This window comes from Bombus flavifrons, chromosome 3 (assembly GCF_040668555.2).
Source record: "Bombus flavifrons isolate JBK064 chromosome 3, iyBomFlav1_principal, whole genome shotgun sequence".
Lineage (NCBI taxonomy): Eukaryota > Metazoa > Arthropoda > Insecta > Hymenoptera > Apidae > Bombus > Bombus flavifrons.
In genome coordinates this window covers 5,072,514-5,144,602 of record NC_138444.1, presented here as the reverse complement: position 1 = coordinate 5,144,602, position 72,089 = coordinate 5,072,514, and the positions used below count along the sequence as shown (strand labels likewise).

At 36.0% G+C, this 72,089-nt stretch overlaps 3 protein-coding genes across 3 annotated transcripts; 2 read left to right on the top strand and 1 right to left on the bottom strand.

Moving 5' to 3' along the window:
- Positions 1–16,568: 16,568 nt before the first annotated feature.
- Positions 16,569–18,599, bottom strand: fd102C (forkhead domain 102C). The gene has a single exon (XM_069109645.1). It carries the CDS (start codon positions 18,257–18,259, stop codon positions 17,042–17,044), a length of 1,218 nt encoding a protein of 405 aa, XP_068965746.1. The 5' UTR covers positions 18,260–18,599; the 3' UTR covers positions 16,569–17,041.
- Positions 18,600–31,115: 12,516 nt separating this feature from the next.
- Positions 31,116–32,603, top strand: LOC138178017 (mitochondrial import inner membrane translocase subunit Tim17-A). The gene is made up of 3 exons (XM_081833726.1): positions 31,116–31,208; positions 31,836–32,121; positions 32,404–32,603. Exons 1-3 carry the CDS (start codon positions 31,116–31,118, stop codon positions 32,601–32,603), a joined length of 579 nt encoding a protein of 192 aa, XP_081689852.1.
- Positions 32,604–48,930: 16,327 nt separating this feature from the next.
- On the top strand, positions 48,931–70,791 carry fuss (SKI family transcriptional corepressor fussel). The gene is made up of 6 exons (XM_069110377.1): positions 48,931–49,026; positions 49,679–49,980; positions 50,339–50,931; positions 52,250–52,575; positions 67,846–67,975; positions 70,540–70,791. The coding sequence occupies exons 1-6, from the start codon at positions 48,931–48,933 to the stop codon at positions 70,638–70,640; spliced, it is 1,548 nt and encodes a 515-aa protein (XP_068966478.1). The 3' UTR covers positions 70,641–70,791.
- The last annotated feature ends 1,298 nt before the right edge of the window (positions 70,792–72,089 follow it).

Below are 72,089 nucleotides of genomic sequence, written 5' to 3'. Positions count from 1 at the left end.
TAACAAGTGAACGCTATACTTTGGACATCTTATTACATTTTTATGCATTTTCTGCAATTTTTGCGTCTTTAAATTTTACATAAATACATAAGAATCCGCAGTCTACTTATACAACAGGCGCATAATATATTCGCGAAAGGTTTCCAAAAGAGTTGAAATACATTCGTAAGTCACTGTACCGTCGCAGGTTACAAGTCGGAGCAACGTCGTCGATGATGGCACGCTGTGATCGCTGTATACCCTTAGAAATTCCGTTCACGTGCAAGATGGCGGCTGTAGTTTGCTCCCGACATGCACCGCCCCTGACTCTGTCTCCCGTTTCATCCCTCATCCTCTCCTTCTTTCACCATCCCTTTCCTATATTCTATCGTCCTTCTTCTTCCCTTCGACGGCCTTGCCCTTTGGAATGACGAGACGACGCGTTTTGTCGCGACGCCTGTGTCGGTTAAGCGTCCCAACAGTTTGTGACGACATGCCCATTACACCGGGTCGTGCTTTTCGCAAAACGGCTCAGGCAGAAAGTACGTAGCACGATGGAATACCCTTGGTGCTTCCCACCACCACCATCAGACAGACCTATTTGCCGGTCTTTGGAAAATAAACGCTCGCGGATACGCCCCTGAATACTAATTTCTTACCCCCGTAGAATCAGCCACGATTACCAGACTAGAACTCACGGTATACACTGCGTTTCGTAACTATGACATTAACGAAAAACTTTCAATTTTTATAAATTTTCTTATATATTTTCATGTACGAAACACCGATTATGTGGTCAGAAGACAGCGGATGTTCATGAATTTGTAAGAAACTCAAGGGCGCCAAAATGCATAGAATGCGCATAATATGCAAAAATATACAAAGTATCCAAAGTATAGTACTTGTCGTAATATTTAGTAAGCAAACTGAATTTTTGCTTGGATTCCACTTCTTTAATCGAGTTTATGAAAATACGAATTTATAGAAACAACCGTAGTCTAGTGGTAAGAAAAGAAACAAACCATCTTTGAAATTGTAATAAGAAATAACTGACACAATAAAATTGGTTCTTTAAAAAGTAAATGTAAAAAGCTTGGTAATTATCAAAGTTTGTGAGGTTTGTTTTATTGTTTAGAAAGCTCTTTATCTAAACTTGATGACGAAATTTATTCCATAAAGGAAACTCTCGTTAAAAAGCAACATACATATTTGTAACACATTTAAGATAACCAAGATTTGCATCGAGACAACAAGTAACAAAATTGACGAAAATTTAATCGGATTTTTATAATTTTAGTCAAATAAAAATGTATTATTTAAATCTTGGAAATTCTATAATTATGTGCTGTAATTGCTATTGAAATAGGTATGCCTCATCGACTATAGTCTAACGTTACATTCACCTGTCTAAGATTCTCCCTGTAATTTTTCTAAATACACAAGCCACGTAATTAAGACACAGATACCTATAAATCAAAAAACTACAGAGATTATCAGATGCATAATTACATCGTGTCAGATTAATGGTAATCATTCAGAAGATTCCTAGTATCGTGGAACACACTGCTCTCCAGCGGCAGTGCAATGACATCTGGATTGATCAATTATTCCTCGTGTAACAGCCACGCAATCAGCATCGATCAAGAAATGCCACACGGGAAATCCGATCTAAGCGAATTGTGTCATATTTGATAACATTTATATATCTTCTCTTTACAGAAGCGTGCTAAATATGTAACTATGATTTATTTTCATAACGGTCGCTGTACAAGTATTGAAAGTCTTCGCGGAAAACGTTAAAACGTTTGCGTTGGAAATGTTATTTGATTCGTGCGTCCATTGGACATTCTCTGGAAAACTTGATCTCTTCGACAAACTGTGAATACAAAAAAATGAATACTGTCCTTATTTGTTTTGTAACGCTCACTGTGTTTCATTTATAACACGCATGATATATTCATAGAAGGGGTTTCTACACGTACTTTCACGAGTCCGCGTATGACTTTGAAAGAGCTGACTCTCAAAGTTCAACCTTCTTCGATTTGGAATTTTTCGCAACGTGAAGTTTTTGATCTTCGACGAACATAAGTTTAATAACCTAAGGGCGGCTAGTTTTGTCAGGTTACCCTAAACGAAACTCGATAGTCCGATTCAGAGTCGAGGTGCCGATCATGTCCCTTGGGAAGATGGTTGCCAGGCCTTCGGGCAAAATTTTACCCTCTGCTCTCTCGGGACAAGTCGAACAACGAGCATTTAGCTAGCTAATACGCGTATTACAGCAGCATTGCTACTTTATGTCCTCGACCATTCTTTGAACCTGTACGATTTCGTCTTTGCATGAAATGAACTCTTTCAGAAATTTCTCTCTTTTAAAACAAATCTGAGACTATGAAAATGAAACGTATAGAGTCTAATGAAAACAAAAATGCTTCGCTCAAAAGTAAGGATGTGCGACAATATTTTTTATATTCACTATATAGCTTCGCGTAATTGTGGAGCGTTTTCGGTACACAAGGCAGGAAGCAAGAAGAAGTCGCGGGTAAGGGAAGCGAGAAGAGAAGAGAGGCAAGAGTCGCGGATGGGTTTTCAAGAAACGTGGTCGATGTTTGCCGCGGTCAAAGTGGTCTCGAGTGGCGTCCATTAGCCGGCCACGCGGTTACGTTCGACCTCTCGATCCCGGTGAGCGCGTGGAAAAGTACACGCTCGAGGAGCAAAGAAAGCCGTGCGTGTGTAAAGAAATACCGTGGAAGACACCTCGATTGCATGGCTACCGGGAGCCGCATGGCAAACATACGGCAAAAGCAACTGCTGCCTGTGTGTGCATATAATATCTCGTACAAGTGGCGTTCTCATCTTTTGCTCGCTTTTTGAAACGTCTCGAGTAACCAGTATGCTGGTTCTAGCTTATATATGAGTATGACGAGATGAAGCTTTTGAACCCTTTCATCGATTGCAAGATCGATTTCTCAGGTTTGAGTTCGTCCGTGAGGTTAATTGTTTTGTAGTTCCATTGCATCGAGTGCATCGATGGATGGATAAATGGATACGTGAAGACTCGCCACGATTAAACTGCAGATGTTTATGCATTTGCGGTGATCATGCATTATGTATTTACGAATCTCGAAGATATAGAAATGAACAGAATTGTACATGATATGCAAGAATATATAAATACACAAAATATTGTGCAATCCGTTACAATATATATTCATGCCAAGAGTTAGAAAAATATCACTACGCAGTTTCCATTTTTTTAGTTGCATTCGTAAAAATATGGAATTGCATAAAGGCCCGCAGTCTAGCTACGACATATGATCGTCGTACATCATCCTCTTTCTCGAATGTCCAATAGAGCGCAACGGCAGGGCACGTAAGCGTCTTAATACACTGGGGTGTTTACGCGAATTCGAAATTCAGGCTGCATAGAGGCGTCGTCCGGGACAATCGGGCTGCGGCGTGTTGCCCTCTCGAGACGCTTTCCATGGGCCACTTTGAATCTAACCAGGCAGCTTCACGCACGGCCGAATGTCATTATGTCGCAGGAGACAATCCCTGCCGGTGGCCCTCGAAGCGTGGAGGCCTTTCCATGTCGAATTTGTTTCCGATTTATTCGGCCGGCCGACGGGAAGAGAGTTCTCGAGGAAGAGCACCCGTGGTCCTGATCATGCGCTCGGTTACACCCTTAAGTACGGTGGCCAATCGAGTGTCCTTTAATACCTCACGAGTGCCCACTTCCCGTTCCCTGCCATCGTTCAGGAAAATTCGAATCATTCCTTCTGTATATAGGACTCTTTAGTGTTCTAAACTAGGTTTTAATGATACTAAGTAATGATTTTAAGTGGTTCTGTATAACGATCTTATGATAATATTTGATTACATATTATAGAATTTCATACTAGGCGATAACATAAATAACATAAAATTGTATACAGTAGAACGTCGTTTATATTTATAACGCATTTCGTTTATATGAAAGACAAAGTACAATGCCTATGGTAACTCCATAAACCACTAACAATAAGCGTTAACTCTTAATTGATACTATTAGTGAAAATTAACCCACGGTAAATTTAAAGTCTGATGAAATATGATGAAAATGTAATTCTATTGCTATTGTATTAGATATTTAATCATTATGTAACAGAAAAAGATGAAAAGGTTCATTCGGAGAGTGTGAAACAAGATGATAGAAAAGTTTCGGTGTGTTTTAGGATATATTTACAAGTTTTGGCTGCTTTGTTACACGGTTACGCGAACATACACGCGTAATAAACTCTATTTTCATAAGCCGTTGCTATACCGAGGCTAGCCATAATTTCATAACAATAGTTCCATGCTAAATTTCCTCCACATGGGGAAAATCGCGTTCAGCAATGTCGCTGCGCGAAACTGCGTGCATTATCTTACAGTCACCAATTTCATCAGCCGCATAATTCGCCTGTGAAACGTTATTGCGCTACACTCGTCGCAAGGAAGTAACAAATGCTTTGCATTTCTGTTTTAAATTGCATTTTATTTCGAAGTACGTCGTCAAATAAGAACGAACATTCCGGCTTTCAAATAATTTCAATAATTTCCAGTTAACTCTAGCCTGATAAAAGTTGCAGATAAAATATTTCATTAAAACACATTTCAAGGTCACAGACATCCCGCAACTAACATAATTATCACTTATCAATTCCAAATATTCCACGTGCAATCGCTTCATACGCTACATATCATAAAACATGAGTCTCCTTTTCGAGCGGCACGATGTTATACAACAAAATCTAATAACATTTTCAAGCCTCATTATCGGTCGCTAATAACCGCATATGTACAGTTCACGCGACGTTGTAACGTAGAAAGAAAAAATACACCAAATTTTTCCGGTACAAAAAACACCATAGCTTACATATACACGTACGTGTAACACTTGATCGAATGGAAAAATGGAAAGTTGCGCCCGCTTTAGAGGGTGCATTAACGCGACGATAATAGGCGGTGCAAAGGTTTCCCGAATTTGAAAACCGGGCTGCGTGCGGACTGCCCCCGTGCATCCTGTGTTAAAAGTTCTACACAGGATACACGGCAACGCATCGTCGTGTCGACAAATGCGCGTTTCGAATTGAACGCAGCTATTGATTGATTCGCGCGATCCAACGCCGGCTGCAGATAAATAAACGGCGTCGATACCGCGGCTCGCTTCGTACTCCCAGCACAGAAAATAGCCGAATTCTCGCAAAACACGACGCCGTTTCATAATGCGAATGTCGCTGGAAAATATTTGCTAACAGCGGCTTGGTGTATAGCAGTGTCTGCCCGCGTTCAGATTTCCCAGAATTTCCACGATTCCATTCGGCCAGATCAAACCAGTTAATTTCGTTATAGTTTCATCGATTTTGAATGCCCCAAATGATTCTGTTGTTTTATTTGTTTCATATTTTATTTTATTTTACTTTTTCCCGTGTTTTCGGTATATAGTAAGATGCGAAGCTGAACGTGGTATTTAAATGGAATTTTTATAGAAAGAAAATAACGATTTTCGAATCGTTTTACTTTTGTAGGAATGTCGCATTAAAATACCACATGATAAGGTGCGAAACTTATACGAAAATAAAGCATGAAATGTATGTTTCTTTAAACACAAGTCTAGCCTGAAAAGTACAAAATTTGATTCGTTACTAGAGCTAACTTTCACGATCAACTATAATACAAATCGTATATTGTTCCTCCTCTTTCGACGCAAATCTAACAAAACAAATTTTCGCTTAGTCCGGCAATCTGAAATGAACAAAAATCGCGATGAAATCCACGGGGTGAAATTATTTCGAGACGAACGAGCGATAATAAAGTAGTTTGCAACAGTGCTGGGTAGGTTCCTTGAAATGTTTTTCAAGCCATTGTCGCGACGTTTGGTGTATTTGTATCTCGCGACGAAGAAATATTCTGCGGATGCAGCTGTTGTCGCCGCGGGGTTCCCGACTTTCGCTGGCAATTCTATCGGAAGTCCGGAACGATTCAATTGTTCGGAGGTATCGAGGCAACGAAAATCATTCTGGAGGAAAAATAATTGCGCGAGATGGGAACGTTAATGCCCGTAAGCGACAAAAGCAGTCACGGCACGCGTGAACACCACAGCTCAACGCGTCCAATTAACAATATTGTGATTTGATGGCAACGTTCAGTGCAAACGTGATAGATTATGTAACAGTAACAGTCGCTGAATACTCCCTGTGACTTCCTTTCATATGCTACTTCAAACTCGCGTCTTGTATATTGCATCAATTTAAAATTCTTATTGCAATATACTGTGTTGAGAAAGAAAGAGTAAAATCTCATTCGAAATATATTAAAAAATGAAGTAATATCGCTTCCAAAGCTTATGTTTGCTATTGTAGAAAGAACGAAACACAAGATATTAAGAATTTTACTTTTCGCAATATCTTTGTTCACAGTGCCGATTAGTATTTCGAACGTAATCCAAAATCCTTCAATAATAAACTAATTATGAAACACCCAATAACAGAATAATTAATAAAATAATCTTTCCAAAACCTTCAACATCCACCGTCGTCTAACCGGAAGTAACTTTTCATCTCTCCAAAAACTCACACCTCACTTTCAAGAACCCACATCCGACCAGAAAATACCAAATGTTTAACCGCCACCCTCTTTCCGCTGTATTCTTCCATCTCGCCCTAGCCATTTACCTTCTCACCGCTCAATTTTCGTTTCATCATTCATCATTAAAAATACGATTCTTTTGTAAAACGTTCGGCGTGTCGCCTCTCGTACACCGGAAACGCGCAAATAGCCAGATAAACATCTTCGCTCTCGATTCCTGAATCACGATCTATTTGTCAATTGCCCAGTGGGTCGATCCTAAAAATACATTGCAGGACAGCCAATTTTGACAATGGCGGCTATAAATGGATTATTAGGCGTTGGAATCGCGCAACACCTGACACGAAGGGAAGGCCAGACCGAGTTCACGCCATAGCATTCCAAAGGCTTTTGGTTCGTGCAGCCAACCGCCAGGGAGTTCCCATTTTACGCGTCCTGTTCGCCGCTCGAAGGATCGACTAATATTTTACCTGCGTGCCGCGGGACAAAAGTGTTGACCGAGGCCCTTCGCATTCATTCGGTCGTGTCTCATGGGAAAGTGGCTCGCGATATTTCGTAATGAGCAGACTGCGGATTTTTATACGTTTATGGAAAATTGGAAAGCATAAAGGTGCACAGAATATATATAAATAATAGGATAAAATATAGAAAATGTGCAAGATATAGTACTTTCTATAATATTTAGGAGATGACAATTTTCTTAATTATATTAATAAGGATATGAATTCGCATAAATATTCGCAGTCTATTAAGGTGCAACAATTAATCAATTGGTTTTCTCTTTTTACATAGAAATTGAACCGTAATCACGTATCCAAGCCAAAAAGTTTAGAAAACGAAAAGTGAGGCCGGTCAGTTTAGTTACTGAAAGGCTCATATAACCTTTGCTACAAATTTCTCTTAAGGGAACCTCCATCTATGACAGTTAATTAATGGGTAACCAATTTTCCCACCCCCAATTAACGTAATCAAAAAGCCTCATAATCGACAAGCAACACGATCAAACCAACTACGTACTTCGATTAATTCAAAGGCTACTCCATAATGATAACACAATACCGCCTCTTCCGACGAGGGAAGCGGAAAGCATCCTTGGCGTCAGTGGTCCGATGCATAGGCGATCCTAATCCACGCAGCCGCAAATCCATTTGCAGAGTAACAACTATCGAGGTAACAAGATCACCGGCCGATTCTGCTCTACTGTACCTTCATCATCTATGATCGAACTCTGTCTGCATACATACCTGCGTATATGTGTAGGTATCTGTGTACATAGGTCTATATGTATACAACGTACTATCAAAATCATAGTCGCGAAAACGATGACTCCTTGTGTAGAAATAAATCGAAAAGTGTAACGTTTCTTCGTGCCACCTTTTTCAAAGCAACAAATTCTTAAAGTTCAATGATTCTAAAATTCCGAGAAAAATTGCTTAACGTGACCCGAATATTCTTCTCCGATTCAAATACCTAACCCTATCTTAGCCTTCCAAACAAATTTTCAAATTCCATTTTCTCCAGAACGGAGCGTCCTCTAAAGGAATCTTATTCTAAATTTCCCACTGTTTCTTACGTTAAGATTCACGCATCAATCCCAGTTGCAGCCTGATTTTGGAATCACTCAATACGTATTTGTGCGCGCGCGTATATGCATATGTATACAGGTGTGCGTGTATTCTACTCCGTGTGCATACGTGTACCACGGTGCATCCGGTGTGTATGACACGGGTCGCATCGTAGCCAGTTTCACCACATGCATACGCTCTAGCTCCGGCTGCATCATCGGTTATGTGCATGTATATGCATGACGCGTTGCAAGCGTGTAGCAAACAACGCGAACGGACGCGGTCGATCCGGCAATCTGATCTAAATACGTCCGGCGACGATACGCATCGCGAACCTACGCTGATTTCCATCCGATTTTCCTACTTTTTATCTCATACTCGCGATCTTTCTATCGATTTTTAAAAGGTTGAGCTGTTGGCTGAAAGACGTGAAAATGGAGCAGGTTTGACAGTTGTCTTCCTGTTTGTCGAGGAATCGGGGAAGCGCGGCATGAGAAGAATTTGTGGAAGTTTCTGAATTTTTGCGGTTAGGTATTATCGATGGTGGGATTGTATAAAGCGAGAATTTGAATTCATAAATACATATTGGGATATTTATGAGAAATGAAATGGCGAATCACATGAGAAATTATTAGAACTTCTAACAATTATTGCTTTATGTGTGACCTTACACTGTACGGAATTTATATAGTCGATATTGTATATAATATTATGAGATTCATATCTACACGAATATAATTATGAAAATTGCACCTAAATAAAGAATTGTTTTTATCTATCAAATATTATAACGAATGCTATCGTTTGCATAGCGACAATGAGTCATTCAATGCTGACATTTTATATTATATTTTATGACAAAATATGTCTGCAGTTTCTTTTGATAAGGTAAATACACAAATTTCTATATACAGCATTTTAATAAATAATTTGTTTCGTATAAAAATGACATCTCAGGATTAGACAATATTTTAAACACTTGGTTCGTGTTTCACTAACGTTGTCTAATCTTATCGCAAATAATGCTGAATAAATCTTCCCTAATGAGGAAGACATTAGTTCTAAGCTGTTGTTTGAAAATCTATAAGATAATCTGTTTTCCTTGAATGGTTCTTAACTGTTTCACTCACAATGGATCTGATCGTTATGCGAGGTGCATCGTGCACGTTCGATGGAGTAGTAGATGTATAACATTTTACAAGCCGATTTCCTTTTCAACGTTAAATAACGTGTAATTCTGGTAAATAATTCGTTAAATATTCGTTTATGAGGGATTCGTTAAATTTTCATTATAACATTGAAATGTTTACGTGACAATATCAGGCAGTACTTCAGTATTCTAATTTTTCTGCGAGTTCTTTGCCAGCAACAATACAAGATTTACCAGTTCCTGTGACAAAGTGTTCCATTGTCTCTCGATTCATCAAATGAAACCTTAAACGATCGTATTGCGAGCGACAACCTAATCCTCAATAGTACACTGGCACAGAGGCGGGAAGCCCCGCGATGGAAACGAAAGCAATTTGTTAAATATTGCTTCCGACGATGACAAACGATACGGACACGGGACAGGATGTTGTTCGTTTCTCCAAGATTCTGAAAATATTTCAACGTGGATGAATCTCAGTAACTCGGAATTTCGACTATATAGTAGTTACACATCCCTTAAAATATCGTTAATAATAGTGATTCAAACGATATTAGCAATTTTTTAAAGAAATAATCTTTCTTCGGAGGAATGTTTTTCTGAAAAATAATTAACAATTCTGTATTAACAATTCGGTACGAAAAATTGGAAAAATTCGATTAATGGCAAATATTTATGTGGTTTCATGTGGTTTTATATATAGGTTTGTGAATTTCAAGCTTTTCACCATTTGGTCAAATACTATTATATAATAGGTTGAACTTTATAATTTTTGAAAAAGATTGATCTGTTTAAAACTTGTTAAAAAATCTTTTATAGAAGAGAAATTAAAACAGCGGTTAACGATAAGACGTCAAATACAAATCTTCGGAACGTGCTTTGTAAGTTATGATACAATAATATAGGCAAGACAACATTTCAGATAGAAAAATTAATTGAAAGTTTCTAGACTTTAGACATATTTTACCTTCTATCGTTAAATTTGGGAGAATTATAACTTTACGTAGCAGTTATACATCAGGTAATACCTTTCCTTCAAAATTTTTACTTTGTTCTTAAGTTTCCACTAAACTAAAATTTGACGTTGGTCATGTGAAAATTCTTCCTTGTATCCATTTCGAACTAGTTCTTTACGTTCCCAGAAGATTCTATACCACGAACAGGGTGTTAGAAAAACAGTCAGACGCGTTTGCTTGCTGAAAAGCCCATTGTAACTATGCAAACGTTGCTCTGGTTTGTTGTTCCAAACCCACTAAGCGAACTATCGTTTCGAGTTTTCGAATATTTAACAAATAATGACGTAGCGTAACGCTGACCATAAAACGAAATCACGAACCGGGAGACAGATGGAAAAGAAATGCGGTTTTCTGAATGCTTCTTTGTTCAGCGCGATAGATCGAAATCGTGTCGTATAGCCTTATACATTGTTAGAGATATTTTAGAAATATTTTTCTTCACTATTGTTATTTGTATTATATTTTTAAAAAATAATATGTAATATATTTATTATATATTATAATACTCCTGGCATTAAAATCTTCTCCTATTATTACTATAAGCGAAAAAATATTTTCCTTTTTCCCTGATTTGACCATTCATCCCCTCAGCCTCTCAATTTTTTCAATCAGATCCCCCTGCACGAATATTATAATCCTCGATTTTGAAGATATCGTATCCTTGGACAGGTTGCTGAAATTCTTTTCTCAATGATTTAATAAGAAGATTTAAATAATATTTAAGGCTACACTGATGTAACGTTCAATTTCTTCTCATTTATATTTAGCGTATCTCTCGATTATTATTTTAATCGATACCGGCATTCGTATTATTAATTTCTCTATCGTATTTGTTGTTATTTCATTCTAAATTTCGATTCGAATTTTAGACAAACTTCTTCTAGCTTTGCATATAAATTTCGAATATTCCAAGTACATTTGAATATTATCATAAAATATGGTAAATAGGATATTGTTAAAGTTTTACAAATTTTGTAGAATCGTCGAAGCGTTTGAATTCGATTTCCCGTGAAAATTCAAATGGCAGCTGAGATTCATATTTAGCACGTCGAGAACGCCGCAGCTCGGTTAATTACGAATTTTAACGCTGTATCTTGAACACGATTCCGTCGGCTAAATTGTTCGCAAAACTTTTAATAGCGAACCGTTAAAATCAAAAACTCGGCTAAAAGCTGCACCGAACAAAATGATTATATTCTTGAAAGCACGCTTTAAGCACGGCCTAATATTATCGTCGCATTATCATTACCAAACACCTGCAAAATAGCATCGATTTTTATCGATTTTAAACCCGATTATAACTACTTAACGTGCATTATAATAATAAATCCTTTTTATAAAATTTCATATAAAAATATAAAGAAAATTAAAAAATATCTCCTTTATTTTTGTCTCGTAGGTATACCGATATAGATTCACGTTCGAATCTCAAATGCAATTTTCGTAAATATTTCATGATTTTTAATAGAAATTTTATATTATATTATTTTAATAAACTTGGAATAAAAATTTCATATCATATTATTTAGTTTAATAATTCAAAATTTTTAATGAACATTTCAGTGAATTTACAACATACACATTTATATTTTTGATTTGAATTTTTGCAAGGTATATTTGCAATTTGCTTACATTCTATTTTCAATTAAAAATTCGAAATATAATATGTACATAATAAAAACTTTGATATATGTAATATTTTTTACAAAATATAATACTAATAATTCGTCATCTTACTCGTATTATACCATGAAAATCGTAAACCAGGTCTTTGTTAAGTGTTCCACTTATGATATTTTACATTCGAGTATATTATTAGATAAGACAGGTTTTTAGCAAATCGTTTCGAACATCGCTTCTGTCTTATTTGTATGTTAAAACATTTTGTCATATGATTTTCGCGTCCCCTTATCGAACTTAAAGCACATATACGATTATCTAAAAAAGTTACGTTGCAATAATTGAAAGTATAATGTGCAATAAGCAAATGAACGATCGACTAGTAATCACCGTGCACAAGTATACATAGATATACTAAGCACATCGACGCACTTTATGGTTTAAGTGAATGTAAATAATATTTATCTATTCCATTTGTGTCGTTCTGCAACCTAAAAAATTGAAGCGATGATTCGAAGAAAAAACTGATTGATAAAACAAGAGTTCATGAAGTATGTCACAGCTTGAATTATTCTACGATACAAGTGAAAGAAAAAAGTAGTAGTAGAGAAGACATTAGTCGAAAGATAAATATAATAAATTATTTTTAATAATAATATCTGGAATTTTTTATTTTTCAAAATGTCCAAGTAGTCGGTAATACTGTGTTATCGTGAAAATTTGTTATTTCAGGTATACTTTATTCGAAATTATTTAAAAGACACGTTATTCCTTGGAGTTTTCGATCCTCAAATGAAGCTAATGGTAAAAGAAGTACTAAACACGTTTCAGTCGAGTCAACATCAAAACGCATATACGAAACGTTCTGCATAATTAATCGTTAAATCGTTAAATAGCTTCAAAGTGTATTGAATCGTGTGCTGGATGTTGTTTTCTGACGGGAACGAATCATCGATGATTTTAAGCCGCCACCGATAGAAATGCCTCGAAAAACAAACCGCGTGCAATCCCGCTCTTAACACGAATACCTTCGTTATTTTTCCCGCCTTTTTCTCAAACGGGTTCCGTGACACGCAGAAAAATGCGAAAAGTTGACACAAACATTCCGTGTACATTTGTGCTCCGATGGAAAATCTTGAGTGGCCAATGTGGCTATGCACTTTACTTGTCGTAACAACAAACGCTTCTATCGTGGCCATTTAGTCGATGCACGTAAGAACACGATAAGGATTCACGGATATTCTCGTGTGTTGAAGGATTTGCAACGCTGTTAGTTTTCCAACGCGTGTTCGAAATATGTAAATGCTTCCGAGATGCTGGAACAAGATTAAAAACATGAAGTGTCTGGTAATTAGGAATAATTCTTTTGAAATAACAGTGTTTTTATTCTATTAGTGAATAATTATATTCGATATTTCTGGATTAATTTATCGTAACATGATTTTAATCCTATCAAACCCAAAGCCGCGTATACACGTCTATTATTAATTATTTTATACTCAGGTATAATTATTATCAAGAATTATGACTGAAAGCAACTTTGCTCCTGGTAATTATGGTCATCACTCGTATTCACTTAATATCATTTTTTTGTTTATTGGATAGTGAATAACGTTCAATGATATCATATCGTATAATTCACGTAGTTATTAGTATTTTTATTCTTATCCTCATTTCGATTGTATTGCTTTTAAAGAGTTTACATTAACCGATAAAAGATTTGTTTTAGTAAATAAACATTTGTTTAGTTGACAACGATTTAACACGTGATTTCAGTAACCGATCTATTGCATTGTAAAAACCGATAACTTTATATTGAGAGAGAAAGAGAGAGAGAGAGAGAAAGAAAGAGAGAGAGATTTATCATTTGTGTAAAGATAATTATATTCCTGCATTTGTTTGAAATAGGTAAATGCATAGTTAGATTATACTCATTAGCCAAAGTTCACTGAATTCATAGTTCAAATCATTATGCGTGATATCTTCAATCTTCTAATGCACTATACATATTATCTATGTCAAGATATTTGTACGCTTCTTATATATTATTATGCTTACTGCTTGTGCTTTGTTTTCAAATCTTTTATTTTGTCTTAAACACAAAATAGAACAACAAAACTTTGCAACATTTTTGGTCACAGCACTCGTTCATAACAAGTATATCTCTTTCCCGCCGAATTAAACTGGAATCAATTTAACTTTCTTACAAAGGAAAGAAAATTCTTCACACTACTTGATTCAAATTTCTCAAATGTTCTCTTGCGTTAGCGAAATTCAAATTTGAAATTTGTTTTAACGGACACTTGTTTCCTCCTAAAAAAGTTATCAACCTAGGACCTTAACCATACAGTCCTGTACAAATTTCCTTTCTTGTTTAGAACTAAAAATTGTCCAATCGCGTTGAAAATGCGGCAGGTGAAGAATAAAATGAATCGAGAATTCATGGGAACAAAAACTTTATTCAGCTTCAATTGCATCGAGATGCGGCAGTTCCGCGCTGAGAATCAAGAGAGACAGATCGACCACGTATCTGTGTTACTTAAGATAATCTTTAAAAAACCGTCTATATTTCTTTCCATTTAGTCATTTGCCATTTTTCATTTACGAACGAATCGTAAGAACCGCGATCTATCTGTCTATCATGGTTCGTGTTCGTGTATGTTCAATTTATATTTATTCGCGTCTGCATGTGTTTGTGTTTGTTTGTATGTTAATTGTGATACATCTCAATTATACGTAGGCACGTATATATAGGTACATATACATACATACAGAAGGGGCGAGAAGTTGCACAGAATAATATTCTTCATATATCGTGTATATCGTTCGAGACGATATATGGATTATAATAAAGACGAGACTATCGGTAAACCTTCGAACGTTCGTATATTACACTTTGAACAGGCGGGTCTGCTTTTCAGTCTGATGTAATGCCCCACATTGGAATTTCATAGTTACGCAAAAACATATGAAATTACGTATAGAGACACATTATCTTCTATTTTGCGGCATCCTCCTTCTATTTACACAAATTCCTTAGTTCCCAAGCTAGAATTCCACTATCAACGCAAATATTCATAATTAATGGACGTTCGTTATTATCCTTGCATTTTGAGAAGTTTTTTGATAATTTTACCCTCTATGACAATGAACTCTAGCTTAACGAGAAGATTTTAAGAGTGGAAGTGAAATTTATGCAACGTTTAAATTAAATATTTGATTTAAAAATACTTTTATAATTAATCGCGGCGTTTACCATAAATACCACGTAGTTTTATATCGACTGATAAAAATATATGACCAACATACTCATTAATTTAATAAAAAGAATTCAGGTCTCACAATTTTACAGAAAAGATGAGAAGTGCTGAAACTTTTGAGTGACTTTAACGCATATCTATAAGGAAGTAAATACGATATCTTTTAATCGTCCATCTTGATGTTCATTCGCGAATAATGGAATTCTAAGCTCAAAATCTCCGACTACACGTATTCTTATACATTTATATTTATATAGTACACATAGACTCTCCCCTAACACGTGTTGCACGATACGTGGATTCAAGTACCGGACTCGAACTGAAAGATACATCGTGATTCGTACCGGAAGCGACGGGACATCAGTTCGAACAGCCAATTAATGGAGAAGTGGGAAATTCGTTCGTTTTATCCAAAAATACGCGAAAATAACATATTGCGCCGCATACTTCCAAGTAAACAAAAACGGCCATACGTATATTTACAAAGACAATTAGATAAATATTAATCTAATTACAAGGTGAAGGATCGAATTGGCATAGTCGAAGGAACAAAAACAATTACGCAATTTGGCACGACTAGTTAGCACCAGCTTAGTTTAGCGATGCACATTGGACCAAAATCGAAATTTCATGGCTTAGATTCTTGGAGCATAGAATTAAAATAATTTTAGATCTTTATACTAACTAATTTCATGCTCTAAAAATAAATTGGATTTACTCGAGTCCAGAATCTTAAAATATATAACATACTTGGGTGAAATAATTCCAAATTTTTCTACTATTGACTCTTGTACGTTGAAAAGATATTGGAGTAGGGATTTTTTAATGAAGTTTATTATCACACTCGACACTCGAGAGTTGAATAACGATATAACTTTAAAATCAGACAATTCAAAATTTGATTAATCCTGTAAATTTTTGTTCTCGGGATTAAATATCTTTAATTATTGCTTCTTTATAGATAACTAAAATTTATCCTACATACTAAAATGATTAATTTTCTATCCTTTGGTTTATTTTTAACTTATCAAAATTTATTAATACAAAGATCGTTAAATTTATTGGAAAATCGCCCTAAAGAATCTGTAAACTAAAGATTATTACTAAATTATGGATTTTTATTCATTTATGCAAAATTTTAAAGTGCAAAAATATAAATAATACATTAATACACAAAAATATACAATGTATCGAAAATAAAAATATAATTTTAGTTCATATTTTAAATTTTCTAATATTTTCTAATTTTTTATGTATAAAACAGATATCTATTTCAGTTCTATACTTCTTGTACAGCAGAACTTTGATTATTCGAACATCACGACTAATGAAAAATTTAGGAATGGTCCCTGACAACAAAAATTGCAAAAATATCAACATTCATAAAATAATTACTAAAGTAAAAACATAATCGTAATCAAATAAATAATTCTCCCTGATATGAAAATAAAGTTATTCGATTATGCGAACAGTATAAATTAACAGTGCGTTAAAGTAATCAAGGCGCTGCTGTACTCGTGAAAATAACGAACTTGAATAAAAATCCACAATTCACAGTCCACAACCGTTCCCTTTCTTGTATCATCTAGTTAAATTTTATTCTAAATTTCGTTCGTGGACCACTGTGCCTCAAACCTTCCCAAATACCAACCCTCCAAACGATATAAAAAAAGGCCAAAAGCCGTCCATCAAAAGAATTCCCGACCTCTTATCCATCACCTCTTTATCCACCTCTACACGTCGCTTACTCCCAGCATCGTTCACCTTCACAATCCTCCAACCACCTCGAACAGTCTGCGATTAGTCTCGAACCAGAAAGTACTCGAGTAATAAACGCGAAATCTTCCATTAAACGTTGGACCCATTGCTGGAGGTCGCCGGCACGTAATAATTCCTCGCTTGCAGATGGCTCTGAATATGAAGTCCCGAAATCTGCCCACTCTGAATGCCCTGATTGGACCAGTGACCAGCCGTCGAGATGACCTTAGCCTCAGGACTGGCCGACGGCGTGTTGGGCGACGGCAGAGTATTTGTCTCAGCCACAACATCCACATCAACATCCTCCTCATCCTGATCAGGCTCCTGAAGATCATGTAACTCATCCTCACTGCAACTAAACCTCCTTGCCTTCTGTGGCCTGAGATCGGACTCTATCTGATGCTGGTCATCAGGCGCAAGGAGACTCGCGACGTCGAACTGTCTCTTCCTCGAAGGTTGAAAAGTCGATGACTGCCTCAGAGTTTGACTCTGGAACGTTTGTTGCTGTTGTTGTTGCTGTTGATGGTGTGGATGATGGTGATGCGGCGTCCAGATTCCCGGCATGGGCTGAGAAGCCACTGGGGGTCCTAAAGTAGCTGGAGGAGGTGGTGTGGCTGGTAACGGAGGTGGGCTTGGACTATCTGGCTCCTCGTCGACGGCTAGACCCATGTGCCTTCTCACCTTCCTCTGAGCCTTGCGTCTCCTGAAATCTCCCCGTCGAAAGTCTTCTAGATTCGCTGGATGTATGGCCCAATAATGACCTTTTCCATTAGCACTTCTTCCTGATTTAACGAAACAGTCGTTCAGTGACAAATTGTGTCTTATTGAGTTCCTCCAGCCTGGTCCTCGTGTTCTAAAGTAAGGATAGTGTTCTAATATATGTTGGTAGATGTCCGATAGTACGAGTTTCTTCTCTGGCGAAGACAAGATCGCCATGGCGATAAGGCCAATGTAACTATGTTGAGGTTTGGGCTCTTCCGGTATACGCTGATGATGAGGATGAAGAAGAGCCATGGACAGAGCTAACCGACTGGGATATCCGGCAGCAGCCGCTGCAGCCGGATATAATGGTAGCGGCGCAGGAAACCCTGGACCCATCCCTAGATGTGTTGGAGCACTGGATGGAGGATGCCCCACGCCTGGATGTTGGGGATGCAGCTGCTGAGCCAGCCTCAGTCTCTCAGCCATTGCGTAATGGTACAATTGAAGTCTATAGTGTTCCAGTCCAGGTAAGAAGCCTGTCATGGGGTTGCCCAGACCGACGGCTAGAGGCTCCTTGGCCGGCGGTGGGCTCTCGTTGCTGCACATGGTCGTTTCTTGAGAAACCAATTATCTAGGATTCTAGATCACTACCACAATCATGAAACTTCACAGTCTTCATTCAGTGTCTTAATAACAATTCATATGTCGATAACGGGAATTCTTATGAAATATCTTTACATTTAATAGGTATCACTGGTACGATAGTTCGTAATGTCGCAAGCACGAATGAATTTTGAGCTTGAGTTCGACGAAGCACAGTGGTATTGGAGCAAGTGAAAAACGAAATTAGAGATCGGTACGGAGTGTGGATCGATCGCGGCCGATGTTTTCCATAGGTTTTCAGGCTGTTTGTCACGATGCGCTCCGAGCGACCGACTGGTCATGATTTACGATTCGGCCGTCTGCCAGGAGAGCACCGATGGCTTCTCCCCACTAGGTGCTGGGGGAGAGACGACAAGCTCCGCCCGTTTACCCGGAATAGAGTGCGGGCTTTGTATGCCGAGACCTGAACCCGTGAAACGATCCTCCGACCAATAAGCACAGAGAGGACGGTCGAAGATGGAACCCTCTGCCATCCCGCCACACCTACCACCATGGATATTGATCCTGAGCTTCGTATCTGTTGCGGGAGCGGCGGCGCGACTCGCCGATGCTGCCCGGTTCTCTTATCTTTCGATACGAAGCTCGATATCATTGCCGGCGATCGAAGTCCAGCTGGAGAGACGAGACGATGTGTTTTGAGTAGCAAAGGACCCAAGTGTGGGGTAAGTATACTTCCGGTTATTACACTGTCTTCCTTTGTTCCTTATTACATATCGCCGTTCTGACTGCTGGCACTCTTGACACGAAATTCACTCAAGACAGCCGTCAAGATTTATTTGATATTATTATGATCCAAAAAAAAGAAAGAATTTCAACAAGAACCACGCATATTATTTCATTGATAAAGTCGTAAGTTGGAATAATGTCTTGTTAATGATAAAAGAAGAAAGAAAGCAACTATAATTAGCTTCATAGCGACATGATTAATTCATGTAATAGATATTGTAGCCAGTACTGTACCATGAATATTTTACACATTTTAGCGTACTGTACGCGTTCCCTGCAATTTTGCGATTTTAAATTTTTCATAAATTCGTAAAAATCCGCGATCTAGTTACGACATATTGTGCGGATGAGCAGCGAAGTTTTGTTGTACGATTATGTCGTAGGAAAAGGTTTCTGTTTGGATGAAATTATGTGAGTGACTGGTATTGTGATAGATTTTTACTATACAAGGAATTTAGGTTATAGCATGGAACTAATGTACGATGTGATTCTATCGTTATTGCGAATTAAAGAAAACTTCAGGTGTAAAACAAATATAATTGCTTCAACTAAGTTCATAAAAATGTGAATTTGTATAAATTTCCACAGTCTAATTATAATTTTCGACTTGTCGAAATTTTTCAACTTTCTACATTTGCTATGAAAAACTACCGAATATTATCGTAATTATAATCAGCTACATGAAATTGTAATAAATGTTTTTATATGGTTCTTAAAACTGTAGTAGAAACTAAGATAGTTTCTAAACCAAGAACATTTCTTATAGGTACGGAAGTACCTATCTGTTCAGAAACACTTTCTTCCTTTCACACGTTGTTACTTCCGTTCCTTTAAAACGGATCTGAACACGTAACATTCTTTACTTATGTATTAATCTTCATACTCAACTAGGGAGTGTTTCATTATATAATTCTTACTAATGGCAAAGGTACTTTTTTCTTTCCTCCGTAACTGTAACAAAAAGTCGAGTCTGTAAGTAATCACTCGAAGTTGATTTTGCTGCGTAATATTGTAATAATATATTTGCACCATGTAATATTAATGTAAGTTAACAAATGAATTGCGAAAATATTAAATAATAAACAGTAATAATTATAGTAAATAAGCTGTTGCGAATGAGTATATGACGACTGCACTGTAGACTTCTATTTCTGTTATTTCATGTTCATTACGAAGACATTTGATAAATACAATTATGATTACATAATTTGTTTCGTATCTAAGTGAAAAACTGATAGATCTAAAATTTGATGAATACGATTACGTATGTGTTTCCTATACATAATGTTAGTTAAAATTTTTTTAGGTATCACTTTTGGAATATAAAGCGAAGAATCTATTTGGATAATAACTTTTCACACCACTGTACGTAGAGATAACAACGATTCCATATTATATGAAATGTATTTGTATATTTATGATTGCTGAATATCCGAGAGGGTACCTACTTGTATACCGTACGTACTCTTTGTGACCAACAAATTTTAATCGATTCCCGTATTCCCAGCAGAGAAATTATTGCTTCATAACTTCGACCAAACTTCCAACTTCCAAATCACCTATTTAGTCACTGTGTTAGGTACCTAATTCAAAAAGGGGAGGACCACTTTTCAGAATTCCCTCCACTTACCCGTAGCAACGAACACGGTCCCTCATTCATAGGGTGCTTTTCGTCTTTACATACGAACGCTACAACAAAAGACACAAAACTAGAGAAAGAGAAAGAGAAAGAGAAAGAGAGAGAGAGAGAGAAAGAGAAAAAGAGCGAGGCGCAGAAAGAGAGAGAAAAATGAACCGGTACGCGCATTTATATGGAGGCGCCGCCCTGCAACTATTTGTAAGCATCCGCCATGCTGGTTTCATATCTGCCGTTTCGGCTTGCACAAAAACACTATTTTTCACGAGCGGCCCAGCTGCAATATGGCGCGTTTACAGAACACGCTGACACGGCGTGCATCGACTCCGATTGCAATTGTTGCGTTTCATTGCAAATAACAGTTTCGCGCCCCTCCGCGACCCTCGTTTCACCCTTCTGCCCCCTTCACTGCCCCCCACCTCTTCATGATTCGTTGATATCGCCCCTACTACTGTCGCGTTCCCGCGTTCTTCCGTTTCGATGTATCGTCCACGGAAATACCGACTCGTATCAATTGGAAGCAGCATATGCATTGAATGAAATCGGAATTTAACGAAGAATGGTCATTCGTTCAAACAGTGAACTGTCACCGTTTACCTTCGTGACAAAACCTACTTCACGAAAGGAAGAATTTGTTAACAAATCCAACATCCCATTTATCTCATCCCGATGTTCCAGTAACTCTATATTAGGACCGATCAGATACGATTGTGAAATAGGAATCATCAAGTGTCCGTATTGCTATTTTCGCGGCAAAAAACTCGTTCGGATAAAATCTCAAGGCAGTAGCCAAGGAAACAGTATCATTTGTCGTAAAGAAAGCAACGGTGGCCACACGAAACCTGCTGTCAAAACACAATAAAACGAGAGACGATCCACGAAAGAAGATCGCCGCTCGATTTTTGCCCTTGCTTCGGCTCCAACTCGCGCGATACGTATGTGAATAATTCTTATGCGCGCGCGTGTGTGTGTGCGTTAGCTAAGTGTAGATATAGCAAGCATCGGCTGAATGTATATAGATACCGGTCCATTGTGTAGCGTGGCTAAAATGCTCTTCTCGCGGCGAATAATGGCGATAATTGTGACGAAATGGAGCGTCATTGTGGGAAAAAAGGTACTGTAACGATCGAGGCCGGGTAAGTGGCAGATGTATGGCGCTCGATTGACAGCTTCTCCCATTTCTTTCCTCGCGGTTGATGCCGATTCGTGTTCTTCCTTTAATTTATTTTTTCCGCATAGAGTATGTTGGAACTTTTCTAGACAGAGCATATTAGGGCGATATTTCAGTAAGCATTCTTTCGATAAGTATTTCTACTTATTTCGAAATAAGCGTATGTTGGATCTATTGCAAATCAGATACGAATAACATAATACAGAATACAAATATTAAAAAAGTTCAAACATTGAGCTCACGAAAATTTCGGCATAAAATTACATTAGACATTACGAAGCTTTCTTTTCCTTAATAAAACTAAAAGCGAATAAATTGTGTAACATTTTAATAATATGTACCTTGATGCGTCAGAAAATTTCATAATCTAATGTCTTTGTTGCAATATTTTATATTTCAAGGATGTATTTAATTGACTGCATAAGAATGTTGTTCTCCTTTATAGTGCTATAATACAAGTATCATAAACACCTATTTTTCTCTTCATCTTGGACAATTTTCAAATAAATCACGCAATTATATCATTTAAAATCTGGAATATAGTGGAACACGATTTGGGACAATGAATTTTATCGTTCGATAGTGAGCTATTTGTAACTTCGTTAAACCACGTAAGTCCTTAATCTCTGCTTTGCCAATACTCCAGGTATGTAATCCAGGGGCAGAACAGATAGATACTGAGTAACTTCGATGGCAAGGTTAATAAATGTCGTGGTAGAGAGGCGACCAAGCAACTTCGAGGCATGGACGGTCGAGTTTCGTGTAGCCGGACTGCACAAGGTATCTGTTAGTTTTGCTGCTTCAAAATACACTCCTAATCGGTTTTCAAACTCCCTCTAAACGCTCGCGAAAACGTAGGATCCGATAAACCAAACTTGAAGATTTCCAGGCAACGGAAACGAGCTTTTGAAATCGTTGAGAATCCAAATAACAACGCGTGAATTAAATTCAATACATAGTATTCTACTTAGAATTAAAAGTATAGTTAGTGTATCATTCTAATTAAACTACGAATTTTTACTACGAATTCGTGTTTCTGCGAATAAAAGAAATGGGATGTAAATAATACTAAACTTTGAATAGTTTACATACCATTGCGATACCAGTCAAATTGGCTAACAGAACGCATCAAACTCGCGAAACAATTATATGTATTTGTTGGAAAACTAGAAAATATCATAGATGAATTATGTTTTCATGATTCGTTCAACTTGATATTTTCTACGGTAAAGCAAGTATACCAGCAATTTTATTAAAAAGTGTTTGTTCAAAGTTTCACTAAAAACAGGAGATGTTCTAGCACTTTTGAATGTCTCGAGGCAAGCAGATATTTCACAAAGCTATACTAGGTACAACTTCCTCCTTAAACTCCCATTTTCCATCTCATCCTCCTCGCAACCCATTCAATTCTCCCGAACAATATTCCAATTCCCTTTAACGTCTTATAACTACAGATATTATTTCCCATACAACCACCATCCTCCCTTCGCATAATTAACTTCACCCCCTCCCACATCCTCCATTCCGTTGAAAATCCTACTCTGAACCAAATCAAGCGACACCAGCAACATTTCTGCGGCTGCACGCGTGCTCAGACACGGCTCAAGAGTAGCACCACGCATCCATTAAATTCACTCCAGCACACCACGCAAAGAGAAAGAGCATTTAACAACGGTGCTTTATGCATATTCTAACGAGCTTGCAATCAACTGGTACTAAACATTAGCAGGGCTTCTGGCCTCGGCCCCCGTGACGCCCTTTATAACGAGAGAGAGAGAGAGAGAGAGAGAGAGAGAGAGAGAGAGAGGGGGGGAGAGAGAGAGAGAGAGAGCCATCCTGGAAAATGAAGAACCATATAGAGAATACAGGATGTTTCAGTATTGATGATACAGATAAGACAGGGGTAGTTCTATATAAAAGGTAAGTCGAAGATGTAGAATAATTTTTTTTCATTTGACGTGTCGTTTTCGAGAAAATCAAGTTTGAAAGCGTACTTAGACTTGGCTAGTTTCGGACTGGATAGAAACGAATAATTGAGAAGAAGTTACTCTTCCGGTGAAAGTAAGTCTAAAAAGGTAGAATCAAACGTTTCATAGGACGCTTTGTTTACGAAGAGAATGAAATTTGAAAATTAATCAGGTATAATTCTGTGTCAATTCTTAGCTAAACACGTCCAAACTTTATTATCTTGAAAATGAAGCCCCAAACGGGAGAATGTTACTCCACGTTTTTCGCCTATTTTAGCATTTAGAACAACCTCCTGCCAATTAGTTAAGTTTACTCAATTTTCAGCCTCGCGGCACAGGGCAGGTGAACTTTACATTTACATATACATTTACATTGCACACATACCCATACAACGATCCGTTCGTCTCTCTTATCTTTCCACACCTAACAATCTCTCGTCGATTATGCACTATTACCTATATCCAAATTCCCTTGCGCTAAATAAATTTTCAAATTCGATTTTCTCGACAACGAAGCGCCGTATGAAGAAATTGTATTCTATGTCTTCGGTGTATTTCTTCATGTTGAGTTGGCCCCTTGTCGATTCTACGACGATTACTGGAACACCCTGTGTACCGAAGAGAAAAGGAAGAGAGAAAACGGTACAAGAGGCGAAGAGAAACACGATAGAACCTTGTGGAGAAGAGAGAAGGTCCATTAGCTTTGACGCTGGCTCTCAAAGGGATGCTACCGTTTTAGTGACGTGTACCATCCTGTTTCCTAAGCATCCCTTTTACATTGCGCGACGTTATTGCACCGAGATAGGAAAATATCGTTTCAGGGAACGCTGCGCTCGCTGTCTCGCTCTCTGCTTAAATATTCATAATTTATAAACTCTATCGTGCCAGTCCCGTCGGGGGCTTCCCTGTTTCCCAGCATGAGATTTCACGAGATTCTTGGATCTTCTTTCGGGGATAATGTAGATAAATGGTTATGTGGCAAATTGTGACAAGTTGTATGGCAGTTTAATGGATTTTGAAGAGTTTTACTCGTAACATGTTATATCTAATGTATACGTAGTATATATATGGGTGTATGTGTTACATGTTATATTATACATATATCAACCGCGGATTTTTATGCGTTTAGAGAAAATTTGAAGGTAGAAAAATGCACATGTTGTGCAAAGATACATCAAATATTTGAAGTACAGTACCGTTTATAGGATTTAGCACGTGAAATAATGCTTTACACAACTTAAAAATATGAATTTACATAAATCTGTAGTCTAATTACACACATCGGAACGTATCTGCCGCTTTGTAACGAGTCCTTCTATAATATCATTTTTAATCTCTGCAGCCCAACCCAATCTCCGAAAGAAATTTCATCTGTTAAAATCCTTTAACCCTTCAACGATCAATACAGATATTTACCAAACATCTTGAAGAAAGCGAAACTGCCAGCACGTGTACTCGAAAAATCCTGAAAGAAACGCTATTAACATCGATTAGTAGTTCGTTTTCAAGGCGTGAAACTGTCGAGAGTGAAGCACTCGAGAACACGGAGTACCCTCGAGAAGGCGATGACGCGCGCAACGATGAAATAACGAATCGCCACTTGAAAGCGGAAGCGAAGGAAGAAGGGAATCGCTCCACGGGATGCCATTTCTGTTTACATCTGTGGCCTTTCGAGATTTAACGAGACGTGATAGACGTGATAGAGTTTTCGAGGGTGAATGCTTCAAGGAAAGAATAAAGTTCCTGGTCAAATTTAAACGTTACACTCAAAATATTTGGAAAATGATTATTTAATGATATAGAGAAAGCCTTCTTAAACTTTGCGAAATTCGAAAATTCTTATTTTAAATTACGATAATACGTGAAGGTTTTCGCTATCAAGTCAATCGATAGAGGTATCCTATATAAAATTGCACGCTCTCAGTCGAATCACACACAAGAAGAGTGTCATAACCATCCTTCACCGACCAAATTACGAAGATAAAAGAGTAAAATTTTCTTAATCAGTCGCATTGTTGCCTCTGTAACATCCTTACAGTGACAATTCGAACAACGCGTTTTTCGAATTATCCCACTTTCTGAATCGAACGTCGGATAAACATGAATATGTATAAAGTTTCGAAAGTATTCTATATATGAAAACTATTTGTCAAATGCAGTACTGTAAGAGGTGAAAATGCACGATACAAGTGTTGATGGCTTCCACAGTTCACCAGGCTGCCCATAGTACTATACCAACATTACAATTCAAAGACCGCTTCCTCGACAATCAGCCCAACGCCATAGAACTCAAACGTTCGAAGAGGCCACAAAAGTATGGCAAATTCGAGAGTCATCGGAACGCGTGCAGCGCAAATTAAGTATCGGGCCACAGGCCCTTTGTGGCTCGAAAAAGAGGCGCGTAAGGGACACGGGCGAAGAGAATGGAGGGGAAGGACAGAAGAAGGTGGCCGGTTCCTCTTTTCACGCGGCAACTCCACGCCCATCGTTTCACGCGACAATGGTCAGTGTCCCGCGACAAAGGCTAAACACCCAAAATATTGCCGAAAATCCTACTATTCCCTTCGATGGACATCGCCATACTAGCAGAAAGAGTAGACGGGTGCAGCGGTCCGGCTAAATATCTCGAAATTTAATCTGTCCCCCTTCCTCTAATCCTGTTACACGGCCAAGCGGTCACGTTTCAGCGGACATCGTCGACAACGAAATCAAGAAGGTGGTTCGAGAGATCTCGAGGACTTCCGCTTGGGCTCTGGCGCGCCTCCGCGCGAAAATTTTGATTTGAACGTGGTCGGAGGTGTTGGTTCGTCCCCCTTTTTGGATTTTAACTGATTCAAATTTTAAGTTTCTCAGATCGAAACAAAGCGTAAAAAGGGTTCCAAAAAAATTCATCGACCGTTAATAACATAAATAAAATTTGTTGCTTCTTATTTGCAAATTTAATATGATTAGCTCGCGGATGTTTATACATTTCTGGAAAACTAAAAGATGCGAAATTATATAGAATATTGGAAGTACAGCGACAAGAATAATATTCGAAGGCTTAAGTTTGTATAAAAACGTGCGTTATCTAAGAAATGGTTAAAACCATCGTACGATATCTTCCACATACTAATTCTAAATAACCACGCAACAAAATCTCTTATTAAATTCAAAAAATTCTCCTAGTAGCGTGCAATCCTAGCAATTTCTAATTATCCCGAAATTATTTCCAAGGTTATCTGCAAGAAACTAATACTCATCTGTAGAGTAGCAATCATTTTCAATTTGAAGACGACGATAATTTGCTTTCATTTCCAAGCATGACACATTCATCTTTACACGAGGTTGTTGCTCCGCAGAGGAAACCCATAACCATCCACAACTAATTTTAAAAAAAGCCAGCGACTATTTAGCGACTACTTTTCACTCTGTCGAAATGTTTGTCAATAATAATTTATTGCAAAATACGTACAAAAAGGCTACAGCGAATTATTAAGTTTCTCTTTTGAATTCGTTTTTAGTTTACGCTCATTTCGAAGAAATTTAATGGATATAATATTGATTACGCAATTTGTTTCATAAAAAAGAAAAAGTTACTTTATAGACTTAGAACCTTAAGCAACACAGTTTTGTACGGCTTCCATGTTATCTTCATTTCAAATAAAATGTGCGTAGCCCTGATTCTGTGAAACGAAGAGCTGCTTATTCGAAAGAATCATGACACCGTCGGCGTAGATACACGTTATTATTAGTGGACCAGGCCCAGGAACACAATGGCATTCAGAACGATCTGAAACATAGACAGGGTTGTGGACGGCTGTTGCAACAAGTCGAGTGTTTTCCTAGGTTCTCTAAATACGGACCATAGCAGAGGCTTCAGTTAGTGAACCGTGTCAACGTACATAGCCAAAGTCTGTGGAGAATAACAATTTCATGGATCGCCTCGAGTTTCACGTAACATTGTTAAAAATAATGCTAATTAACAATCGTTTTTCAAAAATGTAGGTTGTTAAAAATAAACGATATCAATTGACAGTCACTCTCGAAATAAAGCCTGTTCGAAATAATATTAATCTCAAGACACGAATTATTTCTACTAACAGCGTTTGATAACAGAACTCAACATATTATTACAGTCGACATAAATACTAGGATGTACGATTAGCTATCAAAAAGATCGATGCAAGGGATTTGAAAAAATCACGGTTCTTTCCGATCGACAATCAGGAATACAAGATCAAAGCCACTCTACCGTCATGGTTAACGTCCAAATGTCGCCAACGTCAGCGAAGTTTCGAATGAATATTTTAGGGTAACCGCTGTCGATGGGATCCCGTTGATGTTGCAACCCTCCCGATGTTGTTCCCGCAAAGAGCATTTGTGTAATCTATCAGTACGTCCAGGAGTTTCGGGGATGAAACCCCTTTGTCGTTCGTGCGAGGTGCTTAAGCGGTTGGTTAAGTTAGAAATGGGGTGCCATGTCTCCACACACGTAAATCACGAAGCGAATTATTGTTTCACATGATTTCCCATCGATTCCTTAATTAAACGTCTCTCTGTTGTGTTATAATTAATATCACAATATTAATATTTACGGTAAAACCTTTAAATCTTATGTTAAAATCTTTATCACGGAGAGTCTAGAGTACAGAACAGAATTATATTTTAGTAATCAAACGTAAATTATTACAGTCATCGATAATGTAACGATACTATTTATAGAATTGATATAGGTCGCAGTAAAAAAAGTTTGCGTTTTCTATTATTCTCAATATCTTCATCGATAACCTCGTGCTCGTCCACACAAATCCACCAGTCATTTAATCGCTAATACTTCATGTTATACCTAATACTTCAATCTCATATTCTATTACAAAGAATACTATGCGTGGTTTGGCCGCACCCCGCGATACGACCGTTTACACGTACATATTTAACGTTACGTCGCGACTCGTCACAAGGACCCCTTTCAGTTTCCATTATGGAGAACGATTAACAAAACAGGGGATCCCCTTTGTTGCCGACTCCGGCCACGGAGACAACCACCACGCCACGCGACAGCTGTCCGATAATATCGATGTCTCTCGATCTTGATATCCCGATGTCTACTGTAAATTATTATTCCTTATTGTCATATAGATTCCTTTGTTCGTTATCCCTATAGATTCTTATTGTTAGCTTCATCCTTTTTCGGAATTCGTTGGTTGTTTCGCGATTTTTCATTTCTGTTGTGAATTGGAATATTCTTATATTCGTTTGCACATAAGAATTTGTATACTTTTGTACGAAAAGTATTGAAACTGAATTAGGAATTTTTATAAAAAGAACAGTAGATAGTACTAGTATGTATAGCGATCGGATAACAGGATGCGTGTAATATTTACGTTTTTCTCGCAAAAGATAAGAAAAAGAAAAATAAACGAAAGTAAGTGAATTGAAATATTTGTATAAATTTATCTTATTACATAGAAATAATTCGAAAATGCATTTCTATGCGAGCATTCCGATGCAAAGTCATGATTGAAGAGCAGCGGTACAAATGACGTGAAAATACGAAAAATTCGTGGAAACAGTTGGCATGTGAAGGTTGGTGGTAAGGTGCTTATGCTCTTCAGGTTGGTGTTTCGTACAAAAGTGTAGGGTAGGTAGACTTTACGTAGAAGCGGATTGGATTAGGATTTGGCAGAAAGGGTAGCAGAGGAGGAGGTCGAACCCAATTTGCATGCCATAAACCACGTCGGCTCGTGAGATTCAATTTGAAAAAGAGTAGCGGAAAGCCTGGCCATGCACGCGCACATGTACTGCGCTTTCCTTCTTCGGACAATCCTTATTCTATATATCTACTTGAAATTGTAGCGAAATTTTGAATTGTGAAATGATTAAATTAATTGGGTGTTTCAAATAGATAAGTTTTGCATATGTACTATATGTATATGTACTATGCTTTTTTCACGTATCTTCAGGTAACTTTAAATGATCTTCTTCGGTCTTTACCGAAATTAAAACGAATTAATTGTTGGTCAATATTAACTATAGCTCATACATATCTCGTTTTATCGTTGAAAGAGAAAGTCGAGTCAAATTACGTTAATAAGTTAAGGACAATATTACGAATCAAGAATAATTATTTACGAAAGCAACTGGAGGGAAGCGACACCGAAAAGAATACTTATACGTACAGATGTACGAACATGTGTTTCGCGGCGTTAAATACGCGGTAACACTCGATGGATTTATTCAGTCTGTCATTGGACCCTGTGGCGACATGAAACTGCACACTTATTTCTCGTGTTACACCCACGTACCATTGGGTAATCATCGTATAATAGCCGAACAATCATTTGTACGAGAAGGGTCGCCACGATGAACGCTAGTCGGATAAATAAGAACCGAGGCCGGAGGCTAAGAGACCAATATGGCCACCTTAAACGCGCAACCCCGAGTGTCTAACCCCACTGAGATGTTTATTATTCACTTAGGATGCTCACGTATTATTTGTTCCCTGCTGAGCTTTTACCAAACTTAACCCCTTCGTTGAGTAAGCCAAGTTCTACCGAACAAGTGTTACGTGAAAATATTATGGCTCACAAAAGTATTCGGGCACTTGTTATCAGATAGCGGATTTTTACACATTTATACTTAATGTTGCAGAAATACATAGAATATGCAAAACTATATAAAACATTCAAAGTATAGGTAACGCTTGTTATAACGTTTAATGGATAAAACAAATTTCATCTGCTTATCATCGGAAGGTTTACTATGACTACAAAAGATGTCGCGTCACGTCGTGGTATTTATTGTAACATTTACGTACTAATTAATTAGGTCAAAGTATATTAAATTCCATATTGTTTGGTAGAACTTTCGTATAACAAAAAAAGATTTTATGAAAATGAAATATAGGACCTGATGCTATCTATGTATCTTCAACTCTAACATCAACATATATATAATATTAATATATAATATAATAATAATATTATTATTATTATATTATATTATATATATGCAAATTAATAGCCGGTAGAAATCGATAACATTCATTAATAGTTTCAGGTGATTTACGATAGTAGGGTGCGGTAGGCTAACTTCACGATAATCTTGTAAAAATATTTTACAATTATATTAATACTCTTTTTACAACCATTATAAGAAGACTTGTGAATAGACTTTGGTTTATAATACGTAGCGTTACATACGTAATCAAGGTAAAACCATGAGCGATAAATTTATGAAGAAATATTGTTGAGAATAGTACTGATCGGTTATGCTTACCATTATTGTCTCAAAGACAACTTGTAAGTAATTGACAACATGGAATATAATCGTGAACCGTGTCCCTGGAGAATAGTGGACGATTGCGGAGGTGCCTTCACCATGGGCGCCATTTGTGGCACACTTTTTCAAGTAAGTCATTTATACATATACAGTTGGTCACTGACTATTTGAACGCTTACCACAGGATTCTTATATGTGTATATTATGCGTGTGGTATATAATATATCCTGAAATTTCATTAACAGTATTATGAGTCGTAACTGGCGTGATTATTAGCAGAATTTAAAACCAGTTTGAAAATGTAATGTAAAAATGAATGAAAATATATATAAGGACAGTAGAAAAGAAAAGAAAGAAAAGGTAAAAGAGGAATTATAAAATATTGCAAACACGAAAGAGGAGGAGGGATAACGCAATGCTTTCGTGTTTATATTTTCCTTGTCTTTCGTTCAATTTGATGAAATTCTAAAAATATAAACTACACATTTCTAGATACAAGTATCCTATCATTTTCGTTTAAAGAATCAAAGCACGCATCGATTAATCTATACAAAACCTTGTATAAATCTATTTAAAAGAATAACTGCAACCTTAAAATCTTTAAAGCGCGGTCGCTTCTAGAATGGATATATATGTTACTTTTGTTCATTTAATTTTGTCCAATGATGTCCCGTCTTCTAGAACTATAGTTTTGTCCTAGTTACGTGGAACATGCAGTATACCAACTGAGAGCTAATCATTCTTCTCTTCAAGCAGAGCGCCATCGGTTTCCGAAACGCACCATCGGGATTCCAACGACGCCTCCACGGCGGCCTAACGACAGTAAAAAACCGTGTTCCTCAAATCTCCGGCAACTTTGCTGTTTGGGGCGGCCTTTTCTCTGCTATCGAGTGCACCTTGATCCGCTGTCGTCGTAAAGAAGACCCGTGGAATTCCATATTGAGCGGAGCACTGACTGGAGGCGTTCTGGCCGCGAGAACCGGATTTGTATCGATGATAGGCAGCGCTACCGTTGGTGGCATCTTCTTAGCTCTCGTTGAAGGCAAGGATCGCAATTATTATAATCCAAATTAGCCATTAACAGTCGAAAATTATCGTAGTGCGAACATCACACTTATACCGTAGAGAAAGAAACACTTCACTCGAAAGAAATACAAAGTATTTCATTTTCATTTCTATCTATCTATCATCTTTACGGTAGCTTAGCCGATATTCTGTCACTTAAACCGCTATCTTCCATTTAAACGAAAATTAACATTTACTCGATGATGTTCTCGTAAAAATTGTAAAAATAATCGTTACGTTTTATCTCTGATTTCGAAAGGATTCGGAATAATGGCAACGCGACTTCACGCAGATTCTTTCGCTCAACACATGCAGATGTACGAAATGGAGAATCTTCCGGAGTTCACCGGACTTGCGCCGAAAGCGAGGATAAGTTTCACTGGCGCGCCGATTAACGTGGATGTGCCGATGCAGATGAATGGTAATAGCGTGGAAGTTGATATGATCAAAGGTAGATGAGAACTTTTCTTAAGCTTCTTTATTTTCTATTCTATTTTTTAAGAGTGTTTTTAGAGGTTTGGCCGTGAGGTATAGTGGTTATGTATTTGTACAAATTGTATTTGCATGTTGCGAAAGAAATTCTTTGTGATTTTCGAAGCGTTTACAGCGGCGAGGAATATTTCGTTTAAGTTTTAACGCGGGAAATTTTGTTAGGAAGTAAGTTTTGTGAGAAACGATTTATATAGTTTTTAGAAGAAATTACTGATCCACGCGTGGCTGCTAAAAGTATGTGATATTTGTTTGTAACTGTATCTAGATTTTTATCTATTGTTATGTAATAAACTATCGAAGCAACTATAAAGTATTTTCTATTATAAAGTATTAGTGGCCAATTAAAAATATCAGCTAAAACTTCAACACGAGACATCTTCAAATACAAATTCCAAAAATCTCTGTTCCCATCTTCCCACTCGAAAGAAACAAACCAGCGTCATTCTCTCTACCTTACACCTATTTGATTAAAGAACGACCGTGGATTCCCAGATCGGCCGCGATAATCCAATTCCCAATTATCCACGGCTCGAATAGGGCAGCTTTCACGCGCGTGCACCGATGCATCGCGATCGTCATCCAGTTGAACACGCTACAATAACGATCGACGAAATTTCATATTGTTCGATGCTCGCTCCGTATAAATACCCAACCATGAGAGGACCTAACCTAACTCCTGGATTAAGGACCCTTTTTCAGAGGTGTGAAAAATCGTTCAAAAGCATAGGAGTGGCCTTTGATCGTTTTGAGTACTTTTGAAAAAGACTACTTGATATATCGCTCAAACTGGCCTCGATCGAGGCACACAGTTTTGAGTTGCTTCGAAAAAGACTGTTTAACAACGAGAGCGTGTACGGGACCCTTTTCAAGCAAAATTTCTCAGTGAACGGTCGCTGACTGTGCTGACTCAATCGAAAAAGGGTTGGAAGGATCGGTTGAGCCTCTGGTAATCCATGGCTTACACGGGCTTGAGTGTAAATATTGATTCCAATCGGTGTCGACGACAATGGGGCTGGAAGAGGCATCGTTCAGAACGGTTTATGATGGTCGAAGCGCGAGCCGCTGTCAAAACAGTCATTACCACCTTGCAATAAACGATCTAGACCTCTTTGGATTTATCTTACCAGATCTGTGTTCATTGATGGCAAAGAAGAGATGTCGAAGATAACGTAGTAATGTAGACAATTACAAGGAACGCACAGTTCTGATTGGTCTTTCTTTCTACAAATGGATATAATACACTTGTTTCAAAATTCGAAAAACATATTTCTCAGGTTATCGTTATGAGAATGTGTAGAAACATTCCTCTAGCAATGGTGGAATTGTTATTCCGTTACCTTGTTAATTCGGCCGGTAAAGGGTGGTTATGATACTGTTCGAGAAACACTGTCAAATTTTGTGTCAAATATGTAATCAGCGTAAAAAGGACACAGAAAAAATATGTACAATATTTTTAAAAACATTTATTTTGTACTTTTATTAACCCCTAATGCGTTCATTCTTAACAAACTTCATAATTAGGATACTAAGTATGTATCATTGTAGATACATCTCTTGACCAAGTACTAAGAACAAATCACTTGCGTCTTATGGTACTTATCGACTGAGCTCGATAAAGCATAAAAGTCTACGAATGTAAAATAATTTTTTTTAATTCAATTTATTTAAAATATTGTTAAATTGTAAAATATAAAATAAATGTAATTGACGTGTTTAATTTTTGAGTACAAATGTATTATGCAAATGTCACCATTATGTTACCGTTAGATACAATAGATATTTACCAATATGCGATAAACTAGCTTCTATGGTACTTACCGACCAAACAGGTATCACCATTAACAAAATTAGTCAATGTATTGACTGTACAGCACAACTTAACTATTTAATTATTAATTTATAATATTCACGCTAATAATTTATAACACTTAAGCCATTAATTTATAAAGTTTAAAAATTCGTCGTGGGACGCCGTGTAATATTGTAAGAATATCGTGGGATGCGTACCATACAAGACTTTAGTTTTAATTCAAACCACTAAATCGGTAATGTCGCATTTGACATAAAAACAGTAAGAGAGTCAGGTAACCCCTAAAATGTTGGACACGAAAGAGCATTACATGTCACTCCTATTCTGTTTTTAATCAGTGGCACCAATTTACGTACCATTTTTTTTTTAAATTGACTGATCACAAACGAAGTCTGAATTATCTACACTCTATCAATAAGACGCATTTTTTCCTTCGGTCGATAAATTCAGAAGTATTATAAACAACTATTGGTAAATTATCTTGTATCAGCAATAAATTAAATATGTATCATATTCAAATTATCAACGTCATTACTAGTTGCTTTCGTTTTAAACGGCAGGTAACTCCATAACATGAAAATATATCATCTCGTGACAAAGAATTTTGAAAAAAAAGGACAAGAGACCATCGCATCAATATCAATCAATTTGAAACAATGAAAGAAAAACTCTGCAGCGTCATATTGATTAGAAGTTAACGAAGAGCTTCATATATTTAATTTCTAAATATTATGTGTATCGAAAATTACACCATATCTTATTTTTAAAAAAACGAATGTTTATGAAAAGCGTTTATAAAGTATAATTTATATTTTAAAATCCGTTTCAATACAATGTAGGGAAAAACATTTTTTTCATATTAAATATTTCTATCAATTTTCGTATCTAACATAATACTCTATAAATAAATTTTTGTATTTATGATAAAAAAAAAATAAAAGTTTTTTAATTCCACAAATTAATATTATTCTAATGACAAATAATACACGTCAATTTATATATGTCACATACTAAAAAAAAATAAAATAAAAAGATATTAAGCAAATTCAAAGAATCCAAAGAGCATTAACAAAATATTCAAATAAACCTATAATACATATGTATTGTAGAAGAAAATAACAAATTCCCCTGACAGGCATATTTATTTGATATTTCGCCGAAAACGTGTATAAATGAGCGCATAATAAAGCCATTATTGAGACGTTTATGTCCATGCCTCGACTCGACACGTTTTCGAAACGTCGTCGAAAACGGATCGAACAAAAGCTTGGCTCAATCTCTTTATACTTATGCCAGGACACGTGCCCCACATAATTTACCACCGATGGTTATATTCTATTGTACACGATACCTATTATAGCCTTTACGAGCAACCACGAACAAAACCTTGAAATAGTAAATACCTAGCCTAGTTGCGGCTAACTATTTTCCCAAACTCTCCTTCTATCCTATATTATTTTCAAGTATGATAAAACGTACACGTAGCAAATGCAATTACAGTATTTATTAAATTATTATGAAATTTATCGTACTCTATTATTATATTTAGCTTAATGATTGTTATGAATGATTAAATGAGAACATGAATGAACTTACGTCAATTGTCGTGCAGAGATGTTATATCAGTGATGACCACAGTATGGCCTTCACATGAAATTACTTTTTACAAAATTTGGTATGCATTAGATCAGATCAATAGCACAGTATTACGCAGTTTAAACTACGTAACTTAATTTTTTGTTATCATACTGCAAAGATATTGCTCGTTTCTACTCGCAAATTCACAAACCTTCTATTAATAAATAATTTAAAAAGCTATTATTATCATAATAGATACAAATAAAAGAAGTTCATTTCTAATAGCTCTAATTTCTCAGAGATTTTTTTTTATATACCAAATTATCGATGAATCTTTTTTCTCTAGAAAGAGACACTAAAATACTTGTATGTGAAAATATGTGATTAGTTTAAAAGATATTTTCAGTTTTTCTATTGTGCTTTCTTCGTGTTTCATAGAATACTACGTTTTAAAAAATTTAGATTGAGATATAAGTAAAATTTAAATTACTAAAAAATAAATATTAATGTTAAATGCAAAGTCTTCTCTTTTCTCTTTTATAGAATATTATTACCTCCATTTTATATTTTTCTTGGTGTACTTTTCCTTAAATTTTATTACATTACTTTTCGAACAACCTAATACATATCCTATACTTTTTTCTTTAATATTCTTTAATCGAAATGAAACAGGTTTTCCATATAAATGCTTTTTTTAACAAGCCCGAAAAGGAAGAAACCTGCTGTACGGATATAAAGTTCATATTTTAAGAAGAAGGAAATGTTTGCAGTGATTCGCTAGTCGACGGTTGATTCGCACGCGTGGAAAACGTTTAAAACGAGATCAGAAGTTTGTTTACGATCGTTTGAGTGGCGAGCTCTCTTGAGGTTCGAGTGTTCATAGGGTGGAAAGGGTCATCGTGTATTTTGCCACGTTGTAAGGGGTTGCGAAAGGAACAGGGTTTGTTGGTACAGTTAACACTTAACCGAGGGTTGCCTCCCTGTGTTCTCCTATTACACACCTTTCCGAATTGGATATTTTCAAATTACGCAATTATAAGCAACATAACCATAATTAGTAAACTGCTAATAGTTTAAATTAGTCAAAATATTACCTCCTATTAATATTAATTATCATTTAAGTTAGATTTACATAGATATTATTTAAAATATCTATTATGTGCAACGACCTTTGTACACATTCATATTTTCATGAACACAACTAAAGAAGTGAAATCCAGGAAGGCGAGTTAATTAGTCGCTAGAATTATCAGTTTCTTGGATTAGTTTAACTCGGACATCTTTTTGACTCCAATAACCGTACCCTACTCTGTACGATATAACAAATTTTTACCGCTATCAATATTAATATAAAAAAAAAGAACAAAACTTATAAAGAACTTCTATCTATCAAAAAATGAAAAAAGAAAGGTAAGACAAAGAAAGTATCATCTTGTAAACCCTAATCACTATATGCAATCTGGCCACGGAAGAGAGAGAAATTCACGATCGTGGAAACAGACGAATAATCGCGAATCGATTTCAGAGGTGGAAGAGTGCTGACCACGACGATACCTTATACGATTGCTTCGGAATTGTTTCAGATTGCTATTCGAGCAGCAAACACGTTCAGTTCAGACAAGCAGGTTTGGCTTTCAAGCTCGAAGGGTAGTTTCATTGGGAAGGAACGGAAGGGGGTTATAATCTGTATTATCCGTGGACTATTAGTGTCGAGAGGATCGGGGGTGCGCGGATTACACTTATTACAGTAGATACGCCGAATAACATTATGCATAACGCTTTGCGCGCAACGAACCTCTGCTGTCTCCCCTTTAATTAAAATCTCGCTTCCTGTTAAGACGTATTCTATCGTATGCCGTAGACCTTTCGCGTTAGTTCTACGTTGCAGAGATTCCTCTCTATTTTCTCGACCTCATGAATTTCTTGGATTTGGCTTTTTCGTTTTGTAAGATGGAAATATATGAATATGCGAGAGGCATTTTTTATCTTGCGGAGATGTACCTTAATCAGGGATATTTATATTATATATAATTTATATTTTTATATTATATTTATATTATATATAATATATATTTTTATTTATATATTATATATATATAATTTATAACGGTTATATGGCAAATTTCAAGAGTTGCAGAATTGGCATCTTGATTCAAATGATTTCGGTCAGGAATGACTTAAAAATCACTAAAATTTTGTCGGTTACTGGTAGCCGTTACGGATGACAGAAATTACTTTAACCACGGGCAACGGCTATCGGCAGTCGGAAAATTCTTCGTTTCCTGGTAATGATTATCGATAATGGAATTAAATAGAAATTAATTTTTGTTCAATAACTTTTTGTGTAAAAATTTTAAAAATACCTATTGTTCTTAGTTTCTGATTACAAGCGAAAGTAAAAAAATCAAAGAGAATGCAAGGGATTTCGCGGGCAAATCGATCAATTGGCGGTAATAGGATTCTTCAGGGGCGTGACAGTGGACGTGGGAGACACCCTTGCCTCCTCTAGTCGTGTAACAACTGTTGGCCTATTAAACTAATTGACTGTGCAGTATGCCAGCGTGCCCGCAGCGATACTTGTACGGTTACACGATTGATATGGTGTCTCTAGTCGTCGACGTTTCCCATATGTAACAAGGCGTTTTGACTATGAAACCTGCGCGTCTCGTGTCATCGTACAACCCTCGTGCAGAAATTAGCTACGCATCGTCGCCTCCGAACAAACGATCTCGAAATCGAAACTCGTTATGCTAATGCCGTATCGCAAGTACAACGTACAAATAGACGAGAACAAAATTGTGGATGACGTAGCTTTACTATATTTTTAGAGTCATCTTCTTAAAGATCTTAGACTTTCGAAGAGTTTATCGGAGAAAAATGCAGACTTTTGTTTTTTAACGCAGAGACGGTGATTTCGTAATCTTGATATTTATTCGTTTCTCTTTCTGTTTCCTTTTGCTTATTTGTAGTATTTTTAGTATCGATTAATGATCAATTAATTTGACTTCTGGAACGCTCAAATACAGAAACTTTATAATTTCGAAACTTTTCTTTCGTCGACCCTTGGATCGTGAAATATTCAAATTTTTGTCAATATTCATCTGGAAACTAAAGCAAGATTTTAACATAAAATATCAAAGGAGGATTAATCGCTCAATTATAGGTACAAATATCTTTCACAGACGATGAAACTATACTGAATTAATCTTCTGTTTTGTGAAACATAGATACTTACTGGTAAACGTGTAGAGGCTAGTCTACCACAAACTAGGTCCCGGACAAAAGAAGATGGAACGGTTAACTGTAGCCCTTGGTGGCCTATCGGTACTGAAAGGATCGCTTTGATGAGGCTGTGTGTCGGGTATTAAAGCCAGCTCCTTGTACCAGCTAAACGTGCGGCTGATTTGTACGAGACACGAGGCTTTCAGAGGGTTTCACGATACCGATCAAATCCGGCTGGATGCTGTTAAAAACCAATCGCGATACCGAAGATAAGTGGTAGTCGTTGTGAGTAATTCGCTATTGCTCGGATACGTTTTTAAGGATACAAAGCGTTAATGGTGGTTTATGGACTACACTGTTGGTACGTAATTATAGCTACACGTTTGATTTGCCACTGTACTTTCCTTTTTCCATTATTTAAAACCGTAAGAATCGTTTTCACGGGTTATTAGCGACCTAAGAGAATAAAAATTTATTATTGTAGAGCGGTAGATTGCGAATTTTTATGAAAATGCGAAAATCCATAGAACGAATGTGTTGTGCAAAAATATATAAAATATCTAAAGTATGAGAAAATGTTTGTATAGATGCCCGGCTTGGGTCCCGATTTTCCTGCACTTATCCAACATTTACCTTATTTAATGCAAGTATACACATTTTTCGCACACATGATAAAAGCATTTAAACGATCAATTAGCCGCAATATTAATAACTCTCAGTATTCAGTCCATCTTTAACATTTATTATATGCTATTTATACCGCATATCAATTTTTCACCTAATATAACTTCTATATACATGTTCAGACTGGCTTCAAATTTTACTAATGCAATCATGACAGTCGCGTCTCGTTATAATGCTAATGAAATTTCAAAACGTTCCACGTAATACGCACAGTGCACACATGACACTTTTCCGTGATAAGTTTACAAATACTTTATCGAACCACTGTATAAGTAGGTATTAAAAACTGAATAAAAAGAAAAACAAGAATCACGGAAAAGAATAGCAAAAAGGTCAGTGCGCATCTTTGCGAGTAACCGGCGTGATCCCTCTAACGAAATATCGTTTAACGAACCGCAAAGAGGCTGGTGCAGTTTATACCCCAGTTGGTCATTAGAATTTTTCCTACCCCTACGTGTAATAAATATTGTTGCGGACCCCTGCCAATTATATTATTCCTTCTCGCTCTGACACGCGTCCTTTCACGCTCGACACGCCTAGAAAGAGAGACGAGAGCGACGATGTACGAACATAAGGTCGCGTCTCAGTTTCACATCCCCCTTGGTTTCTCTCAACCAGCCCCGTGCATTCGAGTGTCCTGAAATCCGTGACTGCATTATTTTATTAATGTCACCAGTGACGTTACGGTGAACACACTGGGTATAGTCGATGGTTAAAAAATGATATTCCGTTATGATTGCTCTGACTAAGCGTGAAAGGTTGCTCGTACTCTGCATACGGGCATCTGAGAGCACCGAGAGAAATACGATTTTCGTATTTATTTTTTGAAGATAGAGACTTTTACGCAATTAAACCATGGATATTTATGTAATTTCGTATTTTAATGGACACGCATTGAATATTATAACGAGTATTTTATTTTAGATATTTCACATATTTTTGTATATTTTTGAGCTTTTAAATTTCTTACCGCGGTCAGTAATGTGAGTCGGTTTAATGCGAGTTTATACTTCTATGAAGTTAGTTAAAAAAACGTAACCCAAATATAAAATTACTTTACATATTAAATATTATAACCAGCACTGTATTTTAGGTATTTTACATACACACTTTCGTATACTACATGTATATACTGAGTATTTTTGTCTTTTCAATGCTACTCATAAATGTATAAACGTTTGCAGTTTAATAATCACAAAACCAAATTTTTTCAAAATTATAACTCTCGCAAAAAATCAGAAAAACCATTCCAACACAAATCTCGTTTGATCATTTTTAAAAAGAATTTATCATTTTGGAAAACACCGTCTCCTTGAGTGCACGTTTATCGTGTCTCCCTCACTCATTCAGGAGTCCTTTCTGTGTGCGTGGCTCGAGTTCGAGTATGATCATAATGTTCGGTAAGTACGTGTTTGTAGTTACCCCTGAGGCGAGCCAGCCACCCCCGTCGGCCAAGTTACCCCAAGCTCCGCCTTCATCCCCGTTATCGTCGCTATGGGGTTGGTTGTTACGCGACGAGCTCATTCGGGGGCGGTTCTTCGCTACCCTCTTCTATCTCTGTCTTTCACGTTCAACCAACCCTTGTATCTTTCTCCCCTTTTCTCTACGTGCGACGAAGGAACGAGTCACAGCGAAGGAAAGAGACGACGAGAACGTTTCGGAAAGTGTAGCGAAACGCTGGACGCGGCCAGTCGCTCGTAGTCATCCCTAACGCGCTCCTTCATCTTCCGCGTCCGTTCCACTTTTTCGTGGGATCTCCGTTTCTTCGTAATTCAGCGAGGTGAAAAGAGAAATATTTTCTACAGATCGAATTATTGCAGGAACGAACCTAGGAAATTTTCGTGGTGATCCCTAAAGCCTTCTTCGATCTTCCGCGACGTTGCGTTTTATCGTGGAACTTATATTCTCTTATGGTTTGACGAGCTGGTCAGAAACATATTAGTAGATTTAGTTACTATGAAGAAACGCATATCAGTAAGTTAGAAATTGTTATGTAGATTCGTGTGAACGCGATATTTCCAAATACAACGATTTGACAAATTGGAAGAGAGAGAAATAGGAAAAGAGGGTTGATTTTCGATTGCGGGATTTTCGTGGCCGGATTATACGTGACCCAGGATCAGTGATCGGCGAAGGAAGAGATTTGGAAGGCTTGATTAAACAGGTATTTCTTTAATTGATTGAGTTCTTAGTGGACAGAAGTACATGTTAATAGACTGTAGATTTTCATACATTTATGAGAAATATAATTCTATTATTTTCCTTGCGTGATCTTTTTATTATTAAAAGAAGGTCTCCGGTTTCAAAAAAATATAATAGAATCATTATTGATGTGCGCGATTCTTCGTTTCGATCTTATGTCAAGGTTTTCCTTGTAGTATGAGAAATTCTTTTAGTTACTGACACAAGAGTGCGATTGGAATAGGAAAATTCGCGGACCACTGTAAAATTAAAAGTTCAATAGTGCACAGAATGCACATAGAATGCAAAAATGTATAAATCCAAACTGGAATATTCGTTACGATATTTAACAAGTGAAATAAATCTACTTTAAATTCATAAAAATTTGAATTTGCATGAATATCCGTATTTTAGATATGGAAGGAGTTGATTGTGCAGAACTCAAGTGTGAGATGCACGTGCTTTGAATGGAGTTTCGTTGGGTTGATTTGTATTTGGCTCGGGTTTCTTACGATTTGTGGATATTTGTCGGTTTTGACAGAGTGAGTCGATTAGTTAACGAAAATTATCAAATTTTTCTCAAATTATAAAACGGGAAACTAAAAACTAAAAACTAAAACCAGTTAGCTTTGGTTTATTTAACAATTTTTATATTCGCAAACCTCGCATGCTTCCTATAACGATTTTTGCAAACCAATTTAGTTAAATTCCTACAAAACCCATAAGAAGAAATATTTTTCACAAATGTGAAGAATATTTGACTATTTCCTTTAGAACTAATTAAGTCAAATTCTTCCAAAGTTTGGTAAAACGTGTGCCTTTTCTATGACTTTTAGAGAAGTCTAACTAAATTGATTTACTAAAATTGTCATAAAAAACAAGTGAGATACATACGTTTGGAAATGTGGAAATGATTAACCAAACCAAAGCTGTCGGGTTTTAGTTTCTCCTTTTTCGCAATTATTCAAAATATGTAAATGCTGTTGGCAAAACTAATATCAACACCTATGGCGATTAAATATGATTTGTATTTCAAACTATTTTATTTTCATTATATTTTAGATACTTTTTATAAATTGGAAGTAAAAAGATTGTACCTTCTGACATTCAATACTTTCAAACTGAATCAAAAACATCATTAACACAAAATATGAAAAATCAAAATCTCATTCACGGTATAAACACTATTTATCAAATATAATACTGGTAATCGTTAAATAAGACTCAACTCAAAGGATACTCAAAGCGCTATAAAAATCTGCAGTCGAACATTTTCAAGGCCGTTTTTAAATAAATTGATACCAACTATGCGTTATTGTAAAATTTCGATCTTTCTATTTTCCTTTAACAACAGTTCTGACCAACTTAAAGAATACGCAAAGCGTTATAAAAATCTATAGCCTGACACTTCACGGCTGTTTCTAAGTAAATTGATAGCCGATTCACGAGTCGGGGGTAAACTGGTCCCGCGGGACATCGAGGGCTTACATCCAGCAGAAAGGGGGCTTGGTTTCTCCGTAGTACGTTGCATAGTCAAGCAAACACCATAAACTGTTTGCTCAGAGATTAGCCGTGCATCGCTTTGGATTTAACTCGCGAAAGATCTCGAAAACAACAACCTGTTTTAGAGGGTCCGAATTAATATTAGTCGAACGCCTTCGGGGCTCAGGTGACCCAGGGAAAAAGTTTCGCCGATATTACAAGCATCTGGGAGCAATTTCACGAGTTACTAAAGTTCCGCCGTGTTCCAGTAATTTTTCGCTTGGCTACTCGTAAACGATTGCTTCTTTTTTCGTCGAGACATCGAACCATCTGCATTGTCGAGAAATATGTCCGCCATCTTCTCGTGTGCATACCAATCATGCTTTTCGTTCGATTTATATACGAACAGCAAATACAGGAAAAAACATAACAAGTTCACCTTTTATGATTCTTTTGAACTTTAACTAAGATAATTACTTGTTAGGGTCATAAATCTTCTAAAAATAAACGATAAATCTATCAAATTTTACGTACCAAGATATAGTTATATAATTTTCAGATATCAGGGATATATTTAATATGATAACGTCTTTATAGCATTTTTATGGATAAAAGATAATGCACTAAAAGTCGAGGCAAATTTCCTCTAACAGATATTTAACCGTTGTTAGATAGTTGCAAAGATTACGGGCTGGTTGTTTCATTCTCTTTAAAAACTGTAGGGGGCAACTATTAAATATCTAAAATTTGTGAATGTCCAGTTATCTGAACTTCGTTCTTTTCTCTCCTATTATTCTCGTATTTTTCATTAGGTACGCGGAATATAACAGGCGGCACTTGTTTAAATTACGTAATCCTCTTGGGAGATTGTCGAAGCAACGAGTCATCGTTTGACGTCTGTAAAGAGGAATTAAAATGCATCCCGTTTAGGATAACGTAAATATTTCTGACTACAAAAGAGACGCAATTTGTTACGCTGCTGCGACGGGTCAATCCTTCAACTGTAGCGAGCTGTTCTTTGAATCTTAATATAGATGTTTTTATACCAACGAATGGCTTGCAAAGGAAACCTGATGTAAGACAAAAACAGTCTCGTGCTCGTGTTAAAATAAAAGCATTTAATATTGAATTGAAATATATAATTAATAATCTAGTGCTTATGTCGATTGATTTAGACATTTTATATTTGTTTGCTGATTACGTTTTACAAATTTTTAATTTGAAACTGCCGTTTGTCTACAAGCTTATTACTTTACCACAATTTTCTCATTTTTTAAGTAAGAAATAATCAGGTTTATTCATTGCAATGATCAATATGATTTTTCGTCTTTATTCGCTAAAATCGTATACTTATGCTACTTACCAGTAACATACTATTATTATCGGCTAATAAAATAGATAGATTGTTACATAAACTATATATACAGGCAATCAGCGAATATCTGAAAAAGAGATTTTGTTTTATCATTAATTTGAGCACTATGTTTGAGCTTTTGAATTCTATTTCAGTTATTTTATGTTCATCGTAAATGTATTCTATAAATACAATAAATACAATTTTGATTCATTATCCTCTAATCATCTACATACAAAACCTTATTTTGTCCTTATGTTGCTATTACGTATTTACTATCTATCATCTATCTGACTATTAACCATATATACCTATTATCTGTTATAAATGTTTATCTAATTGCCTAATTTACCTACTTAACTGCATATCCTCTCTCTTTATTTGCACTTTCATTTTACTTTTTTCCCAATTTCCTCACCCACAGCTCTGCCCTTTCCTACTTCGTTTATTATCTCTTCTATATTAATTGCTCCCTTTCTAATTCCCTACTGGCCTAAGGAGCCTACGTGCCACAAATTAAAAAGTTATAGACCTAGAGCCTTAAGTATACGCTTCCGTACGGGTTTCCCACACAGCAACGAGGATACAATCTCACTATTTTCTTGTACCACGTCATAGCCAGTGAAAAATCTCTTTCTCCTCTGTTTACCTCTTTCCATCATATATACGCTTGTTTGTAACTGTATGGAATAATGTTTCCCGTTTCCACGGAGAAATAAGCACGCAAAAGCAGAGTGTATGTGAGAGAAATGGACACGATACAAGATAAGGGATGGTTGTATGCAGTGGAGGGTAGTAGTCGGCGAACGAAGTCGCGAGGATAAGCGTACCCGCGGGCTCGCGGATTATTTAAATGCAAACACAATGTTGTACCGAGGCGCATTGTTCCCCTCTCGGTTATTTTACAATTCAATCTGCGATCCTCGGGCTTCTGGAGGCGGCGCGGCGGCAGGCTTCCGAGGGTCCAGAGACGGGCTCGGGGTAAGCTTGTTCGTTCATTGTAACGTTGTTAAATCTCTGCGCTTCCATTATGACTACATCGTGCTCTCATTTCGTCTATCCACCTTCTCTCTCTCTCTTTCTCTTTCACTTTTGCCTCTGCAACCTCTTGCTATACCTTTCGACTCCTGTCCTTGGACTCTTGTCTTATTTCTATCTCTATCCTGATTTTTTTGTTAGGATGCAATCACAGTCTCGATCACGGTTTCATTGTGCAGAAATTATTATTATTTTTTTAGGAATCTTATTGGTTAGGTAACGAAGTGTATTTGAATACGCATACACTGTAGTTCATAAATATTAGAAGAGTTTTTGGTTTCATATAAAGTGCGATAATTCATTATAAACAAAATGGTTAACCAATCGCGATTTGTTGCATTCGTGCAAGGTAGCGACGTACAAATTTATAAAAGCTAAGAGTCGCAAGAGAAACTCGATAAATGAGAAAACTGGGAAATGTTTGATCAAAATCTCAATTGAAATTTGGAATACATATAATGACGACTGTATAAATCAATTGTGGGCACTTTTAGTGATATCGTCAAACACAGGTCTTAATTATTTCAGGTCCTTATTTTATTTCTACCATATTTTTATCTTGTGCTTCTATTCAGAAGTTCGAAATTGCTTACATGAGAAATATTTCCAACATCTTGGAAATCTTCGAACTAACCTATCGAGCGTAACTTATATCGATCAATTTGAAAAGGTGGACAACGACTCTTCTTATCCAAGAACTTCCGCTTGTTCAATCTCATTCGGATATAATTTTTGCCGCCAACAAAAAACCTACAGCAAGACTCGCTTCTCTTGATCGCGATTCAATTAGCTAATGAACGTGCCACTAAGTAGGGAGAACAAACGCCACGACCATTAGTAGAACGTACGCGGCCGTTTCTAGTTTGTACTAATTGTAAGTAGCGAGTAATTAATGCGGTCGATTCGAGTCCGATCTGTCGAACCGCTGACCAACGGCATCCGAGTCTTCTCTATAGAGAAGAGGGGATTGCAATCGTGGAGGGTTGCAACGTTTCCAACCGTGCAGGTGAACTGAAGAGAGGGAGGTAGCTGAACTGGAAGTAGGGGGTTGTTCCGGCTCGGATACTGGCATTGTTTCACGGTGGATGAGAATTTAATTTGCGCGACGGAGAGAGACAACCTCTGCCATCATGCTAGAAAAGGTACAAGTAATACTGTGTGTGTGTGTGTGTGTGTATGTATGTATATATATATATATATATATATATATATATATATATGTATATGTACATGAAGAACAGAAGGAAAGAACGAGGGAGATGGTAAAAATAGAGCGAAATACAGACACAACATACATATCCACAGACCAAAATGAAAGAAAAGGACAAATATAGAGAACAGAAGAAAAGAAAGAGGGAAAAGAAAGAAACATAGACAAAGAGCAGTATATATCTCGTATATAGAGGACAGGAAGAAAGACAGAGGAAGAGAGTTGAGGGCTGGATGGGTGCTGGCTTGTTTAAGCGTGGGTGGGGGTGTCAAATTGAATTACCCCCTCGTTCTACGGTCCCCGGGGACGTTTGCTGGAGCACTGGCGCTCTCTGTACTTCTACGTCAGGGCTATGCCCGCTTGTAAATGGGTTTTATCTGCGTGCACCGTTGTACGTGTAGCCGTATACACACTATACCTTCATGGAGGCGTTTTCAATTAAAATCAACATCGAGGGTTCCCTCCATCTCTCTCTAGTTTCTATAGCATTCTGGTTGTCGTTGGTTTACTCTCTCGTTTCTGTCTGTTGGTTGAATCGATCATTCTTTCTCTTTCTATCCTGACTGCGCAAAATCAGATCGTTCCCTCTATTTCTCTTTTTTCTTTGTTATATATCTACATCGCGTCTCTCTGGTTGCTTCTCTCTCTCTCCCTCCACTTCTCTCTCTCCGTCTCTGTTTTTATTTTTGGAATCCTTTTTGCACCGGTTTATTTGGTAGGCGGACGGCCTCTCATGAAAAATTCACGGGCTCAATGAAATCTTCGCCGCGCGTTAAACTAATGGAAAGAGGCTCTGCTGGTAGCACTCGAGCACTTATTTCAGATCTCCATCTTCTGAGTGAGAGAAAAGAGTGTAAGAGGATAAGGAACCCGATGCGACCCGTTCTCCCATCGCATTTTCTTCTTCCTCTTCTGTACTTTTTATATTTTGTCACTGATTTCTTTTCGACGAGGCCACCTTTGCTTGGAGATAAAGCAGTGTTTGAGGAATTCTGAATTTCGTACATCGCAACGGAAAAGTTTGTCACGTATAAGTATTGGCAATGGGGAAATTGTAGGAAATAACTGAAAGAGTGCGATGATGTACTTTTTTATGTATTTAATTAATAAAAAGTGGAGTTGATCGATTTGGCTTCTGCGAGACTCAATTACGATCGTGTCTCAATACGATTTCAAACATGGCGTATTTCATTTTTTGTGATAATGACCACAACATAAAAAATTGTTAGGTGAATTTATAATTATAAGACGCAATGTAGTGTTATTAACAGGTTAAACAGCCACAAAATAGTCACAACATGACAAAAATAATTTCATCAAACTAAATTGCATTTAATGATGTTCATTGGTCAGTCGTTTCGATGTCAGATGATCAATAGAGCGTAATAAGTATAATTACAATGGAAACACAAAACGGAAACAACTAAAGCGCAATAATATCATACAATAATGCCAACAATACAGAACAATAATAACACGCCGTTTAATAACGCCGTTTCATATTACATTTTTCCATTGAATAATAGTATTATTACATTCATATTGAAAAATATTACAGAATTTAAACCGATCGGTGTAATTCGAAAAGCATTCATTAGCGTGTACGTATATACATGTATGAGAGACAAAGAGAAAATAATTTATCAAGTGGGCTTTGCGAGATGAGTGCCTGTAAAAACTGAACTCGATTGTTATTTCAGGAATATTCTTCTGTTTTTATTTTTGTTGCAGTAGAATGGATGGGCCGGCGGTATTATCGATGCCGCCGATAACCGCGCCCCAAAAATCAGCACAATCGCCGCAGCCACAGTCGCATTCGAAATCCAATCAGGTATCGCATGTGTTTTTATATTATGGGATTTTATTTTTTAATTGTTTCCTGTGAACGCTCCGCAATCACGAATTATCCGCGTTTATTTGAAGATAAAACGCATTATTTCTTTGGCGGTGGGAAGGTTTTAGTATTATTTTTGAACAATTTTTCCGAAGCCAAGGGAATTATTATTGTATATTATTTATTTGGATAGGGCAGATAAAACGCGATATTCCGAAACAAAGTAACGTTATTTCTTTGTCTCAGCGTTAGCCAATTAATTGTAAGTTGTCATTATATGAGATTTCGATTATATATGAAATTGTAGAAATTAAAATATAGTGAAATTTCTGCGAAATCAAGGGAATTATTATTACATATTATTATATGGTATTATTTATTGGGATAGGGAAAATGAAACACTTTACAAACGAAATAACATTGCATATTTCTTTATTGTCGTGTTTGTGTCGCTCAATGTTGGCTAATTAATTGTAAATTATTATTATACAAGGATCGTATATAGAATTATAAAGATTAAAATAAAATCTGAAGATACATTTACTTTGATTTATAATTTTCATCTTGTTTACTTCTTTCTTTGTAGTTCGTATCTCGTATAGTATCGTTCTTAACATCGAAGAACCACGTTGTGAACCTAAACCATCAGGAGTTGCAGGTGGGCACTGTATCTCTCTATGGCATTCACATCGTGTCCCTGGTGATCGAGGGTCAAGAAAGGCTATGTTTGGCTCAGATAAGCAACACGTTGCTGAAGCAGTTCAGTTACAACGAGATCCACAATCGCAGGGTAGCTTTGGGCATCACCTGCGTGCAATGTACTCCCGTCCAGTTAGAAATCCTCCGTCGAGCCGGCGCTATGCCCGTTTCCTCCAGAAGATGCGGCATGATTACGCGAAGGGAAGCCGAGCGTCTCTGCAAATCGTTCCTCGGCGACAATGCGCCGCCTAGGTTGGTTTACTTTTATCAAGCTATCTCACAAAATTGTTAGGAATCATATTGTTTCACTCCATAGAATGTGTTTTAACATGTAAAGGTGTCTCCTTTGACATAAAAACATATAATATAATAAATCCCTCAACTTGACGTATAAAGATTTTTAACGCTAGAACTATCAAATTCGACAAAGCAACGAATTTCAGAGTTTCTTTTTTTACGACTATTGAAAATATGCACAATTTTAAACCTACTTAAACCTAATCATTTTGGTACATATCGAACTATAAATTTTCTTCTAACACATAGAATCTAAATTTCTCACATTTAGAATCGCCGCATCGCTATTCAAAGACACTCTGTTTTCTTCAAGATTACCAGAAGACTTCGCTTTCTCGGTACACCACGAATGCGCCTGGGGCTGTCGAGGCGCGTTTCTACCAGCTCGCTATAACAGTTCGCGTGCAAAATGCATCAAGTGCGCCTACTGTGGCCTCTTCTTTTCCCCCAACAAGTTCATCTTCCATTCACACCGAATCGGCCCATCGGACAAATACGTGCAACCGGACGCGGCGAATTTCAATTCCTGGCGTCGTCACATGAAACTTTCCGGAAATCCGCCGGACGAGGTGGTGCACGCGTGGGAGGATGTGAAAGCAATGTTCAACGGCGGCACTAGAAAGCGATTGCTTAATAATCCAACGTCAAGGGAGTCGCCAAGTCCTGCAAAGCAGCCGAGATCATCGCCTACGGCGCAAATTCCGACCCTCGTGCCGTCGCCCACGCATCCACGTGTCCCTCCATTTCCAGAATTACCTCTACCGTTGTCTAGAAGCTTGGTGATGGACTATGTGTGGCATCAACATCAACAGGCTGCCGCTGTTGCTGCCGCCAAGACACCCGGTTTTCCATTTTCACCCTACGCTCTCCCGTGGCTCGCTAAGAGAGGACCAGTGCTATTTCCTGGTGAGTTCGTGATATCTTGGAGATTTGCTTTTTGGCATTGATATTGCATTTGATCTATTATCTTCGGTGCATTTAATTGCGCGTTTTAACGATATATTTCATTAAACTTGGTATATTTGACTGGTGTATTTCTGTGGAATATTTTAATTTGACATATTTTACTAGAACGTGTATATTTTATTATATTTAAATTAGCCAAAATTCTTCTATTCTATTAAATTCTAGAAATTTGCGTTTCTATAGTTAATAACGCAGTTTAGGCAGATTGTAATGCGTAATATGGCAGATTACACGCGTCGCGAGCAGAAATTACATTGCGGAGGCAGAGTTCATTAGTATAATTACAGGGAATATGTGAATGTGAAGAGTGCTACGAAAATTATTAATCGGTGCAACGATCATGTTCCCACGCGTGTAAGGTAATGGTCTTTGATAATAATTATTAATGCACGTCCCACTATGCAGTCATACATATGTGTATTCGCGCGATCGATTTAACATGGCTATTTCCATTTTCTTGTCAGAGTTAGTATTAATCACTTAAAATTGTTTTAACTAATAGCAGACAAAATTTCTCGTGCAAAGAGAACCGACCATTAATTCGAGTGGCGTGCAAAAGTTACCAGTGATACTAACGAATTTTAGCCGTAAATGCACAAGCTATTTAGAGGATTAGCTTAACCGTTGCTGCGAACAAATATCGTTAGTTAATGTTTTGAATTCATTGCCAGGATTACTCACAATATATGTGCAACTGTATCTATCTATTTGCGTAGTATATTTTGTGTGTATCTATTTCTATGAAATGTCATATAAAAGAAGCGCTGCTTTCTTGAGACGCTTTATACACATTTGAAGAACGTGGAAGGGAGAAAAGTTATTGAGTTTTTAATCTTTACGTAGAAGAACTTTTCATATAAGAATTGGAAAATTCAATTATGTATTCAGATGGCATGTTAGTAAAATTGTATTATTTGATTTTCGGACTTTTTATTTTTGAATATTTACTTTTGCCATTATTTTTTAATAATATTACATTTTGATTTTTTATAAATCTTTATGGATTTATCGTCAAATGTTTTTCTTCATCTTTTTCTCTACATTATTCTACTACATTAAGTCACATTATTCTAGAATTATTCCATCAATGACAAATCAAAAGCCTTCCAACCACATATAGCTTTTTCTCAGAGACTTATTCATATAGATTTGTCAGAAATCTTTCTAATCGTTGTATTTTCTATTAACGTAATAATTAATATTCTTCATAAAGTTAACATAACACATAGCGTAACATAACATTTTTCTTTTCTTCAAGGTCCTCTACCACCGCCAATAAGCGGTTCCAATCCAACCGAATCGCTTATACCAACGGTGAATCCATCATTGCATCAGTCTGCCTTTCGTCCTGTGATTCGTGGACCACCGATAGTTGAATCGGTGACTCAAGAACAACCATCGGATACCTCGGTATCTCAAAAAGAAGATAATTCTGACGACGAAGTGGATATAGAGACAACAGAAGACGATCCAGTGACACCTTTAAACATTACTGCACAGAATCTTCATTCCGTTTCAAATTCAGCTACCAGTAGTCATAGTGGTCGTAATTCGCCACAGTGTTGGAGTCCTCCTCGAGAAACGGTGAGTGATTATTTATAATGAATAGTTAATATAGATTTTCAAAGACAATTGATCAAATAAAAAATCGTCTACAATGAAAATAAATGATACGTTCTGCCGTTTTCAAATTCTTTAGAGAACTTAAAATCAACAAGAAAGCATTAGAATTATTTATGGATGCAAAAAGTAAATTTCGAATTTGAACAATTCGACATTGCTGAATTTTATTATTCATTATACGATTATTCAGCGCATAAATTAATTAGATTACAATTTATTTCGAAATTATTTATGTGCTAGGATTATTTACAGACTAGAGAACGAATCAGTTTTCCAGTATCATTCCTAAGAAACAAAATCGACAAATTAAAGAAGACCTAATCTCATCGATACTCTTTATATTAATGACTCGATTATACATTATCTATCATCGATCTTAAACAAAAATAAAGAATAGAATAGAAACCAATATACTAAGGACATTCATAGGCGCAGGTTCAAGCATTGTATTAATTAATGGAGACTCCATTAACCCAGTATTAGAATCAAAAGCGTAGCAGTACAATGTTTTCGAACGACAGGCACGTGGCTATTGTTATACCCTTTGAGCATAACGAAATTACGAAAGGTTCCATCGTCACCCATTATCAGCACCGATAGGTCAGCAAACACTTGGCACTCTACGAGTCTTTCCTGAAAATATGTCGACTAAACCTTATGGTGTACACAAACTCGCGATCGGTAATTCGCAACAATCACGCCCTAATTCGAGTAGGTACTTCTGCACGTGGCCCATCCACACGAAATATAGGGTTAAAAAGCAATGCGAGTGAAATTAGTTTATCTACCACCTTGTTTCTTACATATGTTTCTTTAGTTACGTGCGAACACAAAGCGAACTACCCTTATCGTTAATGCTACTAACATCACTATGTTTCTAGAATTTTTATTTAATAGAAACCGTTGTCTTGGAAGTCAGGTTTCATCTATCGGATATTCTTCAATGACTTACATCTTTGGACGCAACAGATTTATTTTCAACTGTGTCATATTAAAATTTCCTAGTTTAATTTTAAAAATTCACTAAAATTTCATTAAAATCGACGAAGTGTATAAATACTTATCATATCTTTCTTCTATATTAATCAGAGATACTTTTTCCATAATATATTACAAACCTCAATGAACACTTCCGTCGAATCAAACAAATTTCAGCAATCTTTCACGAGTAACAAGCTGCCCGATTTATAAGTTCTCCCTTCACCATTCCTTCAGTTCAAACACCATCAACACCTTGAGTATCGGATTCGAAGGATTCGTCCCCTTTGACATAGCCAGAACTCGGTCCAATATTAATGATCGGTATACAGGAGTCCTGTGCCCTCTCGTTACCGTCGATACAAGCCGTCGAATCAAGTAAATCTGAGAGAGAAAGAGAGAGAGAGAGAATAGAGCAAAGAGGGTGAGAGTTTCCTGCCACGTAATACTACTCGACGTCCCTAGAATTTGCTCTGCGGTCTGACTGCTCGTGCGGCTGCCCCCGTCAATTGCGATAATTATTGTGTCAGTAAATACTCCGTAACCATACGAACTAACGGGCTCGCGCGATCGACTGGACATAATATGCTCACAGCGTGTAGATACACTTATGCCGGCGATATAATTAAATGAACGACCGCGATGTTATGTTGGCGTTATGCATGGAGTGTCATGCAACTTGACTACTGTCGTTTTGCGAGTCGAGCACATCGGAAATTAATTATCATATTAAGGAAATCACGGAAGTAATCGAAAGCAGGAATTGCAAAATAGCACGAGCCCACTTTGAGAAAACAAGTTTCCTGTTTATCCTCTATAATTTGTTATTAATCTTGTGGATTTTTCTTGCGAGCGCTGGTTATACACAGGCTCGCAAAAGTATGTAACTAGACTAAACTTGACAAAACTAAAATTAAGATTACGACTACTTAGTGAACATAGACGTAATATCCATTTACCATATCGAAACCAAAAATATACTGGGTACTCTTCTAAATGAAAATCATCCGAGTATCCGATCATTCTATTAATACCTCCACCAACGTATTTAAAAAGAGTGTATGTACTATGTTTTCTCAGAAAACATTGTTTCAGAAAGTAATACATTAGAGCGTCAGTGAGGATCTTTAATCATTGAGTAGTGAATAAAGCTATATATTCTGATCGTTTAATAACGGAGTATATTTGTGTTAGTAAAAAAAAAGAGTAGCTCCACCCGTGAACGCCGTCCCCTTCTGTAAACGAAAAACGAGATAACTCGGAGTTACGTGATACCTAGCAAACAAGTTTGCACCAAGTTAATCGAATTAAACCGAGTTGTAGCCAGCAATCTACTGTAATCGAGCCTGTCGGCTTCTAGATAATATTACTCTACATTTAGATCTCATTCTAAATATCATATACACGAAAGGCGTACATGCTACTTTTTATTCTAATTATAATTTATTGCAAATTGTATAATTATATATATTCTGCATAATATTCATGCAATTCCTCTAGTATACGGATTTAACCCGGAAACCTCGAGCGACATCATAATCATACGAAAACATTCCTCTCGAAGCCGTATCCCATATTAATGAGACAACTCTATAATCTCAACTCGTCATTCCCTCTTTCTCTCATCTAAAAGAAGTATTAACAATTAGCAATAATTATCCATGAGAGTTAAATGAAGGGTGGAGAAATGAGTAACAGAGAGGAAGACATGAAAAAAAAGGCAGATACAGGAAGGTTAGGGTTCGACCGGGATAAGCTATCCGGATTGCCAGGCAGCTTTTCAATTCCCCCTTGTTGGTGTCGAGTGGGACAGATCCGTACTTTGTGAAGAGACTCACCAAAATCTCTCTCTGTCTCTCTCTCCCTTTCTCTCTTCTCATCTCGACGACATCAAGTGTGTATACGTTGGTTCACGTAGCCATAGATATATCAGTCACAAAGGTACCCACACGGACAAGAGGAGAAGTGGAAAACCCAGTTACTGCATCGCGCGACACACAGAGTCAGGGCCACAAGTGTATCACGGTAACTAAGTAATCCCCGAACGTTATTTGCAGTTATTTCTCGCTTGGACAGATCGGTCGAGGAAAGTAATCTACACGGAGATTTGGTATTTTCATTTTCGCCACACATCTGTGGTATGGTTAAGGTGGCGATTAGTTGTGTACAACAGCTCACTATGCTTACAGTAAATATCTTGGAAACTTTTATCGTTTTCAGATTTGTTTCAAACTTTACTCTTGCTTTACTTGCGATCGTATCGTATGAAAGAATTGTTGTCTGTCCGTTGAACTAACAACAAGATCGAAATATCAAAATTAAAACGATCATAGCAGGGTTAAAGGGAAAGGAAGTATAGGAATGTAAATTTCCAAGCGAAATGTGACTACCCCGAGGAAAAGTACGCAATTTCTTTCCAAAAGCCGTCGCAATGGATTCATTCAAATAGTAATGAGGATAAAAGTGAAACGAGAAACGTTTAATGTATTCGAACGCCACGAAATAAGGACGAGGCGATTATCGCTTCGCGAAGTTCCTCTGGTCAATTAAGATCCTTTTGGTCGATCGTGATTAACGAACATCCCTAGTTCGCGTCAATTCTCCTTGCATCGGGTTTTCGTTAAAGAGGAAACACACGAAGACATTCGCAGATCTTCTCCAACATCCATTTAAATGCAATTAAACGGTGTCACGTAGAAGCAGGAAGAGGAACAGCAGCCAGGAAACGTTTAAATCAAACTTCGGCTGGTTTAGTTAGTTTCGACCGCAACTTTTAATTGCGCTTCGACCGTCTGGAGAGCCATTAGATTTTCGAAGGAGCGCCAACTGTTATACAGACTTCTTTGGAATTCTTATTACGTGATGCCGTCTCACTCTTCGAGTAAAAGAAATTGACTTGTCGTCGTAAATAACCAAATTGGGTTAACGATAATGCGAGAGTTAGTTGGAAATCTAACTATGAACATTTTGTAAAAATGTATATTTATAAAACATTAATAAAATGTTACTACAAAGAACGATTTTTTTTAGTCAGTTGTCAACTTTCGCGAAGGCGAAACGTCAGGGATATCAAACGTGAAAAGATATCAACCTGAGAAGAGGATGGATTAAAGGAAAATATGCATGTCTTGTAACTTTATTTGCAAGAAAACTTTTCTAGGAGGGGAAAAAGCAACTATGTACTGTTGAGAAACGTGTAACAGAAACCTATTTCTTTGTGTCTGAAATGTTTTAAAATATACCACACATTGACAACATATAAATAAGCAATTATAGTTTAAACATATAGATTGCGATGGAAAATGTTAAAATAAATGGTTTTATGCAAAAAAATATGTTTTCATATCAAGCAATACTAGTCTAATGCTTTTCAAGTATAGGAAGCACCAAACACCAAGTAAAAGAAGGAAAATTAACGTAAAAGAATAATTATATATATTTTCTTGATTGTTTAAACATACTAAATACTTAGGATATCACGTGTTATATCTTATCTTTAGCAAACGTTAATTAAGAAGGTCCAGCTGGCATTTTTAACAATCGTTGAGCACCATCAAAGTTTCTCCCTGCTTAGAATGAAATGCCAACGTTTGACCTTATATACTATGAAACCCTTCGGGACTCTGTGATTAAATTGACTATATCGCACGAATGTACGTACGTTATATCTACTCACGAGCATCTTCTAAAATAAGTTAACCCGGTAACATTTCACTTGATACGAACCTGCTACGTTCAAGTACCTATCGCTTTACATCGTTCAAAATCGCTTCATCTCAAACATTTATGAAACATATTAATCCAAGAGAGTCGTAAGTAATACAATTGAAAAAAATAATTTACTGTATGTATATAACAATAGCGACCATAAATATTGGCGTATATATTTCTTACATTTATTGGAAGACTAACACTTTATTTAGTTAGTTTAGTTTACTTTATTTAGTGGTAAAGTAATATAATTCTATTTATTCAAATGAAACAACGAAGAACACTCTTAGACAGCAAATCATGAAATAACAGCAGATATCTATTATAACAAAGTAAACTTGAAATAAGATGTTTGAGAAAATTATTAATTACACATATCTTCACCCTTAGAAATTTGAATTAACTGTATTACATATAGGATCAGTTAAGAAAGATTTTCCTTTGAAAAAGTACTTGAATTAAATAAACCTTTCACTAAAAATCATCTCACAAAACCCACATCAAACGGTCTTTTAAATTACTACATAGCTACTTTTAATGCAAATTAACCATCGCAATGAAAAGTTAATCGAGACAGTTCCCTTCCTTTTAAACAAAGTGTAGCGTTCAAAAGATGAAGACTTTCGGTGAAAACATTTTTAAATGGTAAGGGAAAAGGTAGAAACACTGAGTGAACCAGAGCAGAGGGGAAAATAAAGGGTGGAAGTTGGATTGAATTGAAGGGTGCTGGGCGGAGCTGACGATTATAATTAAATCAACAGTCACCGCCCACAACTTCCATAGCGGACCTTCGTTTCGTCCCACGATGACATTTCTCCACGGGCATCTCGCGCAAATCGCATTAGACCAACGAGAATATACACGAGAATATGTATGTAGCTTCGTTTCATGCAAGCGACGCGTGTAATTGCATGCCACGTGTCCTAACGCTGAATAATTTTCACCACGAATAGGGTTTTTTCAAAGGAGTTCCACTGTTCAGCTTGTTTCGTTTGCTCTTTTTCCGTTTGAAAGGTAAATGTAATAAATATAAGATATACAGGGTGTTCCAGTAATCATAATACAATCAGCAAGGAAGCGATTCTACGTGAAAAATATAAGTCAAAGATATAAGATTTGTTCACACGACGATTCATTTTCGACAAAATTGGGTTTGAAAATTTGTCGAGTTTACTTAAACTTGGCTAATTGCTGGCTAATGTCGAACGCTTAATTAAAAATTTCGAACTTAAGCTTTGAAAGAAAACTAAAATTATAAATATATTAAACTTAGAAAAAATGTAGAAAGATTAGCAATTTAATGGATAAAAATATTGTCTTATCCGTAAACACTAGCGCTATTCTTTCTAATTTTCCATTCCACTAGGTTCGAATCGATTGGAAATTGCCGATCGGTATGTAAAAAACATGATCCGGCCGCATTGAACACTGTCGAAAAATAAAATGTATTTGGGCGGACCATCGATGAAAAGGCGACGAAATTTTGGTGCATCGAGGATGAAACTCGTTAACCCCTGGTGCTGTGTTCACAGTACAGCTGTCTGAATAAGAGGGTTTCAGGGAAAAATTATTTCATAACTCCCATGCGAAATTGAGAATCTACAAATAATGTTCCACCACGATAAGCGGCAGCCACTACGCTCGCGTAATTTACATTTCCATATGCTACTACTCGTCCCTCGAATTAAAATGTCATTATTCTCTTCTTTCCAACGCAAACGATTCATTTTCATAACTTTTGGATATATTTTAAAAGGAAAGATTATTCGTATATGGGAATTTTTACGCTTTCTCGTTAATTATGTTTTCCTCTTTTCAATAATGATATTGAAATTTGAAGAATTTGTAAAGTTGCTTCTATAATTTTAGTTTCATATATTTCTTTATTTTTTTACTCTATAAGAATAGTTGCGAATAATAAATAATTATAATTACCAAATAACACATGTTTTATTTATAATATTAATTTTTATTCATACTAAGCTATTTTATTAGCTACTTGTTATGCTCTAAAATTACTTTCACTAGATATACAACTAACGCAGAAATATTACTGGATCACGATAATCAACGATATTTTTCTGTGGATAAAATGAACATTTATGCAGACTATTAATCATCTAATTTATTACTGTTACTTTAATGGCGGCTGTGTTTTGTGCCGACATGTAATGAAGGCTCCATCATGATCAACTTGTATTTGCATAAAAAGCAACCATGACATCTGTTTAATATGTCAGTCTAATGTCTCTACTTCCATAGCAATTTATAAAGACGTTTTCTATAATAATATGATTTTTATCATTCCCGGAAGTATCCGTAGTATTTCATATAAAATTTTTTATATATGTATTGCAGGTTAAGTTAATAAATAAAAGATTTGGAATTTATATAATGATATTAAATAACGAGTTGTTAAAGAAAATTTGAAAAAAAAAAAACACTTTCATTTCTTTAACAATTCATCTTTGGCTTTTAAATAAAAATAAAATCTGTCTAAAATCAAAGTAGTTAGGTATATCTTACATTGGCAAAATTTGAACAAAATTAAATTTCCGATATTTATTAAAATTACAATACTTATATGTTTCCCGACATCAGTAAATTTTCTTAATACCATAGGCTTAATAATTGTAAAATTTATTTCTATATCTCTGAGCGACATAATCACTGTTTTTAATTTAAAATATCATTCCAAAAAAAAAGTTTTAATGGAATTCTTTTGTCAAGAAAATATCAATTTATGCCAATCTAATATGGCGTTCAAATTATATTTACCAGAATTATTCCACAAAGTCCGAAATTGTAAAAGAAATAATTTAAAAATACCCGAAATAAATCATTCTTAAGCATCAGCGAAATATATGTATATGTAGGATTAAAGAGAATTATATTATTCGCAGAATTACATTACAAAGTTCGAAATTGTAACAAAAATAATTAAAAAATACCCGAAATAAATATAATTATTATAATAAATTTAAATAAAGCACACAAGAATTATAATTAAATGCGGACGTAGTAAAATGGTATGAATCAACGAGTGGATGAAATTAAAAAATTCCTCAGTGAAACAGAAGTAACGCGGACGAAGGGAATTCGATGGCGCGAGATCGGTCGGACAACGCTCTCGAATAAAGCCGACATTATAGGCAGCATAATCAATTCCCCGGCATAATTCCGCAACACGCTATGAATTTGGTCAAGATCGACCGACTGGAAGTGATTCGACTAACACGATTGCGTACTAACTTTGCACGCGACGAGCGGCTCACATTCCCGATCCAAACTTGTACAAATCGCACTTATGTCCCATTATTTTAACCCCCTCGACAGAAAGATTCTCCCTTCATTTTACCAATCGCCTAAATATATCTACGTATTTTACCGTTCTCCTCGCTGTTCTTCTTCTTCTTCTTTCTTTTAAAGGACATGGAACGTAACGAATAATTTTAGGCAGTTTAAAGTTTCATTATATTGAAAACCTACATAGGAAATAGTTAACGGTTCGTTAGAAGTAACCAATGTCTATTACTTGGATATTTGTTAGATTGTTATTGAACAGAATTAATATTAATATTAATTAATATTAATAATAACATAGCACTAAAATTTATAAACATTTTACTATATAACAACACAACCTAACCAATTACGTAGCCAAGAAGCAGTAGCAGACTTATAAATCACCAGACGAAGACGAATCTTAGAATTAGCCAACCGATCCATCTAACGGCAAACCAAAAACATAGAAAAGCACCAGTTGAGAATCCCCTCTCGCGGATGAGTTCCGCGTTCTCCCATTTGTAACTCCGTTCAACCGGAGCAAAGTAGGTAGAAATCCTTTCCCGCCCCCATCATCGGAGCCCAGCCTCGCTTATACACCCCCTCTATCTCGTCTCCACCCTTGCTTGCAACGCTTTACACGAAGTGAGGCCCATCGGCATCGCCAGACCGAAAACTCAACACGCTCGTCTGCCCCTGTACCAGCAGCCCATCCTCGCGTTATGGCTCGCTCAATTGTTTCAGCCCCGTTGATCCAATAAAGGATTACGGAGAAACAATCGTAGCGTGCGCCAACATCCCCCTCGTTCCACCTTCCTCCACCTCTTTCACCCTGTTTCCTCCTCCTACTCTCTCTACTCTCTACATTGGTTGTTCGTTTCTGTACAGCGATGGATTTTTGTTAGCCAGTAAACGTAAAAGCAAAAGTTTCGACCGATATGGATACGCAAAGGGGAGAATAGAGACGTTTTTTAGAGAGACGAACCGATTGTCGCACAATCAAATTGCGTGTCAGTGTGTAGTACTACAAAGCAGTTTTTGCGATTGGTTGTACGAAAAGGATTGCCTGAACGATTAAATTTTCATCTAGCTACGGTGAGTTTAATTGATACGGAAAGAGATGGAAAGATAGAGGTGAGTTACGTTGTGATGGGGGTGTTCATTTTTGTAAAAGGTTTTTGGGGAGTATTTTTTCGGAAACTGGGTGGGCTGAGGGAAGACAATTCTATCGGTAAATTTTAATAATAAGCTTTCATCACGATGGAAATAGTCTTCCTTATAGTATCGTGCTTAAAGTTCTTGTAAAGTACACAACGCCTTCTAGGTACTCGCATAAATAAAAATACTAATTTCCTCCTTGGTAATAGTACTAAATACGGTGAGGCTCTCGTACTAAATTACTGAATAATTGCATAGAATTCGCCTAAAATCGCTCTCTGTTACTTGCCTATTTTCCTCTTTTAGGACATATAATAAGGATTTGAATTGCTCGGTTCTTCGCCTTTCTTGGGATAAAGATATTTCCCGAGAAGGTTTCAAGTGTGTTGTAGATTGGTTATTATATATGATAATTTTCTTATGATGATTATTTAATAAATATCTGCTCGTGAATAATGGAATTCATATGAAACTGTATAATATAAATGACGAATTTTACTCAAACATAATAGGTTTCAAATATGTTTCGTTATTTTTTAAGATTCAAGGGATGTAAATTTAATAAAAGAAACTATGAGATCGTTTCTCATATCTACTCGAGCAAATTTGAATTATTTGAAAAAGGAACGTATCTCGTATTCGCTGCTAACATGTAACTGGCCCACCTCTATGTTTTTTTTCATTGAAGAAATCTTTATTTTAAGTGTTTGCTTTAACTGTTAGCTAGTATTTTTGGATCATAGATGGTTACAATAATCTGATTTACGTTTTAATTGGGTTGTTTAATTTTTAAATACTTAATTCTTTCATGTTAAATATTTTACATGGTATATATCATTAATGGCAGATATTTATAATACTTTAATACACCTATTATTAAGAAATAATTGATCAGTTTGCCAATATTACGCTATAGATGTTCACATAATTTTCTCCAAAAATCAATACATTTTTATCATACTTCTTTATCTTCATCTATGGATACCGTATTATTTACTTTTCGGTTTTATCCTATTTCTCTCCCACGAATCGTGCTCAAATTTTTCGAAACTCTCCAATGCCTGTAAAAGTACCGATAGCATCTATGCTTATCACGTACAAGCGATATAATAACAAGGTAATCTGCTAAGATACGTAGCTTGGCTCGTACACCTTGAATTTTCGCAATCGTCTCTACTTTTTCTAACCTCACCCTTTGTTTCTTGTCCGAGATCTATCATTCGGACAATTTACCCAAGGGGTTATGTGAGAACGTGCAGGGAAGTTGGAGAAAAAAAACGAAACACTATGTCATTCGTTGCGTCTTCAATGCGCAACTCCTACGATGATAAAACGCAGTTATTTATCTTTTGCTTGTACGTGAAAAGCATTCCAAAAGAATATAACAAAGTATCACGCTATTACGTCTACTATTTTATAGTAAATACCATAAATAATTTCCTATATCTTTTATATTTCTACATCTAATAATTTTCTACATTTCCTAATATTTCTTTTAATTAGTTTTAAAGTTAATGAAAAGGATGATAGTGAGGTTGATCATTTCTATTGATTATGGAGCATACGGTGTTGAAATCCGCAAATTATCGTAACGAATCGATCGGTTACGAAAAGCCAGTTCATCGCTCAGATTTGCTCGCGCATGCAACGAGGTTGCACGGATGTTATAAACAACATATGTGCCAATTGTAAGGATACATGGGGTACCTTACTCCATCGAACACCTGTTCGTTGCCATACGCATTCCCAAACCATACTTCTCGCCGATCACGCTAGCAAGTTCTGTTCCGTTACAATTATGCGAATTTACGCGTGTACTACTATTGTTAGACTGCCGATGTTTGTGCAGTTATAGGAAACTTAAATACACGAAAATTTATAAAATACCCATATTATTCGAAAATAGAAAAAATATTCACAGTACTAATTACATATAACGTTTACAGAGTGAAAGAAATTTCTCTTTAAATCCAATCTTTATACATGAATTGATAAAAATATGAATTTGTATAAACACCCATAGTTTAATTTGTTGGATACAATGTGTTTTGTGCGATGAATATTTGCAAAGAAACAAATATCCTTAACACTAGAATACCGAAATTATGAAATTTGTACATAGATACGATGGTAAACAAAAGTATTGGCGCAAACTAGCTTTCCTTGTAAAATACCGTTAAAGATTATCTACCAAATATTGTAAGCATTATACTTTCGGTAGTTTAGATAACTTTTCATATTGCCTACATATGTACACTTTGTGCAATTTTCAAATTCTCTATAAATACATAAAAATCGGCGATCTAATTGACTCTTTGATGCATAGAATAAAGGGCCCTGCTGCTTTGATAGGTACTTATACATTCAAAGTGGAATATTTCTCATACCCCCTCAAAATATAAGATCGAAACACAGTAACACCATCGACTTCATCTTGCCATAGATATAACTAATGCATGTTTGATGGACGCACAGATAAACGCATGTATTTACTTACTTACTGATTTGGTCAATACGTGTCCACAACACGTCCAGAACGATCGTAGTTATAAATAAATTTTCTGTGTGACTATGGTGTTTTTTCCTTTTTGTCTTAAAATTTTGCGCCCCAGACAGTTAAACAGTACAAATTACCAGTGGAGATTAGAAGTAGAATCGCGCGGAACATGTGAATTTCGCAATCCGCATGGCATCGTGAGAATCGTGGCTCAAAATGTAACGTGGAGCGCGTCACAGCAATCGCAGAGATGCACGATTCTAGATATCGAACAGGCAAAAGCGATTGCAAAGCGTGATGCCTCTATCAGCCTCTAATGAAATATTCAACCCGGCCGTAGAACGATTATGTTGTCACGTAACGCCGCCACGGAAGCCACGCCGATTACATTTACTTTGTGATCCGCGAGAGATTGGTCACCGCTGTCTGTTAACAACCTTCATGTTGCCGTTAATGCACGCTCCACGGAACCTTTATAGTATTGCGAGGAATTTTCTAGCAAATAGAAATTTCTCGAAGTAATATTGAAAATAATCGAGCAGCGACCTCATCGCAGTAATAAACGACGATGATGATAGATTTATTGATTCCTCTATGGTGCTACAGGAATTTTGGTTAAGGTGTATCTCATCCAGCAAACTAGCATAAACAGCTAACTTGCAATAAATATCTTACAACTGTAACTTCAGATTTTCGGCTAAATCTTGAATGTAGGTATTTTGTCGGTTTATTTAAGGATTACCTCAATTTTCATGAGATACAGGCTAAACATTATAAAAATTGGGAAAAGAAATTAAATAACAAATAATGTATAAATACAATAATAAATGAAAAGAAGTCACACAAAGTATGTTTTGGAGCAAAGTCTATCGATTAAAATCTACCCTTTCTAATGTTTCGACTCCTTGAATTATTTCACAATAGATAAATCGACCCTCTTATGCCCCTAGCGCGTCTCGTCAAGCTCCTGTGTACACAAAACGTAATTACTTGAAATCCCAAACACCATGAAAATTTTATCGGCGCCTTACTCGTCCTGATCTATTATAGTATCGAATAACGACCAATGAACGACAAAGTGGAATTAAAAATTTTAATTAAGAAGCCTCTTTTAACGTTCAATGAGTCATCTTTGTAAAAACCATATTATAAGAATCTATGGTAAAAAAATGATCTTACCCTTATTTGCATAGTACTATTATTTATATTAGCTTTCTTTAAAGTTTTCAAAGAAATAATGCAAGAGAAAATGAATATAGGAAATAAAAAATAATTTATTTTCCAGTAAAAATGTTATTCTTCATTTATTTTCTGTGTGATAAACGGCATGTAAGATAATACGTAAAATATAATTGAAATAGGCACATGTTTTTATAAGATAAAAATAGGAATTTAAAAATACAACATTAATAAATATTAAGTAGTTGAAATTAAACATTTTATTATATTCTCCGATAATGTTTCCAATCTTCCTACATTATAGCGAAGCGTTATTATTAACCTTTTGTTTCATAAAAGAGAAATGGTGCTAACAAATGTGAAATATTAACTGATTAAAATTAATTGATTATACATTTTCCTCGATATACGAGTTCGTTCATTTAAGGCTTTTAATATCAACCGTCATAAATTTTGTTATTTCTCCTGCAATTTTACGATCTTCATTTAGTACAATATTGTATTGTAAAGATAAATCAATATTTCACTGTTTTTATGATAGCTACAATAAAGATTCGAGCGTGCAAGAATATAATAAATTTTAAGTGCAATTAAAATTATGATTGTTCATTTCTACTATACGTGCGTGCATCTAATAATCAACTTCTATCTTTATTTTATTACTTGATAAATATTTTTCAGATTGTATCTCTTTTAAAGTTTCTTTGTATAATCAATTTTATAATAGGATATAAAATATATTAATTAATAATAATTTTTCATATACATGTATAATTATCTACATTTAATACATCAATATTTGATATTACCAAGCAATAATTAACATTAGAACAATAGAACGGCCACTATGTTATGTTTTCAATTTACTAAATTAGAACTGGGCATAAAAACTCATTTCCCAATCGAGTGTCTTATTTAAGTAAAATGTACGATTAGTATCTGATGTTAGTCAGAGAAGTCGATGCTCTGAAATTATACAGCAGGTTTGCTTGCAACACATTATGTGTCATCGATTTTTCTGATATGATTCAGTGATTAAATCAGTTCTATGAAACAGCCGCGTGACAGACATTATTTAAAAATCAGCGTATACCCTGATCTCCGTTCATTTCGTGACACGAAGCACGCGAAAACTATGAATACTAGGCATTCGACACGCGAGGTTGTATTTTTAAAAAGTCTCAGCCTTGTGCCTTTTACTAACATAAATTACTATTTCATTTATTGTTTCGAAATATAAATAAATAATGTCAAACGAATCATTAGTTACAATTAATTATTATTGTTTGAAAATATGAGTAAATAAAATCGAATTATTATTTCATTAGTCGTATGACAAACATAAAATAAATGTACTATAGCAGCTACTGAAATGTTCCCTGAAATAATTTTTAAATGGACTTAAATTACGCAAAAAACTATGCATAGACTATAACTTACATTAGGATAATTGAATTGCAAATGATAATAATGAAAAATACAAAAAATAGAACACTGACACTAACTTCTACTTTATATCCAAATATTTCCAAAACGCGAAAATGGTGGCATATAGTAAAAAGGGACGACAACTTCCGGAACCAGGAATAATTCACGCGAATTGATCGGCGCCGTGTCGAGGGATTAAATTAATTTAAGTAATTTGACGATTGCTATCGGCGGAAACATTAAATAAAGTACCACGTCCCGCTTGTACAGGTAGCTGCGTTTTAGATTATAGATCGTCGAGTAAACCAACGTTGGTCACAACACATCAACAGGATTGTGGCCATCGTTGCATAACTGAGTGGTCGTTCATGATGATTGGATGGTCATGTTCACGTTAGCTGTCCTTATTCCATTCAGTCATTTGTCATTAACGGGAAAAAGTGAACGTCACCTCTGGACACGTGTTTATGGCTGAAGTTTAACATCATTCTTCGATTTTTAAATCCGATTACTATGGTTCTAGTGGTTAACCCTTCTGAACGATTGAAAAATAAACGTCCTTTTGTCGTATGTGTTCGTAATAATATAGTAATATAGTAATAATTTGAGAAATACTTTAATTACATAGAATTTTGTATAACTTTGTGTACAAAAGACAAGGAATGATAAGATAAGGATATATAAAAAAAATAGAAGATTTCATCTTTACAAATTACGGAAATATTGAGATTATTCTAAATCTCGAAAAATTTGACCACGAACAAAATGTTTTGCATCATAGGATGTTTCTTCGAACAAAACAATTCATTCCTTAAGCATTTCACCATATTAAAAATAACGGAAATAGTGCTTTGTAATAGGTTTACTGAGCGCCCTAAATGTAATACGTTTTTCATATTTGTAAAAAACATTTATTAAAATGAATACTTTGCTACTTATTAATGTGAAACGATTTCGAAAAACTAAAATCGATATTCCGATTGATTCTGTCTTAGGAACGAGAAGCTGAAAAGATAGCAGAGGAGACAGCAGCTATGCGTGACGTTAAACCAGAACTTCAACCTGCAAGAAGTCCCGACACCTGGCAAGGGAATAGCTTTTACCGGCATCTCAATGTAATAAAAGGTGTGTAATATATGTATAGTCACATAATACCAAATAGATATTGTTTTTTTTTAGTTAGAAAATGTTCTGTTTGTAGTATAATCTTTATAATTTATAAGCAATAATGTTGTAAGTAAAAATGTATGTAGGAATCGTGTTAACAGAATTTATGTAGGAAAGGTATATATAAATTCATTTATTTAATTTCAGCAGTCGATAGTAAAATATATAATATACAAATACAAATTACATGTAGCATCAATTATCAACTATTTAACCCGAAAATAATTCCTACTAAAATCCATGAAAATATCCTCGCCGTATTTTCAAGAATTCCAATGCATCATTATGATTATTCCCAATCAACTCCAGAAACCAAACAGTAACGAAATTGCTGTCTAACATCTCTAACGTGATCACTTGCCACTTAGAGAAAATCTTCCAAAATAATTACCATTCGACAACTAAGCAATAGAAATTATATCCAAATATCGTCGTTTAGACACAATTCTGTAAAATAATTACCATTCGACAGCTAAATAATATAAATGATAAACATCGCTTTGGTAAACGTTTAATCTGCTCGGTATTTTGGACTAGCTTCTCCTCTGTTATTAGCAATTAGTAATTAGCGTGGCACGAGTGGTGCAAAGGAAGCTCGGGAGTTTCAATTAATTAGAGTAATTAGTTGCGACCAGAGTGTTAACTGAGAACGGAGGGTTGCCTCGATATCAGACGCGGGGGTGGATCTTGGAGTTGGTAATAACAGGAAAAGGGGTTGAGGGTGAACTCCTCTCTCGACGAGGAGGCGTGATTTCCGACGACGCTTGCGCACTTTCGCTTCTCGAGTTCAAGTATGGCACGATGCAATCAAGTTTAACTTTCCTTCCGTTAAAAACGAATTCCTTCCTTGTTTCTAAAAAAAAGTCTAAATACAGTCTATAACTCTGTTTAAATTATAGAGTTCGTTACAATTAATTTTCTTTAATATAATATAAAAGATTATGGAATTATTGGGTTCGATTCCTTATATATTTTTACTATTATGTATATAATTTATATAATTTAATATTATATAATTTAGCATGCACATAACATAATTGTATATATTTGTTGAAAATGACAACGTGACTTCGTGCTCGCCATCCATATGCAGATGCGTTAGTTATAAGAAATAGTAACTAGAAGATGATCCTAGTTACAATCGATAGATTTAATCGATAAGCTTAAGATGCCTTTTTGTTTTTATCCCCAGTTTTTGTAAGCGCGTGCAATAAAGGTTTTTTGGCTCAGAACGGTGTGATAGATTTATCCATTCAATAAAATAATAACTATTCTGATCTTACCATTGAGTATAGAGATAACAACAATATTTTTGTGTATACATTATATTTTTTTCCTTTCTCTTGCAGTTGTTCTCTTCAAACATTAATACTAACGTGTAAACATAGAGAAAACACGGAGATAAAGATACACAAATAATCAATGAAAAATATGTTTAGAATATTATGTATATGTGTGTTGCATACGTTTACTTATATGAAAGCATGTAATACTTCGGCTGGAGCAGGAATCACGGCATTGAAAACAACCGTAAGCTGAAAATAACGAGATAATCGATGTACCGTATATATGAATGCCAACATGAGATCATCGATAACAAACGAAAATGCTTTGACTAACGTAGACTTCTTGAAGAGAAAGCTTTTGTCCATTATATCGAATCCCTACAGGATATAATTTACCGTATTTACAATTATTCAATAATGTTCCATGAAATGTAATAAAAAATTCCATACAATGTAATGGAAAAGATAGAGAAACGAGCGAGGAAATGTTCAGAATGCAATGGTGGAACGTCTGAGCATTTGTTGCAGACAAAACAATTTTTTATAAATTTATCCTAATATCTTTTTGTTCGCAATGATTCACGAGGAATCAATTAATGCAAATAAAATCGTAGAGTTCCCTTTAAAAAAAGTACAATTGTACCTTGTAACTACACCGAGACACTTCTGAAAAAAATCGCACTGCATGATGATAGAACTTGACAAACGATGCAAAACTTGCCTCTACAATTTTATTCCATCTGCTATAGGAACACAGTTATAGTTCGAGCCAGTTACTAGATTCAACCTGTATATGCACATCCATCGTGATACTTTTTCCATTAAAAATACTCAATTTCTTAGCGATGATCAAGTTCTAAGAAACAACAATCGACTTACCACAATCTAATACTATCTCTGATTCACAATATGTACTATGATTCTAATCTGCCACAAAACATAATTATTCCTTATTTCTAGAACTACATTGCTCTTATATTAAATTTTTCATAGAAAAAAATAGGAGAAAGAGAAAGATACCAATCGATATGACGGAACCGATCGAAAGAGCTCACCTTTAATCGCGCCCAACTTGCTCGACTAACTTTTCAATTTCGCCGGAGACCATTCGCCCGGTTCATTACCCATTCAATCTAAATGAATAAATGAAACGGTTTTTCGATTTTGTTTGTTTCCTTTGATTTGGCTTTGCACGCGGAGCGGAATTTTGTTAATTTTCAACAATGATGATTGCAGGAAGTGAGCCGAACGAGAGAACGAGTGCGGATTGTTCCGCTTGCCATCCACGAGGAATATTTTACGGCCAGATTCATAGCCCGTCTGCACCCACTAATTAATCGACACGAGATGCAGTAGCAGCTGAAAGAGGATGAAGAGAAGTAGTGTGAGGGATGGAGGTTAAAGAGAGGGAGAGAGAGAGAGAGAGAGAGAAAGGATGGAAAGAAAAAGAAGAGGAAAAGAGAGAACGGACGAGTAGAAGAGGGAAAGAGAGGGAATGAGGTAGAGAGTAATTCAAAAAGACACTGTAAATTAGGGGTCTCCGTCGGCATTCAGCTTCGGATCCGGTGAATTCCAATTAGTTTAAAGCGCGTTGATCTGATGGCTCTCTTTTGCCTTTTTGTCTTTTTGTAAGTGTACAATGAGAAAATTGGGAATTTATAAATTTTAAGTTGGAAAAATAAATGTCAAATATCCAAGATTTTTCTTTAACAATATACTTGAAAATTTTTCATTTAAAGTACGTTGGCTTTTATAAGCGTTAAATGAAATTTCTAACTTACAAATGAAACTATATCCAGTAATAATTATAATTAATTTCAAAATTTTTCGATGGTAAAGTTAAAATTAATAAAAGTACGAATTGATCAATAAAATTCATTATATTTATTAATTGATAAATTATTGCGCAAGAAGGCCCAGAAAGTTAGACGATGGAGATCCTTATTTTAAATAATCATTTCACTTTCTAACCTCTCGATTTTTCCATTAACGCAATCTTTCACCAGGCGAATCTCATTCAATTTTCATCGCAGAGACGTAGCAAAACTAGTCTTAATCGAGTAGTGTGGATAAAAATGTTACGTATTTTTTATTATTGAGCAAACTCACGAAATGCACGAAGACACGAAAAAAACAAAAAAATTTGATCGTCGTCCTCGTTCTTTACGCTCATAATTAATTTTGTAGATCAATTACGCTCGCACAAAAAACACTATTATAAATATTCATGTAACTAATTTCCACGATATAGATACATATACATAAAGAACTTCGCTCAAAACTTGTACGTATCTAGAGATATTTATTTTCGATTCTTATGATGAACTATATGAATGCGTATAATCATCAAGTTTCGTGCACATAGAGAATTGTTTGTATCACAAAACTTTGTAATTTTACGAACAATTGAACTGTACGTACGTGTGTAAATGGCAGGAAAAATGCAGTTAGTCACGAACTTCAAATACGATGACAGAAAATTGATTGTGGAAAGGACGATCAATAGTCGATTATACTTCTCCCTGGAATTAAAATAAATTATTCTTTGACGTTAACTAATTACAGAGAAATTACAGAGAAAAAAACGGAGCTCATATCAAAAACTATCTTTGACAACTTTTATCATTGTCTGTTATAAAGATATTCCAGCATTTTTAGCTTTTGTCTAATCAATCTGTCCAGTATTAATTCAATAATGATTATACATATATACAATGACAAGTGTATAAATATAGAAATGTTACTCGTAAATTCAACTATATATTATTATATAATTCAATTATAAA

Excerpts from the sequence above, each read along its gene's own strand:
- fd102C (XM_069109645.1), bottom strand. The coding sequence starts at position 18,259 with ATGTGCAGCAACGAGAGCCCACCGCCGGCCAAGGAGCCTCTAGCCGTC.
- LOC138178017 (XM_081833726.1), top strand. The coding sequence starts at position 31,116 with ATGGAATATAATCGTGAACCGTGTCCCTGGAGAATAGTGGACGATTGC. Across the intron at positions 31,209-31,835 it reads TTTGTGGCACACTTTTTCAA|AGCGCCATCGGTTTCCGAAA; the intron begins GTAAGTCATTTA and ends CTCTTCAAGCAG. Across the intron at positions 32,122-32,403 it reads CTTCTTAGCTCTCGTTGAAG|GATTCGGAATAATGGCAACG; the intron begins GCAAGGATCGCA and ends TGATTTCGAAAG.
- fuss (XM_069110377.1), top strand. The coding sequence starts at position 48,931 with ATGGATGGGCCGGCGGTATTATCGATGCCGCCGATAACCGCGCCCCAA. Across the intron at positions 49,027-49,678 it reads CGCATTCGAAATCCAATCAG|GAGTTGCAGGTGGGCACTGT; the intron begins GTATCGCATGTG and ends CTAAACCATCAG. Across the intron at positions 52,576-67,845 it reads GGAGTCCTCCTCGAGAAACG|GAACGAGAAGCTGAAAAGAT; the intron begins GTGAGTGATTAT and ends ATTCTGTCTTAG.